The sequence below is a fragment of the Mauremys mutica genome, chromosome 2 (assembly GCF_020497125.1).
Source record: "Mauremys mutica isolate MM-2020 ecotype Southern chromosome 2, ASM2049712v1, whole genome shotgun sequence".
Lineage (NCBI taxonomy): Eukaryota > Metazoa > Chordata > Testudines > Geoemydidae > Mauremys > Mauremys mutica.
The window spans coordinates 253,255,257-253,327,345 of NC_059073.1; the positions used below are offsets into that span (position 1 = coordinate 253,255,257).

At 44.4% G+C, this 72,089-nt stretch overlaps 1 protein-coding gene across 2 annotated transcripts; it reads left to right on the forward strand.

The window, feature by feature from the left end:
• The first annotated feature begins 22,478 nt into the window (after positions 1-22,478).
• STEAP4 (STEAP4 metalloreductase) lies at positions 22,479-60,550 on the forward strand. Of its 2 annotated transcripts, none has more exons than XM_045003919.1 (5): positions 22,479-22,614; positions 52,102-52,559; positions 54,720-55,247; positions 56,220-56,384; positions 59,374-60,550. In XM_045003919.1, the coding sequence occupies exons 2-5, from the start codon at positions 52,104-52,106 to the stop codon at positions 59,641-59,643; spliced, it is 1,419 nt and encodes a 472-aa protein (XP_044859854.1). In that variant the 5' UTR covers positions 22,479-22,614; positions 52,102-52,103; the 3' UTR covers positions 59,644-60,550. The 2 variants fall into 2 exon arrangements, with proteins under 2 accessions (XP_044859854.1, XP_044859855.1); XM_045003920.1 differs by lacking the exon at positions 22,479-22,614 and adding an exon at positions 22,939-22,956.
• Positions 60,551-72,089: the final 11,539 nt, after the last annotated feature.

Consider the following 72,089-nt stretch of genomic DNA (forward strand, 5'->3'; position numbering starts at 1 on the left):
ATCATGAGTAAATATTAACTAGCCATTTGAGGCTAGTATAATGACAAACAGTTCAGCTATACACACATGTGATCACCCAGATCATGCAGTGTTCACACTGGTGAACACTTATGTAAGTAATTCCATTGATTTCAGTGGGACCACTTGCATGAGTAAGTGCTCAAGCATGAGCAGAGGATGTACAATTTGACCTTTCTGAACCTGCACAATTCAACTCAATGGGAGTTTTGCCATTGACTTCCTGGTAACAAAAATGGACCGGTACGGGCCAGTACTGAGTTCCGGAAAGAACCCACACTGGCACATACTCAGTAAGTCCCTCAGCCCGGGCCACTTCCAGCAGCTCCTATTGGCCCAGAGCAGCAATCCGCGGCCAGTGGGAGCCGCAATCGGCCAGACCTGCAGCTGGGGCAGGTAAACACACCGGCCTGGCCACCAGGGGCTTTCCCTACACAAGCGGCGACCCCTGTTTGAGAAACCCTGCTTTAAATCAACACAGGAGCCCCAGGCAATGTGGGCCAGGTGGCCTGAAAGGGCTGGCTGGGGGATGCTAACCCCCAGCTGCACCCCTTCCACCAGGGCCCTGCCCCTTCTGGGGGCAGAGTTACACCCCACACCGTACCGGTATGTGTCTTCAGTTACTATATATAGTATATAAAAGTTATATTTCCAGAACTCTGGGCCCCATTCACATTGATCAAACAACTATTTTGTTACTTATTTATGGTTTAAAGTTACATATATTAATGTGTATGTCACACACACCAGATATCATCTAAACATACAATAGACTACCATTACAACTGTGACACTGCACTCACCTTTTGTGACTAAGTGCCTCCTCTTGGCTGGTGTGGTACTATCATTTTCTTTTTCTCCTAGAATCCTCTGTAGGTTGTTGACTTCATCAGGTGGGTCTTCTTTGACTCAGCCCTCCAGCTAAGTCATGCAGTCAGCAATGGCTGAATGAACCCTTCCAGGGTAATAAAGATCCAACATGGCCTATCACTGTGCCCTGTTAGCGTCTTTAGCCCATCTCTGGGCTCAGGTCTCAGACCCTTCTGGGCTAGCTTTAAGTCCATCCCTGCTCTGTTATAGAGCTCTGCCCCCAGGGCTTTCTCACAAAAGACAAAGAGTCCTGACCTGTTGGTGCCCCAGCTCTCCAGCCCAGTTCCCTCTTAAATTCAGTCCCCTTTCAGGGTAACAAAATTCAACAAATGGTTGGCCTCCTCGGGGTCTTCAGCCCCATCTCTGGGCCTGTTTAAACTCCAGGCATTTTCTTGGGCTTTCAGTAAAGAGTCTTATCCCCTTCTCAGGGCTTAGGCCACTTCCCCTGTGGCCAGTTAGGGGACCCAGGCCCACCCACTACTCCAAGTAACAACCCAGGAACCCTACAAATAGCAACCATGTGCTGCTTCCTTTAACTCCTTCAATTAGCTGTTACTGTTTTCCCTGGGCTTCTTCCCTTTCACCCAGTCCCTGAGGGTTACAATGTCCAGGTCTGCTCTCTCCTTGCAGAAAGCAAAATGCAGCCAGAACTCAACTTCTAGTTATCTCTTAGGGCCAAGAGCAAAGCACCCTTCCTTGTCACTCAAATTCCACTCAGGAACTGCCCTGTTAAGCCCCTACAGCTCCTTTTAACTGAGTCTGCAGGACTCTGATTGGCTGTTTCTTATGAGGTCTCTCTAGGAAGGCCTGGCGGACCCACCTTTGTTGCTGTTCTCCTGGGGTGGGGTGTAGTAGGGCCACAGGGCCTCCAGCAGGGGGCCTCAAAGGGACAGATACACCCCGTTACAACAACAAACAAAATTCTAACAGAATCTACTGTTTTTCCTCCCTTCACTCAAGAATTTAAAATTGTCACATGCTTTTTGGAGTTTGTTCTATGTGGTCATTGCTACATCAGCGACTCAATAGTATACAATAAAATCATACTTATTTATATCCAACTATTAGGTAACTTTTCATTACTTTTAAGAAAGTGATGCTAAGGGGATGGGTATCTTATCAGTGTCCCATTTCTGAGTACAATCTGAGAATGGGCTCTAGATACTGTAATATTTTTAGTGAAGACTTCTATAGGATTAACAATTAGCTCCATGCTGATGGAACTTTTACAATCATATTTGAATAACTCCCACTTCAGTTACTTAAAATTTCACCTTTACTTTTTTTATCAATTACTTCTAATGTATGCAGAAAAAATCCTTTAGGGAAATGATCAATTGCTAATGGATCTTTTGATAAGACTCTCCAGTGTCACTTGTGAGCTAGGTCTGCTTAATACAATTCTACATCAATAAGATATAAATGGACATTAATTAAATTCATTCCTGATACCTGAGCTGAGCATATCACTAAATTGAAGTAATTAATCAGATCCTCCAAACATTTACAATTAAGGTCTAATTTTCAGCGATCACAGATTGGACTAAAACCATTAAACTCTGCACATATGACAAAACAGCTGTGAAATCATATATGACTTCCCACAGTTTTTCTGACTGGAAGCACAGAGAAAGATAACACTGCACTGCATTCAGATTTACCAGTTATAGTTTAATTTCAAAATCAGTTACACCAGGCTGTATTCACCTGCAAGTTGGAGCTCCTTATAACACATTTTGACCTGATTGACTATTGCCCTGCACCTTATGCAGTCAATTACAACAATGCCAAGTAGGTATAAAATGCTATCAGAGCAGAAAGGTAGCATTTTATATACACTTTGTATTGGTGTACGTGAAATGGACAATCAAGCCCCCTGTCTCTAATAAAGAAGCATGCATGGTGTCTTAATCATATCATTCCATTTTCCCTGATAACTTTAGAGCCTGGAATTTTATAATCTAAGCTTAGTTTTAACTATGTTTCTTGAACACTAATTACTTTAGGGTTTCATATTCTCATATACAGTGTATGAATATGTGTGTGGGTGTGTGTATTTAACATTTGAGATTAAATTAAGAGCACTGATTAAATACAACCATTCTAAAGTGTACTTGATGTAAGAAGCTTGTGTTAATTGTCACTAGAGAAGCAATTTAACACTAAATGCATAGACGGCAAGTTATATGGGCCTGTGGTGCTCATGCTCCACCAATATTCAGGAACATGGGCCCGGCTCCACCAATGTTTGGGCTTATATTTTCAGAGCTGTTCTGTCCATAGGACAAACCGGAGCAACTGCCCTGGGACCCATGCTTTGGGAGGCCCTGTGCTTCAGGGGAATGCGGGGTCCAGGGAGGCCTGGGGAATTAGCGGGGGCCCTGTCACCACCAGCAGCAAGCGACCTGGCCCCAGCCTGCCCGCCCCACTCTGTTCCCCCCCTTTCCACCCATTCACCTCACCTCTTCCTGCCCCTGCTCCGTCCCCACCCTGATTCTTCTCACCCCTGCTCTGCCCCCACCTTGCCCCCATTCCACCCCTTCCCGCAAGCCTCCGCTCCCACCCCGCCTCTTTCAGGCTTCTGCCACCTCCCCCGAGCGACGCCGGGAGCTGATGGGGTGAAGCAGAGAGGGGCGGGCTGGGGCCACGTCGCTCGCTGCTGCTGGCACCAAGCCCCCCACTAGCCTCCCAGGCCACCCTGGACCTCGCGTCCCCCTGAAGCACGGGGCCCCCCAAAGCATGAGGCCCGGGGTGGTTGCCCTAGTCTGTCCTATGGACGGGACAGCTCTGCTTGGACCCGTTCTGGGCATCACCAAAAATTATACAAACCTCGCACCCATAACTAAATGGTTTTCTGCAGCTTTAGAGAGAATTTTTAAGACTTTCATTTTTTCAAGTGTCAGAGAGCACAGCAATAAACTGGCTATTAGAAACCAGCATGAGTTTCCACTATGTTTGCAATATTTATCAGGATACTTCTCCATGACTGCTGCTTCCCTTATGGGCCCATGTTTTATGGTTCATGTCACTTACTGTGCCAGAATTTTATTGCACCATCCTACTGTTACTGGTCCAGACCATCCTTTCCTGCAGCAAATCCTATGGGATGAATCTGAGAGGGAGGCAATCTGCATGAGGATACCCACTACATGATCACAACAGGGAGCAGAGTTTTCTCTAGCATGAAGTCAAGCTTTCCCCACAAACCTGGCTGATGCCCAGATAATCGCAGGAGGCCAGGAGACAGTACACACAAGCACAGTGCCTCTGAAATACCTCTGGCCCCTTGCCATCCTTTCCCACACACACCCATCCTTATTGCAGTGCATCTGCATTTAAGCCACACTATCCAGGGCTACCTCCCAGAAGTCCTGGGAGGAGAGAGGGGCAGCTACTGGAAAAATGATACAAACCCAGGCTATATTTATCCTTTTGTTGTTGTTGTTGTTGGTTTAAATAACAGTCCCAGAAAATACTCAGATAAAATCTTGATGGTGCCAAAAGGGGAGATGTTTTGCATCCCACCCATCCAGTGGCTACTGACACCTCCCTGTGGCCAACCCTTCTCCCCTCGACCCAGTGCAGACCCCAGCCCACACAGAGGCCAAATTCGCATTCAAATATCAGAGGTGCATGCTCATGCAAAATAAATGGCTGAAAAATATTCATTCATTTTAATGAAAATGTTTCGCTACTTTTGCACATCTACACTTTAAAATCACACTACACGGTGAAGTGGCTTATAGGGAATGGGGTATAACAGGCCAAAAGCAGGAATTAGAGCAAAAAATAAGCTGCATTTTGATTCCTAGTTGATGACTGCTAGGAAATTCAAACATACACTTATTCTGAATGATACACATGAACCAACGGGGAGAGACATTTAGAAGTTCAAACCCACAATAACTAATAAAAAAAGATATTCAGTTTTATCAGTCTTGCATAAGTTACGTGTACTCTGGGAGCTGGGGTGGGGGGATGGATTCCCAGCTTGCGTAGATGTACCCATGCTCTCTCTGCTCAAATCTGCATGCTAAAAATAGCAGTGTGCCCAGGGTAGTACGGGCAGCATCTCGGGCTAGCTTTCCAAGTACATTGCCAAGATGCCATTGCCAAGGTGCCAACCTGTATTGATAAAGGGCTAATGCAATTTAACTCAATTGCTAAATATGTTCCTGGGGAAAAAACTGGTAGTAACAGACACTCTGTCATGGAGCCCAGTATCGCACTCAACTACCCATGAACTCAAAGGTGACGTAAAGGCAGATGTGGATGCATGCAGACCACCTTCAGAAAAGAGATTACACCAGCTACAAAAAGCAACTTTCAGCAGATACAACATTTCAAGAAGTTCTAAGTAACATTAGGGCCATAGTTATCTAAAGGACACTAAGAAAGTGACAAGAGACTACTTTGTGGTACATGGACAATTAAGCAAGTCAAATGGACTCATGATTAAAGATGATTGCATTGTAATTCCTAATGAAATAAGAAGAGAAATACTAAATCTCATCCATGAAGGATATCAAGGATTAACTAAATGCCATAACCAGGCCAGACGCAAAGCCAGCCTCTTCCCAGTGTGTGTGTTTTTGGAGGCTGAGGTGGGCCAGACAGAAAATTGAGGTGGATGCCCCCTCCCCCACTTACCATGACACTGCACCCCATGGCCAGGTTGGAAGCTGGAGCCAGGCAGTGGGGGGTGCTGCCTGCTCACAGACCATAAGACCTGCCCTGGCAATAGGGTGACCAGACAGCAAATGTGAAAAATCAAGACAGGGGATGGGGGGTAATAGGAGTCTATATAAGAAAAAGACTCAAAAATCAGGACTGTCCCTATAAAATCGGGACATCTGGTCACCCTACCTGATAAGGGGACCTGGCTCCAGGGCCGGCAGAGCCTTTGGGAGCAGTGACTGTAGGGAGCAGGGCCCAGGAGCCAGAGCTGGAGTGGGTCAGTCAGAGCCACTGTGTGGAGCCACAGACTCTCCACCTGCCCTGAGTGGTGCACCCCGGTGGCCGGGGACATGGGCCACAGGCTGCTCTTAGGCCCCCGGCCTCCTGCTCAGGCTTAATTCTCTACTGCTGCCAGCAGCCAGCCAGCCAGCAACTGCCACTCTCTCTACTCTGCCTTCGGAGCTGGATGGCTAGAGTGTGGCAGCTGCTATGGCGGGGCTAAGGCAAATTTTGGGATGGCTACAGCCCCTGCAAGTCCTCTTCCCCTCCCCCGACCCAGGCCACTTCTGGTGGGGGTTGAGCATCAGCGAGGACATAAAGAATAAAGTATGTGCATCTGAACATTGCAGAACTAACAGACCAACACAACACAAAGAACTTTTAACAACAGCACCTCTACCACACAGAACTTGGACAAGACTAGCTTTATCTGAATTCAGAGGACATCATTGCCTGGCTGTAATGGACTATTTTTCCAAGTATATAGAAATAATATATTTAAAAGACATATTATGTTGCAGTCTTATCGAGGAACAGAAGTGCGTTTTTGTTCACTTTGGTATTCCAGAACAACTAGTGATGGACAAGAGACCACGAGTCACTGTAGCAGAATTCAAGTCATTCCAATGAAATATGGTTTTGATCATATTGCTGGCAGCCCACAATACCCACAAATGAATAGAGAGGCTGAAAGAGCTGCACAGAGGGTCAAGAAAATCCTACAGCAAGCGGATCCATTCCTTGCTCTTCTGAGCTACAGCTCAACACCACCGTCAGCTACTGGATATAGTCTAGCACCAACTCCTGATGGGACGACAACTCAGGTTCTTTTCCAAAGTTGCACTGTAGTTCTGTCTCCAAAGTCGTCAGACATGAAGAGAATGGCCAAATTGGATAAAAATGGAAAAAGAGCTTACAAACACTTTTACCACAGATGTCACTCAGTTAGAGAATTGCCAGTCTAGAACCTGGTGACTGTGTTCACGTCACACTGGATAGAGAAAAAGGAGAACTCCAGCTGTCATAAAGAAAAAGAATTAATTGCCCAGATCATGTGTGACCGAGACTGACAGTGGAGTGTTCAACGTCTACCGTTTGTTCCGCAGAAAGAACAGCCGACAAAGAAAATCCCACAGGAGGCAAATACGGAACAAGAAGAAGATTCAAGGGACTACAAACCGACCACAGCCAGTCATAGCCACTAATGGATAGCCAGATCACCAAGTTGGTAAACATTCAAGATGTGTAATTAGAAAACCAGTGCAATTCAGAGAAGTTTAACAGACTGATACGTTCCGAATTTCAAAGATATGTACAAAATTTACACTATTAGGAATATAGAATTTAAAGGAGGAGATGTAATGGAAAGTGAAACTATATTATGTAGTTCAGCCAATAGATGGTGCTGTGTGGAACATACATTATTTAAGCTAATCTCAGTCATACCATTAAACATTAAAGGTCTTTAGTGAACACATCTGGTGTGGATCACTCTAAGAAGGCAGCTCTGTGTCCAGTCCATATCCAGTACAGAAGCCTGACTTGCTAGTAGCAGCCTTGCAACCCACCACGTACAAGCAATGAATCACACCCACCATCCTGGTAAATTATGGCTGGACAACTACAATGCAGTATGAAGGCATCTGCCCTTAAGATACTCCAGCTAACTCAGAACAATAATGGATCTCCTCAGCAACATGGGCTACCACAAGCACATCAAACCTGTCCTCCATTTTCTGCACTGATTTCCCATAGAATAGTCAAGTTCAGTCTCAGGCCTTAATTTGAAAGTTCTCAATGACCTCGGCCCAGCATATCTAACAGCTGCAAGATGAAGTCTCTGGTCAGCAATTCTGCTTCTCTGGCACAATGGAACTTTTCGCCACAAGAATAAAGCTTGTCTGTCCAGGAGACAGCTTTCTCGGGGGCTGCTTCTAAACTGTGGAACTAACTCCCATAGAAACTAAAATTACCATGAAACTCACCATCTTCAGCTCTAAGCACAAGGCACACTTCTTTGACCCTGCCTTCTACAGTATAGACACATAGTAGTGTGTAAATTTTTTTTTAATCCTACCAAAACATTACACTGTACACAGTGCTGTTCTGAATTTGTTTTTCTTTTTGTGGTTTTGAACTCGATCTTTATGATAACTGATGGGAGTATAGTTGGTTTCAATACTCTCCATCACTCAGCTGTAGAATTGCTGGAAGAAGATAATTGATGGATTATTAGACAGTGTTACCAGAAGGTTTGCAATGCTCCTTGTCACAGAGAACTGAATTATTTGCTTGCCCTTTCCCTTATTGTATTGTCTATGGTTTTCTTTGGAAGGTGAGCAGGCTGGAAAGAGGGTACTCACTCTAACCTGGCTTTTGTTTTCTGCATTCCCCTGTTCTCTTACAATTTGCCTGCTCTGAGTTGCTCTTGGTGGCCTTGATCATCCTCTTCCACCACTTCCTGAGTCTGGGTTAACACTGGAGGAGGAAATGAAGTTGAGGCAGGCTAGGAGGAGGCACGGGCGGGAGGAGGCATAGAGGTATGCACATGGTATCCCCTCCTGTGGCTTTAATCAGAAAAGCTAAACCAATCTATGGCTGTATTTTTTCCCCACAGAACTCCCTTTGGTTCCACAGGGGCAGCCACAGGCAGGGAAAGTCCCTGGTTGAACAGCTTCAATTGAATCACATTGCCCAAGAGCTAGCGGGGACATAGAAGGCTACTGCTGGTGCAGAGGTCCAGGACTAGTGTGTGGATAGCCCTGTTCTCATGCAGGTAACACAGACTCTGTGGGAGTCCTAGGGTTCCCCATGGGGAAGGGGATGGCCCTGGAGCTTTTTCTGCAAGGTAGGGAAGCAGGATGATGGGTGGGCAGTCTCAGTGAGAGTATTATTGTAGAAATGTTCTCTGAAGAAGCCTCCCCTTTGGGTTTCACAATGAGCACGGATGATCTGGACCTCTCCGAAGACTGTTTGGGTCTGCCTGTATTCATGCTATTTAACATTATGTATTTGTATTGCAGTTGCACCTAAAAGAGCCAGTCAAGGATCATTATTTCAGACAGATCTGTTTTTCCCCAAGTAACTTCCTATGATGTTAGCAGCAGATTGTTGACATAAGTGTGGCTTTGCTGGAATTCATTTCCACATGGGATGGTTCTGTTCCCTAGTCCATAATTTTGGTAACCACAAAAAAAAAAAGTTCTCACATTACTAAAATTAGTCCAGTGGGTAACTGCTCTTTCCTGGATCTAGTCATTCTGGTGCAGATGCCTCACAAATCCTTATGAGGCCAATTTCATTTAGAACCTTGTGACTTACTACCATGCTAAAAAAGAAAAGGATGGGGGGAGGGGTCAAATTGATGTAATAAAGGAGACTATATTAGAGGGATGCACATGCTGAAGAATATGTAACCACTCAGGGTTTAACCTTAAGCATTAACAGGAAGTGTTCTGGGACATGATTATGAAATTAAATGCCTGGCTGTAACAGAGACACCAGTCAGTAAACAGGACTGCTGAGACTTTACTGTAATGTGGCTCAATGTTTGTTCTTCTGATACCGTCATCTCCACCCATCCACCCCTAGGATCCACTGTTTGAATTTTCTGGGTTGTTTACCTTTTAACAAGTCCAAACACCATAGGCATTGATTCCATTAGGTAGGGGATAGAGAGTTCAAGAATCTCCTAACAGAACTGGGTACAAGCTACCCTCTTCTCATCATAAGAATAAGGATATATCTAGACTGCTTTCAGCACATTCCCAGGATATGGTGACCAGTCAAATATTGATTTTGCTATCTTAAATTTTACATTCTTGGCTATTCTTCAAGGACCTCTAATTCCTGTCACATTGCAGTAGCTGTAAATCCTGCCTCCAGAAAAATGAATTTAATGTGAGTGGAATGTCATCTCAGAGCAAGAAGCAGGAAAGGCTGCACCTAAGATAATGGGGCCAAACAGAGAACTTGGAAAGAATGAAATAAATCAAATAAAACAACGGTGAAGAGAAAGAGGGAAGAGAAAGGAAGAGCAGAGCAGAAGGTGGGGGATACTGTGAGGACAGGAAGATGGAGGGAAGAGGAAAAGGTGGAGAGAAGAGTTGTCAAGGAGAGAATGTGCATTACAATGTTAAAGTCAGACACAGGAGCTTCTGGGGAAAGTATGGAGGGCACAACCCATCTCCTAGGAGCATACAGCAGAACGTTTGTACAAATGTACAACACTTCAATCCACATTGAATGTGTGTCTGTCCACTGATGAACTTGGAAAACTCAGCAAGTAACTTAGCAAGTATGGGTTTTGGGAACTACTGCAGAGCAACAGTTGCAAGAAAATTTATTTCAAAATACTAGCTTCAGGAAGACAAGCCTTGCAACACTCAGACTATTTATTCTCTGTAGAGTTAACACAGGCAATAGGCACCTGGATCTAAGTACCTGAATTAGCTTAGTTCAGGTGTGAGCAGCCACAGTGAAGAGCCAGATTCAAGTTACTGCATCCTCACTGGTTCTGCACTCCCCGTATGTATTGCTAGGATCTGGGGACAAATGCCATGATTCTTTCCCAGTGAATTGTGGGTGAACATGTTTGTCCTTATGGACACGTGAGGGAAATCCCGGGAAGACACTGGAGGACAATCTGCATTTGAGTGATTTAGCCTGGGTCCTTACTGCAAAACGGGTGGGTCACCAGCCTAAGATGAAAACAGAACCCAGGCTGTAGCCTGTACCCTAGCGATGCCTGCTGATCTGAGTTGAACAATGTCTACCTGTCGAATAAAAATGAAGGTTCCCCTGCCAGTTCAAGGTGGTTCTTTATACCCCCAGCTCTTGTCCCAGCCTCATGAAAACAGGTGAAGCTAGTTGCTGCCTCTTTTCCCAGGAGTTCAAGCCTCAAAGGCTGGGAATCTGCATCAGCTTTGGGATTTTGCTTCAATCACTCCCTTGTGATTCTAGATTCTACATGGAAATCCCTTAGCAAAGAAGGATCACACAAATACATATAATGCTTATTACAGGTCTCTGAATATTCTATGGTCCCATATTATCTGGTCCATCTCGATATAACAGTCTTTGAAATTGTTATGCTTTCAAGGGCTGGCTCATGCATACAGATACCATTCATAACATCAAATACAGTAGACTCAAGACAGGCCTGTGATAACTGTCACAAGAGGATTTCGTGTGTGCATTGTGGGGAGGGGAGTTAGGGGCAACACTTGAGTAAGAGCCCTAGCTAGTTTTGCAGTGAAGACATACCCTCAGAGTGGTGTGAAGTTTCACTATCATCAGTTTGAAGTTTTTCTTTGAGGGAGTAAGGATCCATTGACAATTCAGGACATCAGTGCTACCGTGGTAAAAAAAGGAGTTTCATTATAACTGTTCTACAGTGTGCATGAGGATGTGGCTGAACACATGCATGTGTGTGAATAATACAAATACTGACTGGTTAGAAGGGCAAGAACAAGAATATATTGCTTCAATGGGAAACAAAATGTTTATAGGCACATTTAACTAAATTTTGCTGTCAGTTTCATGTAGAAATCTTCAGTGCTTTTCAGAAAAGGATACAGGTCATGGCAGGAGCAATGTTGTGGGAAAGCAGCAAAGAGTCTTGTGGCACCTTATAGACTAACAGATGTTTTGGAGCATGAGCTTTCGTGGGTGAATACCCATTTCGTCGGATGCATGTGGGAAAGATATTCTAATGATGGCCCTGGGTGGTACTATAGAATCATAGAAATGTAGGGCTGGAAGGGGATCTTGAGAGTTCATCTAGTCTAGCCCCCTGCACATAGGCAGGACCAAGTATACCTAGACCATCCCTGGCAGTTGTTTGTCTATCCTGTCCTTAAAATACTCTAATAATGGGGATTTCTTAGGAGAAAGCCTATTCCAGTGCTTACCTATCCTTACAGTTCGAAAGTTCTTTTCCTAATATCTAACCTAAATCTCCATTGCTGTAGATTAAGCCAATTACTTCTTGTCCTACCTTCAAATGCATATGGAGAACAATTGATCACCGTCATCTTTATAACAGCCCTTAATATAGTTGAAAATTGTTACCAGGTCCCCCCCCTTAGTCTTTTCTCAAAATTAAACATGGCCAATTATTTTAACCTTTGCTTATACACCAAGTTTTCTAAACTTTGTATCATTCTTGTTGCTCGCCTCTGGATTCTTTCCAATTTGTCCACATCTTGTTTAAAGTGTGGCACCCAAACTGAACACAGTACTACCTCTGAGGCCTCACCAGTGCCAAATACAGTGAGACAAATGCAGCGGCGGCTCCAGGCACCAGCACTCCAAGTACGTGCCTGGGCGGCAAGCCACAGGGGTGCCCAGCCTGGCCCTGTGAGGGCAGCAGTCAGGCTGCCTTCAGCGGCTTGCCTGCGGGAGGTCCGCCAGTCCCGCAGATTCGGCGGCAATTCTGCAGGTACACCGAATCCACAGGATCAGGGACCTTCCGCAGGCAAGCTGCCGAAGGCAGCCTGCCTGCCGTGCTTGGGGCGGCAAAAAAGCTAGATCCGCCCCTGCACCCATGTCTTATATACAACACATCCCAGAATATTAGCCTTTTTTGCAATTGTATCACATTGTTGTCTCATATTCAATTTGAGATCTGCTATAACCCCCATATCCTTTTCAGCAGTACCACGACCTAGCCAGTTATTCCCCATTTTGTAGTTGTGCATTTGATTTTTCATTACTAAATGTAGTACTTTGCACTTATCTTAATTGAATGTAAGCTTATTGATTTCAGACCAGTTCTAAAATTTCGCAGGGTCATTTTGAATTCTAATCTTGTCTCCCCCTACTCCCAGTTTGGTGTCATCTGCAAATTTTATGAGCATACTCTACACTCCATTTTTCAAGTCATTAAGGAAAATATTGAATACCATCAGACCAAGGATTGACTTCTGTGGGACCCCTCCAGATATGTTCTCCCAGTTTGACAGCAAACCATTGATAATTACATTCTGAGTACAGTCTTTTAACCAGTTGTGCAACTACCTTATAATAGTTTTGTGTAGACAACATTTCCCTCTTTTGCTGATGGGATTGTCATGTGGGACTGTGTCAAAAACCTTTCTAAAATCAAGATATATCACATCTACTGCTTCCCCTCATCCACTAAGCTAGTAACCCCATCAAAGAAGGAAATTAAGTTTGTCTGGCATAATTTGTTCTCGACAAGTCCATGTTAGTTATTCCGTAAAACCCCATTATCCTGTAGGTGCTTACAAATTGATTTTTTACTAATTTATTCATCTCTTTCAAATAGCAAAGTTGGGCTGACTGGTCTACAATTTCCCCAGTCCTCTTTGTTTCCCTTTTTAAAGATAGGTACTGTGTTTGCCCTTCTCCAGCCTTCTGGGACCTCACCTGATTCCTTGAGCTCCCAAAGATCATCACCAATGGTTCCAAGGTTGCTTCAGCTAGTTCCTTAAGTATTCTAGGAGGAATTTCATCGGGTCCTGCCATCTTAAATACAGCTAATGTAATTAAATATTCTTTAAATTGTTCTTTCCCTATTCTGGGTTGTGTTCCTTCCCCCTTGATGGTAATATTAATTGTGTTAAGTACCTGTGCACAATTAACTTTTTAGTGAAGACTGTAGCAAATAGGCATTAAACACCCCAGTCCTCAGTCATCCATTACTAGCTCTCCTTCCTCACTAGTTATTTCTCCCATTGTCTTTGTCTTTCTCTTGCCCTTATGCATTTAAAGAACCTATTCTTATTGCCTTCTATGTTCCTTGCTCGGTGTAACTCATGTTGTGCCTTAGTCTTCCCGGTTTTGCCCCTACATGATTGTGCTATTCTTTTGTACTCACCTTTAGCAATTTGTCCATGTTTCCTCTTTTTGAAGGATTCCTTTTTGATTTTGAGTCATGAAAGAGCTCGTGATGCAGCCATATTGGCCTTTTACCGTTCTTCCCATCTTCCCTTTGCATTGGGATAGTTCGCTGTTGTGTTTTTAACATTGTCTCTCTGAGAAACTGCCAGCTCTCCTGAACTCTGTTTTCCCTCAGATATTCTTCCCATGGGACCTTGCCTATGAGTTCTGGGTTTGTTAAAGTCTGCTTTTTTCACATCTATTGTCCTTATTTTGCTGCTGTCTCTCATCTCTTTCTTTAGAATCATGAAGTCTATCAGTTCATGATCACTTTCACCCAAGTTGCCTTCCACCTGCAGATTCGCAACCAATTCATCCCTGTCAGGCAGAATCAAGTCTAAAATGGCTTCCCCGCCTCTTCCTGGTTACTTACTACACATTTTACACCAAAAAATTGTCCCCAGTACATGCCAAGAACTTACTGGACATTTAGTGTTTCAACAGATGTCTGGGTAGTTAAAATCCCTCATTACTACCATGACTTGTGTTATTGATATTTCTGTCATTTGTTCTAGAAATGCCTCACTGGCCTCCTCTCCCTGATTTGGTAGTGTGTAATAGACCTCTACCATGATGTCACCCCTGGTTTTTTATTCTCCTTTTATCTTTACACAGAGACTTTCAGCTGGTCTGCCACTCACTTCCTTCTGGACCTCAGAACAGGTTAATATATTCTTGATGGATAACACAATACCTCTTCTCTTTTTTACCTGCCTGTCTTTCCTGAGCAAGCTATCCCCCTCTTTACCAATATTCCAGTTATGAGATTATCCCACCAAGGCTCCGTGATGCCAGGGTTAAGTAATACTTTATCTTATGTACTAGCATTTCCATTTCTTCTTGTTTATTCTCCATACTCCTTTTATTTGTGTATATACATATAAGATGCTGAGCAGATTCCCCCAACATCTAGCTCTCTGTTATGATCACCATCACCCCCAATGCCTTCTTTCTCCCCCTCCCCCCCAAGGTACAATGATGCCAGTTCTGTCTGCTTTCAGGTGCCAGCTCTCTCCTTCCTCTGTTGATGACAATGATTTTGCTTAAGTGAACAGATTTTCATTAACCGGCCTCAAGCTAACACACTAAAAATAGCAGTGTGGATGTTGCAGCTGTGGCAGAGACACTGGCTAGCCACCTGAGCTCAAACCCAGGATATCGGGTGCTGTTGAGAGCCCAAGTTGCTGCTACTACAGCCACAACATCTACACTATTATTCTGAGCATACTAGCTTGAGCCCTCTGCCCCCACCCAGGGCAAGTCTGTCTACCCAGGCAGGGAAGCTCACTCCCAGATGCAGTGTAGACACACCCTATGTTGGTGGGTTTGTAGGGAGTTGTGTACTTTGGATGTCCGTGATGATGCCATCAAATATGCCCTATTTCTTACTGTGTGGTGTCCTTCCTTATGTTTAAGGGACCTAACAGGTGAGATGAGATTTCTAATTTCCTCATGGATAAGATCACTCAGATCCAGACTAGCCTGAATGTATTTGTGATATCAGGTCCGTGTCTACAGGTGACTGTAAGCTGATGAGCTATTGCATTAGCTGGGGAAGGTGAAATCATGTTCCAAATGACTGTTTCATTCCAGTTCCTTTCTTTATTAATGTAGAAACAGAGATTCAAAGCAACTCAAAGCTGGCTTACTGCCCTTAATGACTTGTCTTAGCCCTTATCTCCAGGGTTCCACAGCCCTCCTGAGTTAAGGCTTCTCCACAACTCGCTCCTGCTCCATGCAGGTGTCCCTTTCTCAAGACTTATGCTGACAGGTGCAGAGTGTCCCTCCCGAGTCCTTCCTTCACCCTGGGCCTCTCCTGTCTGCTCCTCTTCTTAACAGAAGGAACCCCTGTACAGGAACTCCTCACTTAACATTGTAGTTATGTTCCTGAAAAATGTGACTTTAAGCGAAACGATGTTAAGCGAATCCAATTTCCCCATAAGAATTAATGTAAATGAGGAGGTTAGGTTCCAGGGAAATTTTTTTCACCAGACAAAAGACTCTCTCTCTCTCTCTCTCTCTCTCTCTCTCTCTCTCTCTCTATATATATATATATATATATATATATATATACAGACACACACACACACACACACGCAGTATAAATTTTAAACAAACAATTTAATACTGGTTCACAGTGATGATGATTGTGAAGCTTGGTTGAGGTGGAGGAGTCAGAGGGTGGGATATTTCCCAGGGAATGCCTTACTGCTAAATGAACTATCAATTGACTGAGCCCTGAAGGATTAACTCTCACAACACTCTACAAGGCAGCAGGAAAGGAGGGAGGGCAGACAGAGACACATACCCTGTGTGTGAGAGAAAAAATGTGCATTTCCCCTTTAAGTAGCTGACCCCAGGCATAAGTATACTGCCTTGTTAATTAAATCAGCTTGCTGAGATCTGAGACGACAGCTACTGCCTAGAAGCTCCCTCCCTACCATCGTGTGTCCCCTCTGCTCTATGGATATTTAGGCATCTGTCCCGCATCCCGACCGATCTTTTTTGTGCTGCACTCACCCAGGTGTGTTGCTGTGATGTCTGGGAACACGTTCTATGGTTCTTTGTGCTGCTCTGTTCAGAGAAGAACCACAAGAATAATGAAAGGATTAGAAATTATTGTACTAATCCCTTTGGAATGCAGCAGCTGTGGTCTACTAGACAGGGGATAATTGATGCATTTCACTGGAATTATCACCTTCATCTTCTTCCTTTCAGCCACAGCAGAGAAGTTGTCACTTCCCCCATTGGAGGAGTGGGCATGGAGGGATCCCTAGTTCTTGCCTTGCTAAAGCTACTCCCCTGCTGTGAGAAAAGATGTGCCCTTCCAAAGACTGTGTTTATAACCCTGCTTGCCAATGTCCTGAAACTGCAGGTCCTGGAGAGAGGCCTTGACACCACACTTGGGGTGTAGTAGAGAAGGGGATCTTTTGTCAGACAGGTCCTTTCCTATCAGAGAGAAACTCAGCTTATAGCAAGTCATTTTGTGACAAAAACCATATCACTAAAGGAGGGTTCCACTGTATATATTTTGAGAGAGAAATTTGTAATCCCTAAATCAACTAGCAGATAAAAATTTTGAGGTTTACTAATGAAAAGCACTGAATACAAGTTAGATATTATTTATTTCACTGCTCTGGTAACTTGATCATTATATTTCATGTCTGAAAGGTCAAACATTATTTTTAAGAAAAAAACCAGAACAACTTTTACAGTATTTAACAATAGGGTTGCAGTATTCAAATGAACTTGCCATTTGTATGATAATTAGCTGAATCACTTCCAATGGCACAAGCATAACAGTGAGTAGTGGTCTTGAAATTGAACTGTATAAAAGAGAATAGGTAATATTCCTCTAACATCCTGAATGTAATTTAAAAAAGCAAGTCAAATGACAGTTTTGCATAACTATTTTAATAAACATGTATCTGTGACATAATTCAATTACACTGCACACTAAACACATAAAGACCCTGAAAAAGGCTTGACACATCTCAATGGTCTGATGACATTAGAAACCACTCAACCACTCTATCCTGGAGCTTATCATGCTGTCATCAGAAGTTATTTACCCATCTAAGTATAGTTCATTATGGCATGGTCTTAATATGCATAGTTACCTATGCATTACAATCTGTCTCTGCAATTAATTGTACTATCACAAACATAACATCATATACCAGTCCTACTGAAATTGGCACAACTCTAATTACATCAAAGGAATTATACTAGCATTGAATGACCTTATATCTTCATCTGTTCCTACTGCTTGTTCCTCAGTTGAAAATAATGATCGTGTTTAGAACAGTAAACAAAAGAAAGGGAAATGTAAAACATATGTTGTCCTGAAGAACTGGCCTCTGAATAGGATGTTTTTCCGTGTACTTCATGAAACTTCAGCCTTTAACTCCTTAGTTTCAGAAGTTCCCAGCAAGAAGGCTAGTACTGAAAATGAATTTTCCAGGAGTTGATAGCAGTATGGATTACAAACAGTGAGTTAAATACTGAACTGTACATAATCAGTAGATCTCTAGTTCGATTGCCTGGTCTGGTTTTCATTATATATCTTGTTCAAAGTCATTAATATTTTTTTACTATAGCTTCAGTTCATTCATTACATTTTAGTTTCAAAGCTGCTAAATATACAGCATAAAATACCAACTATGGTTACAGCAGCAGAAATACACATTTGTGGGAACTTATAAAGCACAGATATTGAGGGGGGAGAAAGCTGCCAAGTGGCCTCCTGCTCAAATATAATTAAGTCATAATACATTAAAAAATTCTCTCCAATATCTGAGTCCTACCAAGTGAGCTGGTTTCAGAAAATTATTATGAAGGAAACTACAGGACAGGCATCAAATCCAGGGTGAGAGGTTGGCTTTCCACAAGATGTCCCATGGTAACCCCATCCAAACACAACAGTATTGCCTTGTGGAATTGACATAAATCCAAATAAAGGCATAAAGAGGAGGAGAAAACACCAGCCCAGGCTCATGGACATTGCTGAATAAACTTTAGGAAAAGACCAGACTGACAGATGTGTTAGGATAGTTTATGGCAACAGTTCACAACAGACAGTCCACAGCCCCCTGGGCATCCACGAACCCTTTCAGCTGGGCCACGAGATTTCGCGGCTAAAACTCAGAGGCTGAGCCCCAGAACCTCCCATGAGGCTGAAGCCAGGAGCTGTGGGACTAAAGCCCTGGTCCCTGGTGCCCCCCGTAGGGCAGAAGCCCTGAGCCCATGGGCAGAGTTGGGGGGACATAGGGGTGTTGCCCCTCCCTGAAACTACAGTGCAAGAGCTGAGGTGAGTCGGGGGTAGAGGTGATGCTTCCTTCCTGGACCCCACCGTGCAGAGCTGACTCGACCCACACAGACTCCTGCCCACCCAGAACAGAAGTCAAACTACACCTATGCCTGAGTGCCACCCCTTCCCACCCCCCCAGCCCCCGGCCCAGAGCCTCAAGTTCCCCGCCCTTCGCTGCTGGGCCGTGGCATTTTTATAGCATGTTGTGGGGGCCTCAGAAAGAAAAAGGTTGAGAACCCCTGGTTTTGGGGACACCTCTAAGCAACTATTCAAGTCTGGCCTAGGCTGACAGGAGCTGACAGACTTTACTATCTGTTCAGAGGTCTTTATGAAATAAGTCAGCCAAACAGCCATTCTCATTTCAGTCTCTCTATTCTGTCGGACATGCAGTCACAGAACAAAAATAATTTGTCCAGTCCTGTGAGATGCTCTGCACCCATTGGTTGATGATGATGTTCAGCAACTTCCGGAACAAAGCACTTGCAGTATCAGACACCATCACAACTACACAATAGCTCACCTCCCATTGCACAAATGTACCTTTCTGCACCAACCAGGGTAGGGCAAACCTTCACAGCCTAACTCTGCCCTGCCAATCATTTAAAGAATTTTTATCAATATTTTATGCCAATTATTTTCTTTCATTTGACCTGTTGGTGATGATTGTATTCTAGTGAAACTTCAGTTACAGGTATTTTGGTTTCCACCTGAGATTAAAAAACACTAAACTTTAAAACTACCCATCAGACAAGATACAGAACTACCATGAAATATAATTTCAGGAGGTTGTGTAAAACCTAGAGATCACTTTGTCTAGGGTGTCAGTTATTTTGATGAGGATGCTTTAGCATATTGACAACCAAAGTAGTCTGCAGAGGGCATATTCCAAGAAGCAAATGAACACCTGTGTTCTCCAGAATTGTAGCCTTGGAATACATTTCAAGGCAAGACTAATCAGGTGCACAGCAGTCTAGGCTGGATGTGACAAAGGTATGTATGATTATGGCAAGCTCTACATCCCAAGAAAAACCATTGGATTTTCCAGGTAAGACAGACTTATCAAGGATGACTATTGCCTATAGTCACAACATAGTCATATATGCTGAAAGAGCAATCAAGGATGATGGCAAATTCCACAGCCGTTTCACCACTGAGAGCCTGACTTATGACACCAATCACCACCTCACAATGCAGCATCTCACAATACTGCAAAGACTATATAATGCCCCAATGGGCATTATTTAGTCTTTGCTGCATTGAGTTTTAACCAATTGTCTTTAATCCCAATGAAAAAAAGTTGGCTGGCAAAGAAACAGTCTAATAGCCAAGAAACAGGCAATAATGAAAGAATTGAAAGTGCTGCATATAGTGGTGCATTTTGACATCCACATACTGATGTTATCTCAGACCATAGTTTCATATGATCTCCCCCACTAGCCTTTATGTATATTTAAGAGTAGGAGGATACTATGGCACCCTATAGGTACCGATGAACAAGTGCCTATGAACTCTCCTCCTTTCCAGGAATTATCAAAGCCATTCAAGAACAACCCTACCCATTCCCACCAAGAACCACAGCCTCAGACAGATAGCGTCAATGGTTATTGAAAGATCTAACCATAGAGGCCGACGTCTAATGACACCGGTGAGTGCTCAACCCCCCTCTGCCTCCGGCCCCGCCCCACCCCCATTCCAACCCCTTCCCCAAATCCCCACCAGCCCCACCTCTTTCCCGCCTCCTCCCCTGAGTGCACCATGTTCCCGCTCCTCCCCCTCCCTCCATGAGCTTGCTACTGCTACAGCTGTTTGGCAGTGGCAAGCGCTGGGAGGAGCAGGGAGGAGGTGCGCTCAGGGGTGGAGGCGAAGGAGGAGAGAAAGTGGGGCGGGGAGCTTGGCTGCTTGGCTGCCAGTGGGTGCAGAGCACCCACTAATTTTTCCCCGTAAGTGCTCCAGCCCTGAAGCACCCACATAGTTGGTGCCTATGGGCAGCTTATCAGTGTTGTTGTAGTCCTGTTGGTCCCAGGATATTAGCTAGACAAGGTGGATGAGGTAATATATTTTACTGGAACAACTTCTGTTATTAAAGTTGGTCCAGTAAAAGGTATTACCTCACCCACCTTGTCTCGCTAGTTCCTTTGCCCACAGTATGCACTGTTTAGACTGTGCCTTGTTACCCTTCCCAGCTCTCTAATTCATTGTCTTGTGATTGGCACGAAGGGAGCTAGTTTGGCATAGCATGCGGCTTTAAAGTATTATAGCAAACAGGAAAGTACTCAAGCATCATTGGTGTCCATTCCCTTACTGTGTCAGTGTGATTCTGACCAAAAAAAAAAAAAAAAAGATTGTGTCCCTCTCCTTTCCCCCTTACCTCTTAAATGCTGTACTTTCTCCAAAGAGGACAGTGACACCCTTTATATTCTGGCTTAGCGATCAGGTTGGGCAAAACCAGTGATTTATTTAGATGAAGGGAGCTAGAAAAGTCACCCCCTCTCTCCAAAAGAATGAGCTGTTCCCTGGCTTTTAACATTTGATAGCTCCCCACTCTCTGTATATTTGTCTTTGGCCTGCGTTATCATTTGTTACATTACAAAATGTTGTTTCCCTGGATCTGCAGCTTCAGGACATTTGCGTAACACAGCCACTCCGAACAGTTCCCATCTAGGACTTTTACAAATAAATCACTGGGCAGGAAACAGACCAAAGCCAGCCAACTTTCTGGTGTTTGCATCTAGTAATAATTGGGAAATTCCAACAATATCAAAATCACTGGCATGTGTTCCCAGCCCAAAGCCTCTATTCTGATATAATGCCTTGCCAGAAAGCACAGAGGCAGCTACAGAGAAGATTTGGAAGGCTTGTCCCCTACATGGGGGAATTATGAGCTAACATCCCCCAGAAAACAACCTGTTGCTCAAATCCAGCCGACTAGCTGTTATCTTCCTGCACCCTTCTGGCTCCATGGTGAGGCTTCCGAGCAAGGGGCGTGACAGGTGACTGTTGCTTCCTTCCAGCGAGGGTGGGCCATAGACACCTGCAGATCCTGCCACTGAAGGGCTTAAACAAGAGTAGCTCCGCTGAGTTTGGGGAGGGTGCAAGGCCCCATCTCAAGCAGGGGAAGCTCTGTGTTTTTTGCCGCCCCAAGCACGGCAGTCACGCAGATTCGGTGGCATTTCTGCGGGTGATCTGCCAGTCCCGCACCTTTGGCGTACCCGCTGCCGAATTACCGCGAAAGCTGCGGGACCGGCGGACCTCCCGCAGGCAAGCCGCCGAAGGCTGCCTGACTGCCACCCTCACAACAACCGGCAGGCCGCCCTCCACGGCTTGCCGCCCCAGGCACGTGCTTGCTGCGCTGGTGCCTGGAGCCGCCCTGATCTCAGGGGACCCACCTTAGGCCCACCCCTACTTTGAAGGGCTCAGGTTCCCACCAGGGCTGTGCCTGGCGCTGGGTGGTGGTAGGGGCAGGGCACAGGCCGTTCTCAAGCTGCCCCGTCACTTGCCCTGGCAGAGCCCAGCCCCGCCCTGCCTTGGCATCAGTTAGGCCAGTTTCAGGGCCCCTCTCCTGCCCCAGCGCTGCCGGGCGGCCGCGATCAGCCAGAGCAACACGCTGCCCCTCCCGGCCTGGGCAGTGGGCACAGAGCCAGCCCCGTGCCTAGGGCCCCCGTGTCCCACCCGCTCCCGCAGTGCTGTGTCCCCAGCCACGCCCGGCTCCTGCAGCTGCTGCGCCCCGCAGCGGGTCAGCCAGAGCCGGCCGGGCGCCAGGCGCGTGGCGGTGCCAGCCTGACCCCTCTCGCCCCGCACAGCTGCCGGGTTTTCCCGGGGACGCTGCCGGGAAATTCTCACTCTGCACAGTGGGCAGCCTTGCAAAACCTCTCTCTCTCCCCGCTCCTCCCCGCCCCGCTGGCGGATAAATGCCTGGCAGGCTCGCGCGTCCCACAGCTCTTCCACTCCGCTCCGAGCTGTGAGACGCGGCTCTGCAGCGACCCGAGCCCGGCTGGGGAGGCGCTGGTTTGCTCACTACAGGCATCATCCCTCACCGAGAGTCGCGGGAGGGGGAGGTAAGTTAAGTTTCTCAGGTGTCCCTCGCCTCCCGCAGCTCCAGCGGAGCGGGACTGCTCGCCAAATTGCTCCCTGCCGTTTCTAACCCGAGGCAGGTTATATTTTTGCCAAGTCTGCACTACTCAGATGGCCATGAACTCAAACTGCTAAAGTGTCCCGTAGGAGTTTGCCCTGACTTTCCCCCGTGACATACCTAGGGATGTCTCGCTTCCTGTCTCTTTCTTCTCTGTTAATCACCTTTCACAACATGTTCCTCGCGAAGAGGTGATGGAAAGGGGCACCACCCGAGATTTGTTGGGACTTTTTTGTAAGATAAAAATTAACTGTGGACTGGAAATCAAGTCAGTCTGTTACAGAGTTCATAGTTTTTAAAAACACAAAATCCGATCCCAGGTTTATTCAGTCTTTTAAAGGTATTTGTCATATTTAAAGGAAGTAAGCAAAGCACCCAGAAATACTGCTTTTGTTTTAAAAAAAAAATACATAAAAATACTAACTAGACTGAAAAGCAGAGTTTCTTGGTAACTACAATACCAGAAATTTTGCTTTGGATTTTAGCAATCAAAGCAAAAACATTCCCATGGTATTTGATTTTCCTGATCCTGTAGTTATAACTCATCAGTTGTTGAAAGGATAGCTAGATACTGCAAATTTCTTTTTCCTTTTGCAGATTCTGATATGGACTTCATTGTTGCTATGGTCAGAAATCAGTGTTTCAGTAATAATGTATTATTGTTTAAAATGTATATTTTATAGGTTGATAAGCAAATGTCTCCTTTGTTGCAGAAGGGGAAAGATTTTTCCCTAACAATAACTTGTACCAGACTATTAATTCAGAGGCCACTTGAGGCTGTCAGAACTATTCCTATCTTTGATATATGAAAATTTCATATTCCCTGTAAACTTGCAATCATATAAAACGTCACTCAAAGGACAGCACATTTTTTTCAGATTCTTGTTCTTTTATAAAACGATGCATTCAGTTGAGGCTGTAATTTATTCATTTATTTTTCTTTTTTTGAGATACGGCCTTTCCAAAGTTCCCAGATTTGTTGATAGTAATGATTCAGAATAGCATGAAATTGTAATAACTAAGAAAGTACTCTTACTGCACCAAAATATTTCAGTAGTCTATGCGAAATCAAGTTTACTAGTACTTTCTTCTTCCAGAGTGAAAAGTACTTAACATGTTTGTATAGCAGTGGGCCGGACAACATGTTCCAATTACTTCCCTTCTTAGAACACAGAAGACACGTAGCTGGCTAAAATAGCACACTTAGTGATACACAGGAGTATTACAAACACTTTAAAGCATGATATTGAGTACATTCTAAGTCTACTCTTGTGTATCCAAATCCCTTTTCTTAGTTCATTTTGAGATTGTCTTAGGACAAAATGGAAGGAGAAAGCAGCTCCAAAACATACTCACTAATAGAAATGGTAGGAAAAAAACATCATTTCATGTGATTTTTTTTCATTTGATTTTCAAGAAATTTTCTGGATGATATGATTTTTATTTCAATTTGGAATCAAATTTTAATTTCATTTTTATTTTTGAAGACTAGTTTTTTTCCAGTTTTACGGTATCCCTCCTCACACTCACTTTGTCTTCCTTTATTCTGGTTTGTCACTGAGTGCAATAAAACAAATAAATGTCCAGGAACCATCCTACCCAACTCCCACCCACACTCCTTTTTACACTCTAACTTTTCAAAACTTCTCCAACTTTGGAAGGGTTACCAAGTGTCAAGCAGAAAAGTGAAATTCAAACTTTACAAAAGTTACCAAGTTGGAGAAGCTCTGAAAAGTCTTTTTTTGGTGGGGGAAGAGAGGAGAGAAGGAAAAGGGGGGAAATGACAAAGTATGGGAGGGCAGCCTTGGACATTATTCGTGTTATTGTATTCAGTCACTAAAAAGAAGGGGCAAGGGAGATGGGGGGGCAAAACTTTCAGATTCTTTTCATCTTTCAAAACTAAAAGAAAATTTCAATTTGAAATGTCATTTCAAAATTTCCCCATCAAAAATAGAAAGAAAAAAATCACCAAAAGTGATATTTTCCTACAGAAACACATTGTTTTCAGTGAAACCTCATTTTTCAACCAGAAAGGTTTAAGCCAAAAAATGTCAAGCTGCATTCATTAAACACCCAGGAAAATCCTGTTCTCAAGTGAGGCCAGGGGTCTTTATACAACAAAATCCATCTCAAAATTAACTATAAGACTGGATTTAAAATGTGTGTGTGCGCACGCACCCATACACATGGGGCTAGTTGTAGCTAGGCTTGAAAATCTGTTTTGTGATAGAGGGCATGTAAGGAACAGCCCAAGATCAATTCCAACATGGGAGACTAACTGTCCGTTTATCCACACCTGCCATAATAAAGTGTCTGAACAGTCAGTCGTTTTACACACAAAACTCCCATTGACTTCAACACAAGTTTCACACATGTACTGACTACAGGCCTGGGACATTACTGTTTTTTACTTCGCATTGCAAATAAGGGCGAATTGGAATAATAAGGGCATTGCACCTGATACCAGTCCATGAGGTTGGCTAGTCATTCATCATGTTACTATGGAGACCTAACTTTCAGAGTACTGTACCTCCAGAACTCCTGCAGGGCTTAGAGCTGCCACCAAATTGCTAAGAGCGGAACAAGCCCAAATCAGCATTATGTCTTATGTATCATGTTCTAAAGTACACGGATATAGGAAATATCATGTGGTGTTTCTGTACATCTCTATTGCTTTAGCACCATTATTGGGTGGCAGCAGTCTTCAGAGAGAAGCCACCATAGTTTCTATTATATAATTTAAGTAACCCGTGGTCTCTGAGTCAGGCTCATCCCTGGTTTAATTCCATTTATTTATTTCCCCCTGAAATGTGAGAGATCATGGCAGAGGAGATGTTTTTGGTCTTAGAAGGCTGAAGTTAGTTTAAACCGCACTAATGGGGCTTTAGGAGCTATGAGTACAGTTGTAACGAAGAAACAATGAATGATATTAGAGAATGACAGGGTGGCTGAAAAGCCTTGGTTTATGTGCACAGACACCTTTGTGACTGACCTTATTTGGTCAGGAAAGGGGTAAGAACAAAAAGATTTCTTTCTGATCCCTCTAGTCCTTCTGTTTCACAACAGATTAAGAAGAAAAAAGCCCACAAGCCGTGCTGCAGGAACTAATTGGTTGTTATTTTGATAGGCAATTTAGATCAGAATAATTTTGTTTTAAATTAAACAATGGCATATTTTAAGAGTTTATTCTTTTTCTAAAATCAGCAGAGAGTCCTGTGGCACCTTATAGACTAACAGACTTATTGGAGCATGAGCTTTTGTGGGTGAATACCCACTTTGTTGGATGCATGTTATGCATGTCATGCTCCAATACGTCTGCCACAGGACTCTTTGCTGCTTTTACAGATCCAGACTAACACGGCTACCCCTCTGATACTATTCTTTTTCTAAACACTCTCCTCAATCTGCATTTTATCAATCAAAATGACTGTTGTTTGGGGCATTTCTCTTAATAAAACAGCTCGAGTGGTAGTGCTTTACACTGTTGTGTCAGAGACCTGACTTCAGTATCTAACAAGGGTATTTAAGAGCAAAATTCCCTGTTCAGATTTAAGTGATGGAAGTACTGACTGATATTCTGTTGTCCCTGCTGGTACAGACCTTCCATTAATGTTAACGGGAAAGGAGAATATCAGAATTTAGATTTGCTGTGTGTATTTTAGGAGAATTGTCCCCTAAATATCTGAGCAGTCAGGGTCTGAGAGCAATTCCAAGGCATTGACCCAAATTCTGCCCAAACTGTTTAGCCTTCCTGAAGTCAATTGAGATCCATTGGGTGTAAATCAGAGCAGAACTGAGTTTAGGCCAGCTGCCAGGAGGTGGAAAACAGTGTGCCACATTGCTTTGGGAATGTCCACCTGGACACAGAATTGGGTCATGCTCTGCTGTTGTTTTAACAAGGAGACGCAGAGGGAAGTAAAGAACTGAGTTGTTGTCATAAACATGTTGTTAACATTACGTTACTGCTTAATTACCAACTAGGTCTGAATAGCCCTGTCTTCAGCTCTTCTTGTTCCTACATTGTGGGGACAACACTCCTAGTTCCAGTGATGCCAGCAACTATTTTGCTGTCCAGATGTCCAGCAGACAACCTCTCCAAAATGTAGTGTCATATCACCAGACCTCTAAGAAACTTGTTCATAGTGTTGACATCACTAATGGACAGAATAAGATAGATTCTAATAAAATACTTAGGGAACTGTTTACACCATTTATCAATCAGTTTTTAGCAGGTGATCTCATTGGATCCAGTGTATTATAAATGCTGCCATATTTATATGAAACTCTGGCATGGTTTGGGCTGTGAGGGGTCCAAAAGTATTTAGTATTATTCATTTCTCTTCTTGAGGATATTACACTATTTTTGGAAATTGCACACTTTAAACAGCTTTTCTATACATGCAAAATATTTGCGGGCACTGCTGTTCTGTTTTAGAAAATATATTTGGGAAAATGTCAAGAATTTCAAATAAGAATTGATTTAACTGCCACTTCCTCAATTCCAAAGTAATTCTGGAGTTCTGCAATTCCAAACATACAGATTAAGAGGCCCAGATTATCCACTCCACTGTGTATTGTGCCTCCAGTTCAAAGTAATCTGAATACCAGCACGGTCAGTAACTGAAGGAGCAGCCAAATGGCAGAGAGCCTGCATAGAAATATAAAGGGTTGGGAAATGGGTGTGACCAAGATTTCCCTGCAGCAATGACCCCTCAGAGCCATTGGCAACTGCCATAATTTAGAGCAGCCTTCAGCTGACCAGACCAGTACACAGTGTTAGAAACCTGGACATGGGCAGTCCTGCCTAGTTGTCAGAGCCAGACTCAAGCTTAATGATAGGAGCAGACATCCAGAGCAGGGAAACAGAAGCAAGGGTCAGCATCAGAGTCAGAAACCAGATGCCAAAGCCAAGGGTCAAGGTAGAGTCAGATCCAGAAATCCAAGGCAATGGTCAGAACGGGGTTACCTGGAATCAGGGAAGATAGGAGCAGGGCTGGGTCTGAGGCAGGAGCAGGGCTGGGAAAAGGGAGGAGCAGAGACTACTGCATCCATAGGGAAATGCTTTGAGCAACCAGTGCCCTGCTGCTGGTTTTAAGCACATATCTGCTGATCCCCTCCGCCAGTTGTGCTGTTTAACCAGTCAGGTGACTGGGCTCTTAAACTGCCTGGGGGTTAAGCTAGCAGGTAAACAGACTAGCTGCGGTCTGACACCCAGGAACTCAGGAAAGGTAAAAATAGCTTACACTAGCCACCTTTGCACTGACACTATGCACTCTTTCAGACATACTGAAGAGTACAGTCATACTATCACACTGGTAGCAGAAATCTTTACAGGTTAGTTTGTTAAACATTTCATTTCTGTAACAAAATATTGAGTAGTTACACAAGGGAATAGCTTCCCTCTTCCACAGTCTTTAAAATTTGCATAAAATTTATGTCCATATTACACAATCAAGAGTTTCCTTTATGGGCACTGCCTACATTAGGTTAAAAGGTGTTGTAAATATACAATACATTAAGCAATACCAAAAAGTTACAGTCTACGCTGTCTGGGGAACTTTACAAGAAATGACTCTTATAGTGTGATCTGATTGCAACATCTGTTGACAGATCTTTAGTCAGGTCTGTTGACCCAGTCAGTGCATTCTCTAATGATTCTCCCCAGTGGGGATAGTAAGCCAGAAGTATTGCAGCTGGTTCAAACAGTCTCCCTCACTTCGTCCCTTTGTGAGGTACCTCACATTTGCAAATGATTCCAAAATCCCTGCTTTCAGCAATAGTACCTGGAAAACATAGTTTACAAATGCACTGATATAATCACAGTTGTCAGGTAAGCCGTGTGTGTACATACCAAAATGGATTGTCAAGAATGGTGTTGCCATGTGGACACATCAAATTGCTACAAGGCCAGGGGATATATAAAACATCTCATCACGCTTTGATTCCATAGGTATAGCAGCATTTGTTCACGCAAGCTTTTCAGAAACTACTGCAAGGCTGACTGCTAGCCATTGCTTGGGGATTTTCTTCATCGGCAGTTATTTCCCCAACTCTTCTGTTTGCAAGTAGCACAAGTATAACTGGTACATTACAAGGCATCTGGGACACTACAAGTTGCAACAATAAGTTAGAAAGAATGGAAGTCAGCAGCTCGGGTTGGGGGAAGAAAAAGAGAAAACCGAACCAATCTGACAAACAGGAGAAAAGGAAATCCAGAAAGGAAAAGGTGATAAAGGAAGGCCAAAATGGGCAACACTGAACAGAGCTGCATAGGGAGGCTTCATATCAAGCTTTGAAAACTATAGAAGGACTCTGGTGGACATAAACAGGGAAGGGGGATCATAGGAGGGAATGCTGAATTGAGAAGGTGCTGCTCTTAGTCCATTCAAGACAGAACCTTAAAATGGATGGAAAACAAAGGACGGCCCAGAGGATCTCAGTTGTCTTGGATAGGAGGAGATGGCTAGATGGTGCCTCAGGCCTCAGTTCAAATATTTATATTGGGTGACCAGTTTCAAGTTTACTTTGTTATTAATCTGGCAAGGTTTACATGTAAGTGCTGGTACCAGTCCTTCCTTAAGACTCTGGAAAGGGGAATGATCAGTTTCAGAACAGTCTTGGTAATATTTTTAATGTAGTGATCACTTCTTACAGAAATTACAGCAGAACTGGGTCTTTGCCCCTCATTTTACCTTGACTCCAAAGTACCCTGAATCTAAGCACATGTTTTGTGGGTGCAACATGACTGTGATGCAGGCTCTAATGAGAGAGAAAGTGGATGAATTCCTCAAGATTCTGTCAAGGACATAGAAAATAAGCAAGAGGGAAAGAAAGGATTCTTTCTTTCTTGAAAATAGTATTTTATCAAAATATGGCAGTCCACAGCATTGTGCAAGCAAGAATGCAGATAAAATGAATGTACTGTAAAATCAGTTCTGGACCATATCCAATGTGTCTTTGATCCTGATCATGTGTTCTGTTTGTTTTGGCAGGCAAAACTCTTGCTTGAGCTATTTCTCTTTTAATAATTCCAACTTGTTCTCGCTCTTTATCCCACCCTGCAACTTTATATTTTGTGATGGAGAGCCAAGAAACCTCACTGAAACCTTTCCACAACAGTAGGTAGCCTGCAGTTTAATTTAGTCTATTCATCTGCATTCCAGAAGCAGTAGGTAACAAAGCGGAATGGGCCTGATTTTCCTCTCAATTGCACCAACACAGAAGCAAGAGTAACTCCACTGAAGTCAACAGTTACCCTTGTGTAGGTGCGAAGAGAATCAAGCTGATAGTATGTTTCTATAGCTGAACAGATTGTTTTCTGTGTATTGTTTAAAGTGACTGGTTTTGAACCAGCTGTGTGAGTAGTTGTTATCTGGATGCAAGAGCACAGCCAGCTAGTTAGTTCATGGATGTGTCTAGCAGTGTCCTACTGATGGACATTCCAAATATTCTACCACCTCATAGTTCTAAGTCTCTGTAGAGACCAAAATAATATAAGAGGATCATAATTCAAACATATTTGCTCGCTTGCTCTCACTAACCTCCTGGTCTTTTGACAAGTAGAGAATATTATATACATATATAGAGCTATATGTACACCTTAGGCACTTTTAGGATACCCCTCATTATAATATTACTGAATATTAAGCACAGGTTGCCTTATTGGTATAGCCCCACATTGAGGGAGCCTGCTCACAGTCCAAGCAGGAGCTCCCAGAGGAATTGTTATCTGGTGCACACGGGATTTGAAAATGTGGGTTTAGGTGACTTAGCCAAGGTCCCAGAGCAAGTCATTGGTCGAGTTGTAATAGATCTCCCACCTCTCAGTCCTGTGCTTTAACTAGGCCTCAGACTTCTGGTGGAATCTTTTTCTATTCAGTGCACAGTTCACTGGATTAAATTAGTGCTTGATACTTTTAAAACTCTGAACAGTTTGACAACTCTGAAAGTGCAGAGAAAATAACTTGACTTTTACCTGGGTCTTGTGTATTTATGGGAACAGTCTGAGGAAGTGAGATTTTCAGCTTTTTCAGTAGGGTGTTATGATTTAGACAACATTAAGCACACCTATTAAGACCTATACTTCATATATTTGAAGAACCTCCAGACAGCTTTAGCGTTCTCCTAATAAAAAGCAGATGTGGGAAACAGAATACCTGTGTGTTGTCTGTAGTAGGATTGATCATCTCTAACAATTCGTTTTATCAGCTTTGTCAACCTCAGGGCTCTGGACCTTTTGCTGAGAGTAACTGCCCAAGAAAGAACCTCATTTACTTAAAAACATATCACAACCAATTATTGGCCAATTTACTTTTAAGCCTTTGATTCCCTCACATTGTTTGTTCTCTTCTGTGTGGGTTTTATTTGAGAAAAAGTGTAATTAATAGCATAATAATCCAGTTTAGTCACATATAAATCTCCCAGTTGTACATAAATTAGAAGACAGATTATATAATGTATAAATGAGGAGGGAAGGAACTGTTTTTACAATTGTGCACCAATAAAAAACTGAGCATATTGTATTTTTTATTTGTGACAAAGCCATATATATTTCAAAATAGTAAAATGTTTTTTTTTACATAAATTAAACTAACTGTGGGTATCGCATATATATTTTAGGTTGCTTTTTAAACTGCATTATTCCGTTGTTCTCCAAAATGCATGAAGGTAGTTGATTAAAACACACGGCAAAATACTTAAAGAAAAATGCATTCAATATGACAGTACCATTCAATATACATGTCATATAAAATTACTCAATCTCTTTATCAAGTTGCTGGTAGAGAATTTAGTTTAAGTGAATTTAGTCAGACAGTTTGTCTAACTTGTATATCCATGGACATCTTTTTCCCTTTGATAAAATTATTCTGGCCTCAGACATTCCATCACAAACCAAGCATCTCATTACAAGGAGCAGTCAGGGATTACTTCTGCTTGTGAGCATATGCAGGAATCTGTCCAGGAACTGATGAGGCAGGATTTACTTCTAGGGAAACGGCATTTTTCTGACTCTGTAGGGCAGGGATCGGCCACCTTTGGCATGCGGGGGCTGGGCTGGTCTGTTTACCTGCTGTGTCCGCAGGTTCAGCTGATCGTGGCTCCCACTGGCCGTGGTTCGCTGCTCCAGGCCAGTGGGGGCTATGAGAAGCAGCAGCCAGCACATCCCTCAGCCCGCACCGTTTCCCTAGACGGCCACATGCCAAAGGTTGCCGATCCCTGCCGTGGGGCATGGAGAGAGGAAAGACTGCCAACCAAGACAGGTGAATTCCTCAACAAAAATGTGTACTTGTTTACTCAGAAAATACTGAGCCCAATTGTGCCCAGTCACTACACAGATGTGCAAGGAAGTATCCTCCACACAGAGGCCAGGCATAATCAAAGCCTCTGCTCTCCCTGGACCTGCAGACTGTTCTCTTCCAGAGCTACGCTGGATGAAATAACAGCTATAACCATTCAGGAGATGCAGGCAGAGTGAAGGTGTTGATTTGCAAGGAAGGGCACAGTCCTCAAGTATGGGGTGTGTGTGAAATTTATGTAGGTCGATGTGAATGAGAGGACAATGGATGTAATGGTAACAGCTGAACCAATCTGACTGAGAGCACAAGTTAAACACTGGACTCCTTGTGAAGCTAATAGAAATCAGCAGCTGAAGGTCAACACAGGAACAACACAATGGACTAAATTACTGGCCGGTCAGTGAGAGTGCTTAGTTCCAAGGTGTCATGAGTTTCTCCCCATGCTGTTAGGTAACTATAAACAACCCTTTTTAAATTTGAAGGGGTAGATTTGGTTCACAAAGGTGAATCTAGAAAGCAGGTTTGATATGACATTTTTATCATGTCTCTTCTATGACTTTCTGTAAATTTACCCTGACAAACCTCAGGCCATGTCTACACTACAAAATTATGTCTACCTAAGTTATATCGGCATACAGCCACCACTGTTTTTACATCACTTGTGCGGTGTGCATGCTACACTCCTTGTGTCAGCAATGTGTGTCCTCACCAGGACTGCTTGTATTCATGAAGAGTGCAGTATACCGTGGTTAGGTATCCCACTGTGCAACTTACCACTGTCCTGCACAGGGTGTTTTGGGAAGTTTTTGCAATGCCTCATGGGGCTGAAATGAGTCACATGGGAGTGACTAGGGCCATGGGGTCAACTTCCCATAATGAAATGTTCCCCATCCCATAATTTCCTCTGCAGCCCATAATATTTCACACCTCTTTTCAAAATTCCCACAAATCTGCATGTCCCTTCTAACCATCTGACATCTCTGACAGAGCATGAAGCCTGCCCAGCTCTGCACTATTGTCATGAGCATTGCAAGCATAGGGCGCCTGATCCAGCAGTATTTGCAGAGAACTGGACAATATGACGATTCCTTGGAGGCTAGATTGCTGTGGGACAGACAGAAAGAATTCAAGGTTGTTGTTGGCATTTGTGGAGCAGGTGGAGATGGTGCAGCACCGCTTCTGGGCCCAAGAAACCAGCACTGACTGGTGGGATTGCATTGTCATGTAGGTTTGAGATGACGAGCAGTTGCTGCAGAAATTTCAGATGTGCAAGGCTACATTCCTGGATCTGTGTGCCGAATTTGCCCCAGCCCTCCAGCGCAGGGACATCAGAATTAAAGCCACACTGACAGTTGAGAAGTGAGTGGTGATTGCACTGTGGAAACTGCCAATGCCAGATTGCTATCAGTCAGTCAGGAATCAATTTGGAGTTGGGAAATCCACCGCAGGGGCCATTGTCATGCAAGTGTGTAGGGCTATTAATTGCCTTCTGCTATGCAGGGCTGTGACTCTGGGCAATGTGCAAGACACAGTGAATGGCTTTGCAACAATGAGCTTCTCGAACTGTAGTGAGGCAAAAGATGGCACGCATATCCTTATTTTAGCACCAGACCACCTTGCCACAGAGTACATCAACAGAAAGGTCTACTTTTCTGTAGTAATGCAAGTGCTGGTGGATCACTGGGGTCACTTTACCAACATCAGTGTGGGCTGGTCAGGGAAGATACATGATGCTCCCATCTTTAAGAACAACACGACTGTTCAGAAAGCTGCAAGCAGGGACTTTCTTTCCTGATGGCTGATTACCACTGGCAATGTTGAAATGCCAATGTGATCCTGGGAGCGAACCCCTTGCTCCCATGGCTCATGATGCCATACACCGGCCACTTCAACAGCACCAAAGAGTGCTTCAACTACAGCTCAGCAGGTGCAGAATGACAGTTGAATGTGCCTTTGGTTGTAGGAAGGGTTGCTGGCATTGTTTACATATGAGATTGGACCTCAGTGAGAAAAGCATCCCAATGGTAATAGCGCCTGCTGGGTTCTGCAAAACATCTGTGAAGCAAAGGAGGAAAGTTTCCGCCAGGATGGACAAAGGAGGTGGAGCTCAATTAGAAGCTATTAGAAGAGCTCAATGCAGAGCTATACAGCTCAGGGAGGCTTTGAAAGAACATTTTAATAGTGAGCCAGAGTAAGGTGTGATGCTGTAGTGTGCTCTATCCTAGCCTTGCTCTCTTGCAGCCTAGTATATTTCTTGTAGTGATTGCTGTGCATGTAGGAATAGAACAGTGTTTGTGAATGATGTTATGGGTTCATGACAAAATGAAGTACCAGGAAATTGGTGTGTGTCAGACTTGCTCAGCGTCAGACAGTGTGTGTTGTGAACTAATGATTAAAAAATAGAATTTTATTTGGTAACATGAACCAGGCAATTTAAAAATGCCATTTTAAACTTTGATCCCCCAAAAGGGTAAGCATTACATTCTCACTTCTCCACGGGACTGATACAGCAGGGTGCCAGTCACAGCACCAGCCATGTTGAGTATGGGTCTTTGAGGGCGGGGGCAGAGTTTAGCTCACAGGCATGAGTATATTGGTATAGGACAATGGAACTGAATACTGGCACTGTTTTCCACAGGCAGTGGTGATTTTAGCTGCTATCTCACTCCTGATGGTAACAAAGGTAGAGAGAGTGTAGCTGCTGCTGGTGTCATGATGCCATCTGGACCCATATGCTGCTAGCCTGTGTACTGCAATGGTGCTTGCTGAAGTACTTCCTGAATGGCATGGTAAAGTGTCCTATCACAGTGGAAGAAATACGGCAGCCTTCCCCAGAAATTTTCGGCAGAGGATTGCAGAGTACCTCCATGAAAGTTTCATTGAGAACTCTACGGAGGATTCACAAGACATCCTGGTGCACATAAATTGCTCCGCATGACCCTTTTTGCTGCACTCCAGAGAGGAATTAAAAGCAGGTAGCAACTCTACGTCTCTTGGTTGTTTCACTACCTCTTCTAGCACAATAAACAAGTGTAAATCAACAGATATGTCCTGCTACTTTGGAGGTTTCATACCCTGTAATTTCAAAGCAAACTATCTACTCACCAGAGGTTCCTTCCCCAACATCAGGCTCAGCTGTGGTCAACAATCGGGATTGGCTGGACTGCAGTGGAGTAAAAAACATAGAATCACAAGGTTAGACAGACTGCAAAGGTCACCTAGAGTAACCCGCTACCAAGATTTAGGATTTGTTGTGTCTAAACCATCCAGGACAGATGGCTATCCAGCCTCCTGTTGAAAACCTCCAGTAAAGAAGCTTCCACAACCTCCCAAGGCATCTGTTCCATCGTCCTACTGTTCTTACGCATCCTGGCTCACACACTCCTCCTTCCTTGTCCTCCTCCCCTTCCCTGTTCACAGTGGGGGTCTGTGACTTGGGCTCCTCCGAAGTATCCATGGTGCTCTGGGGGAGGGAGTCTCCACCAAGGATGGCTGGCATGTAGCTTTTTGTAAAAGCAGCAGATCTCCAACTCCACACCAGATTGATTGTTGACCTCCCTTCCCTTCTGGTAGGCCTGTCACAGCTCCTTGGCTTTCATGAAGCACTGTTGCGTGTTCCTGTTGTGGCCCTTCTCCTGCATCCCCCAAGAAATCTGCTCGTAGATGTCCCTGTTTCTACGGCTGGATCGGAGCTGTTCCTGCACAGCCTCTTCTCCCCACAGGCCCAGGAGATCCATATACCTCTTGTGTACTTTAGGCAGAAGTGTATCTGCAGCGTGTCGCCGGCATGGTCAGCTAGGCAGTTACACTCAACAATGGAGAGCTGCTAGGTGTGCTCACCTCGCCAGGCAACCAGGAAAAGGAATTTCAAAAATTCATGTGGCTTTAAAGGGGAAGGGCAGCTGACCCCTGGGCAGAGGAGTTCATAATGGTGACCAGAGCAATCAGTATGGGGCATTGTGGGACAGCTACTGGAGACCAGTAATAGTCAACATAAGTAATGCAGCACTCACAGTGACACTGTGTTGACCTAACTACATCAACCCTGAGTCTACGCCGCCCACAGAGGTGGTGTTAAGTCAGCGTAGCGGGGCAGTTACATCAGCAGGAGCGTCTGTCCTCTGGTGTTCGTGCCTTGTCGTGACAGGACATGCTCTAACGATCCCCAGAGTCTGTATCGGTGGGGGCTTTTTGCTTCTGGTAGGTTCAACCATGCTGGATTGGTCTGTGGGGGAGAGGCCAGGCAAAACAGACACCCTGGTCCTCCAGGTTGGGGGTTAGGCACAGGGCTAACAACTCTGTCCCGTAAAAAACAAAATATGTTATAGAAACAGTGACGGAGAAATTAACCATTACTGTGTGTGATGGCCTTCAGGAGTCAATGACCCATATGACTGCCAGTAGTGGAAGCCACTGGCATGAAGACTGAAGTGCTCAACACCAAGTCAAAAATCAAACTTGTTTTTTGGAACATACAATGTACGAAGCAGGGAACTAGCTCAGGTCACAGCAGAGATGAGACGCCACAGCTTATACATCCTGGTTGTCAGAGAGAGCAGATGGGTGGGATCAGGAAGATTAACAACAGCGTTGGGAGAAACTTTACTGTTTTCTAGATGGGATAATGGACAACACCATGAGGGTGTTGCCATACTTTTGAAGAAGGGAGTGGAGCATTACCTGCTTGAATGGAAATCCATCAGCAGCAAACTTATGAGAGCCAGACTGAAAGGGAAACATAATAATATCCCCCTGATTCAGTGTTATGCTCTGACAAGTTACAGTGATGAAGAAGTAAAGGACAAATTCGACCTTACACTACAGGCGGAGTTAGAGAAAGTACCATGCTGCAACCTAACTATCGTCATGGGAAACCTGAATGCCAAGGTTGGTAAGGACAACACAAACAATGACAGAGCAATGGGAAGACATGAGTGTGGCACCATGAATGAAAACAGAGAGAGGCTTGTTGATTTCTGTAATATGAATGACCTAGTTATCAGCCTAACCCTATTTGAACATTGTGAAATTCACAAACTGACATGGTGTTCTCCAAATGGCAGAGATAAGAACCAGATTGACCATATCATGATTAATGGCAAATGGCGACGCTCACTGACAGATGTGAACGTGACAAGGGGTGCAGATGTGGGTAGCGACCACCACCTTGTGACAGCCTCCATCACGCTAAAACTGAGAAATGTGGGTTCACCAAACAAGGGACATAGATATTATGATATTGACAAGCTAAAGTCCCTTGAAATACTGAAAGCCTTCGTTCTGCAGTTAAAGAACAGGTTTCAAGCACTTGCAGACCTTGATGAAGGGGAGGGGACTGCAGATGAGGAGATCAACAAGAAGTGAGACAAAGTAACAGCAATTTATAAACAGAGCAGTGAAGCCTGTCTAGGCTACAGGCAGAAGAGAAGGAAGGAGTGGATTACACCCAGCACTTGGAACACCATAGAAACCAGACAAGCTCTGAAGAAAAAAGTTTTAGACACCAAATCTCAGAAGCTAAAGGACAAATACCACGAGCAGTATAGCAAGGCACAACGGGAGGTCAAACGCCTTGTGAGAGTGGACAAACAGCATTATATTGATAATCTGGCAACACAAGCAGAGGATGCAGCTGCTCGTGGTGAACAAGGAACCGTATAAAATGACACGGCTTATCAGTGGAAAACGGCAGACACCAACAAACACTCTCATCAGGAACAAACAAGGACACCTACTAACAACCAAAAAAGACCAAGAAATGCACTGGACAGAGCATTTCAAAGAATTGCTGAATCGGGAGCCACATAACCCTGAGATTCTATGATTCTATAAAGAGGAAGCAAACATCCAGGAGGCAGAAGATCTTGATATCAGCACAGACACCCCAACTAAGGAAGAGATCATTCAAGCCATCAAATCCTTAAACAATGGGAAAGCTCCTGGCAAGGATAACTTGAATGCAGAACTGTTCAAGGTAAATCTTAAATTAGCAGCATCTATCCTGGCCCCTCTATTTACATCAGTCTGTGAAAGGGAAAAAGTGCCAAATGAGTGGACCAATGGGGTTACAGTGAAGATACCAAAGAAAGGAACTCCGTGATTGTAATAACTGGCATGGTATCACACTTTTATCTGTGCTAAGCAAAGTATTGTGTAGTCCAGCGTATATCAGAGGCAGTTGATAGCGTTCTCAGAAAAGAGCAAGCTGGTTTTCAGAAAGGGCGTGGATGCACAGACCAGATCTTCAGTTGCCTAGGACTCTCTATTAGGAAGCAACCAACAACAACACTGCAGAGCAAAAAGCAGATAAGCAAATTGTTATAGAACTCATATAAGGATTCTTTTCCAAAGAAGTCAATCTTTACCAAAAAAAAAAAAAAAAAAGCAGGAAAATATTATGGTAGACAAGCCAGATGCCGTGTATTGATAAGCATTTCTTTGGCATTCTTCCCTATAGTCTCTGAACATCTAAATAAAAGAACTAAAAATAATTATGATATGTTTTCTCCCAAGCATTATGTACGTACAAAGCTAGGTTGTGTTGCCATCTACTGGCTGAACAGAAATATAGTGACTCTCTAAGGGCTTGTCTACACTACAGGACTATTTCGAATCTACTTAAGTCGAATTTGTGGATTCGACCTTAATAAGTTGAATTTGTATATCCATACTAAATACACAAATTCGAACTTCTGAGTCCACATTCACGGGGCCAGCTTCGACTTTGGAAGCGGTGCACTGTGGGAAGCTATCCCACAGTTCCCGCACTCCCCGCTGCCCATTGGAATTGTGGGATTTCCCCCCAATGCATGCTGGGGGGAAAAATGTGTCGTCATTGAACCGTCAATCCCGCCCTCCCTCTCTTCCTTGAAAGCGCCGGCGGGAAATCTGTTCGCGCCCTTCTCTGGTCGGTTACAGCGCGGACGCCACAGCACTGCGAGCATGGAGCCCGCTGCGATCATCGCTGCACTTATGGCCGTTGTCAACTCCTCGCACGTTATCGTCCACCTCTTCCACAGTCAGATGCTGAGAAACCGGGCGAGGAGGCTCCGGCAGCACGGTGAGGAGAGTGGCGCAGACCTCTCACAAAGCAGGGTACGCCGGGCAGTGGAGATCATGGTGGCAATGGGTCAAGTTCATGGTGTGGAACGGCGATTCTGGGCCCGGGAAACAAGCACAGACTGGTGGGACCGCATAGTGCTGCAGGTCTGGGATGACACAGAGTGGCTGCGAAACTTCAGGATGCGTAAGGGCACTTTCCTTGAACTGTGTGACTTGCTGTCCCCTGCCCTGAAGCGCCAGGACACAAGGATGCGAGCAGCCCTGACTGTGCAGAAGCGAGTGGCCATAGCCCTCTGGAAACTTGCCACGCCAGACAGCTACCGGTCAGTAGCGAACCACTTTGGCGTGGGCAAATCTACCGTGGGGATTGCTGTCATTCAAGTAGCCCACGCAATCGTTGAGCAACTGCTCTCAAAGGTAGTGACTGTCGGAAATGTCCAGGTCATCATAGATGGCTTCGCCGCGATGGGATTCCCAAACTGCGGTGGGGCTATAGATGGGACTCACATCCCTATCCTGGCACCAGCCCACCAGGCCAGCGAGTACATTAACCGAAAGGGCTACTTTTCAATGGTGCTGCAAGCTGTGGTGGACCATAGGGGACGTTTTACCAACATCAACGTCGGGTGGGCGGGCAAGGTTCATGACGCGCGTGTGTTCAGGAACTCTGGTCTGTTTAGACGCCTCCAGGCAGGCACTTTCTTCCCGGACCACAAAATAACGGTTGGGGATGTGCAGATGCCTACAGTGATCCTCGGGGACCCGGCCTACCCGCTAATGCCCTGGCTCATGAAGCCCTATACAGGCGCCTTGGACACTGAAAAGGAACTCTTCAACTACCGGCTGAGCAAGTGCAGAATGGTGGTGGAGTGTGCTTTCGGACGTCTCAAGGGGAGATGGCGGAGCTTACTGACTCGCTCTGACATCAGCGAAAAGAATATCCCCGTAGTTATTGCTGCTTGCTGTGTGCTCCACAATCTCTGTGAGAGCAAGGGCGAGACCTTTTTGGCCGCTTGGGAGGTTGAGGCAAATCGCCTGGCTGCTGTTTACGATCAGCCAGACACCCGTGCTGAGAGAATATCCCAGCGGGAAGCGATATGCATCAGGGAGGCTTTGAAAGCGAGTTTCCTCGCAGAGCAGGGTAACCTGTGACTGTCCACTTGATTTTAAGAGAGCCTGATCATAAACCAAGTTTTCCCCACTTCCCAAGGACGTTTTAAAACTAAGGACATGTTTTAGTAATTAATAATAAATCTTTCGTTGACTTTGCATTTCTGTTTCTTCGTTGAAACATGGAAGCATTCTGTGCTGGTTAAGGTGTGCACTGATGGGTGGGTTTGCAGGAAGGGGCGAGGGGTGCCGTCCTTGGATAGGGGTTACCATGACGGCTGTGGGTTTGGGCGTTGGAAGGGGTGAGGGGTGTGGGGGAAGGGTGAGTATCTGCCCCTGGATGAGGTCTCTTTTTGGGGCTCGGGGCACCGGGGAGGATCGTGACTACGGTCCAAATGCATGTGAAGGGAAGCCTGCCTTTACATTCGGGGATGTCAGGCACCAGGACCCTACACATCAAGGAAAGACCCGGGGCAGCATACACCACACAGACTGTCCCTGGTGCCTAGTGACTGCAGTCTGTGTGTGCCCTGCAGTTGACCCTGCCCCCAAGTCTGTACCCTGGTAATGTGGGCTATGCACTGCAATTAAAAATCCCCCCCACACACACACAAAGTCTTCTGACACGAGAAACGTGACGGAAACAGAGAGTAACAGCAAACCGCTTTTAATAATGTTATACACAGTGGGGGATTGAAACTTGGATTTGGGACTGGGTGATCCTGTAAGGGAAGAACTTCTACAGATTTACAGCGCGAGAGGTGTCTTGTACATTAGCGCTCTGCTGCGGTGCAGTGACAGTTCTCACGGCCCCTACCGCCCCTCCTTCTTGTCACTTTGGGTGAGGGGGGGACAGGACTTCTTGGCGTTGGAGGGCGGTTGCAGATGCACTGCAGGGGGGCTCTCTCCTCCTGCCTGCGGTCTTGCAGAACATCTACAAGGCGCCGGAGCGTGTCCGTTTGCTCCCTCATTAGACCAAGCAGCGTTTGAGTCGCCTGCTGGTCTTCCTGCCGCCACCTATCCTCCCGTTCCAGGTGTGTGCGATGCTGCTGACACAGGCTCTCCCTCGACTGTCTCTGCTCTGCCGCCTCCGCTCTGGAGCTGGCCATCAGTTCCTGGAACATGTCGTCCCTTGTCTTTTTCTTTCGGCGTCTAATCTGAGCCAGCCTCTGCGAGGGGGATGGCGGGGCAGTCCGTGAAGGAGCCGAAGCTGTGTGATGCGAAAAAGTAGGTGATTTCCTTGAACAAATACATGTTTGCCAACAGTAAACACAGTCTAGTCATTTTCAGTTAAGAAGACCAAACAGGGAACCAAGTCTCAGGAGATCTCGGAACTAGTCCGAGATTTCGGACTACGCTCTCATTGGCGGCGCGATTGCACTGGATAGCGCACAAGCGAGGAGAGACAGCTGCATCCCTCTTGCACAAAGTCCTGGTAAGCCTTACAGTACAGACTGCTTATCAGATAGTGCTTAGCTGTGCTCTCCTGCTGGAGGCAATGTGCAAAGCAGAAAAGATGAGCGTTATGCGGCATCTCCCGCCAGTGACCGCGAAAGACCCCTGTATGCTTTTCCTCTGAGTCCTGGAACACGTGGCTGTTAAGCGAGGGTCATTCTTATGCAAAGTAAAACTCTGTTAAGCGAGGGTCATTCTTATGCAAAGTAAAACTCTGTTAAGCGAGGGTCATTCTTATGCAAAGTAAAAGTCTACCATGCACAATAGTAACAGTACACTAATTCCACTAATTAGATGCAGCACTTCCACAACGACATCACCCTGAGGCGTGTCAGGCGCACACAGAGAGAGCGGATGTTAATAGAAGCCCTGCACAGACCAGGACCATACGCTGCCATGCTCGTAGAGGCGATGGTCCCCCTCTACCTGAGGATGGCATGGCGCGGAAGAGTGTGCTTCAACGGAGCACCCAATAAAGCACCTCTCCCAAGAAACCTCTTGCTGAGGCTTTTCCAGCTGCTCTCTGAGAGCTTTTTTGAAATATCCCCAGAGGACTATTGCTCCATTGCTGTTTGTGTAGACCTGCTGTTTGTTTAGTTTCATATTTAAAAATGTTTATATAGTATTTCTATTTTTTATATAAATCCCTGTTTCTTAAAAAAATAAATGTTTCCCTGTTTGTAGCACTTACCGCCTGATCCTTCCCCTGATTCCGAGTCCTGGTTAACGGGCGGGGACGGTTGGTAGGGGATCTCTGTGAGGGTGATGAAGAGATCCTGGCTGTCAGGGAAAGCGGGAGTGGGTTCGATGTCGCCTGCGCCGTCCTCTAAAGACCCTTCCTCATCTTCCCCATCGGCGAACAGGGAGGGGGAACTGTCCCGGTACACTATTCCGTCCTCGGAGTCCACCGTCACTGGTGGGGCACTGGTGGCAGACCCACCTAGAATGGCATGCAGTGCCTCGTAGAAGCGGCATGTCTGGGGCTGGGCTCCGGAGCGTCCGTTTGCCGCTCTGACTTTTTGATACCCTTGTCTTAGGTCCTTCACTTTCACGCGGCACTGCATCGCATCCCGGCTGTATCCTTTGTCTTTCATGGCTTTAGAGACCTTCTCGAAGGTCTTCGCGTTCCGCTTGTTGGAGCGCAGCTCCGAGAGCACAGACTCCTCGCCCCACACAGCGATCAGATCCTGGACTTCCCGGTCAGTCCATGCTGGGGACCTCTTTCTATTCTGGGATTGCCCGGACTCCTCTGCTGGAGAGCTCTGCATCGTTGCAGGTGCTGCGGAGCTCGCCCCGATGTGCAACCAGAACGTCAGATTCAAACCGCCCAGACAGGAAAATGAATTCAAATTTTCGCGGGTCATTTCCTGTGTGGCTGGCCAGAGAATCCAAGCTCGGACTGCTGTCCAGAGCGTCAACAGAGTGGTGCACTGTGGGATAGCTCCCGGAGCTGCTAAGTTCGATTAGCATCCACACCAAGCCTAATTCGAGCTAGCAAGTGCGAATTTAGCGTTACTCCACCTGCCGGGGTGGAGTACCAAATTCGAACTAAAGAGCCCTCTAGTTCGAATTAAATGGCTTCCTGGTGTGGACGGTTGAGCGGTTAGTTCGAATTAACGCTGATAAATTCGAATTAAAGTCCTAGTGTAGACCAGGCCTAAGTAAAATTTACTAATCCAAATCCAAAAATCACGCAAAATGACCATGGTTTGGAGTTTCATTACAAAAGGGAAATTGTCCAAGAAAGGCTCACAAACAAAGGCTACAGATCCATCAGAACCTGAAGAGGAATCAACTGTATTTTTCCCCCTCCCTCTCCTATAGCAGGGCTCGGGTCCACTTGCTTTTAGCTATCGCTGTGTGAGGGAGAGTCAGTGGCTTACAATCACTTCCTCTCACATCAATTCTTGGTCTCCCAAAGAAAGTGATGGAAGCCTTTGCCTTTGGAACACTGAGCATTAGACGTGCATAAAGATTCCATTTGCTGCTGCGGATGTCAGGGAACTGGGTGTGGCTCCCTGATGCTCTGCACTAGGGACTTGAAGGTTTCCACTCCCTTTGCACCAGAAGCAGACTGGGGTAGAAAATCTGTCTCAAATGCTGGAAACAATTCTATATTGGTAGAGAATTGGACTGTATAACATCATAGGTTTTGTTCACTGTCTTATGAGACTCTGATTAATATTGTTTAAGTCAAACTGATTCCATTTTAGAGCAGGTTGAAAATGGAAAACCGTTTTTAGTGGGGAAAAAAATTAAAAATTGAAGTCACTTGCATTCTGCAGGTTTAGAAAGAATTGTTTAAAATTTCTAAAAGATTTTGTTCGGAAAAATTCTGTTTTCAATTTTTGGGGGGGTTCTTCACACTTTTCTTTTGCCCCTCTCTCCCTTCATTCCCTTTGGCCACTGAAAAAGGGATGTGTACGAGACAAAGGGTGGAAAGGAAAAAACAAACTGAACACCTTCCCACCCTCCCCGCCCCCCCCCCCCCCCCCCCCCCACACACACACACTTACTTTTCATTTTCTAGTGTGTTTGGTTTGGGGGAGGGATCGAGAGACTGAAATTTTCTGAACAATTATTTTGAAACTTTAAACTACGTTCTCTTTTTTTCCCTTTCCCAATCATTTTAAGGAAAGACACCAAGGGATATTTCACATTAAACTACTTTCCCTGGTGTTCTACACATGATTTTCCTCTGAAGTTTCTTAGAGGAGGGGCAAGCAGACAAGTTATTGAATGACTGAATTGGAATAGGGGGATATATATATGTGTCTAGATTCCAGGAAACAAAAGATTAGATTCCTCAAACACCTGTAAAAGCACCAGCCCATATAAACATAAAAGGAGTGTTTTTAGAACAACCAAATTACATTTTCACATTCATTGGACAAATAGTTATAAGAGAGTGTGAAGCAGCCCAACATAGGGCACAATCCTGCAAAGTACTGAACATCCTCAACTCCCAGAACACTGATTGGGAGACAAGTTCATTATATTCATGTTCTTCTTGCTAAATGAATATTAACAGACCTGAAATGCTGACTATTTTAAAATAGTAGGTAGTACACAGGCTTCCACCTTTCAGAAGATACTGAGCATCTCAGAGGATCAGGTCCTGGCTAACGGCATGAGAATCACTTTAAAATCTCTTCAGTGATTTTGCATCAAACGCAGACTGTAAAACACTGATACTCCGACTGAGACTCGTGAGCCGCAAGTGGCGCTTTAATGTGTCTCCTGCGGCTCTTGGCAGCATGTGATATTAAAATATTGTGTGATTTTATTATTAACCAGTCTCAGTTATTAACCAATCAGGATGCTTTTACTATGTTGTTAACCACTGTAGTTGATGAAATAATAATACTTGGTCAGTTATTTTGCTGTGAGAATAAATGAAACAATGACTTCGAACTCCTGTGGCTCTTTTGGGTAATGTTGATTGCTAATTTGGCTCCTGAACCACTGAGGTCTGAGTATCACTGCTGTAGAACCAGAACAGCATGATAACCCTTTTGTAGCATGAGCTATTTAGCATTAGGTCACAGTGTAACAGAAATCTCTGATAAAATATCTGTAATTTAGTGCTCATTTTTATTTATTTATTTGTATTTTTATATATTTGTAATATATCTTAATGAATAACATTTAGAGGGAAGTAACTAAATCTGTTTCCATGTGATTTTTTTTATAGCTTCCCACTTTGCTGGAGCTATTTCATAAGGCTGCAACTCATTTTAATTGAAAGAGTAATTAAATATGCATATATCCAAACCACACAACTCCAGAATTGTTCAAAAGAGGCTAAATTTAAAGTGTGTATTAATTTTTTCTATCCATTTTTGGAATAAGTAGTAGGATGAAACCTGTGTCATTTAACTGGATATTAATTATGGATATTTTGAAAGATTAAATAATGTGCTATTTCAGAACACTCAGCATTAATATTCCCTTAAACCAGGTGTCGGAAACCTCTGGCACGTGGCTCACCAGGGTAAGCACCCTGGCGGGCTGGGCCGGGCCAGTTTGTTTACCTGCTGCGTTGGCAGGTTCGGCTGATTGCAGCTCCCACTGTCCGTGGTTCACCATCCCAGGCCAATGGGGGCTGCGGGAAGCAGCACAGGGCAAAGGATGTGCTGGTCACGGCTTCCCACCTCCCACATTGGCCTGGAATGGCGAACCGCGGCCAGTGGGAGCCATGATCGGCCGAACCTGCGGACACGGCAGGTAAACAAAATGGCCCGGCCCGCCAGGGTGCTTACCCTGGTGAGCTGCGTGCCAGAGGTTGATGACCCTGCCTTAAACACTAGTGTAAGACTTTATGTTCATCAGCACTTAGGTTTTTTTGTTTCATTTTTTTAGCTAATTACAACTGCATCTACAAGCTCCGACAAAGATCAGAATCACATTGTGCCAGGTGCTGTGCACACATGCAGCATGAGACAGACTCTGCCTTTAAAAACTTAGTCTAATAGACAAGACAGACAAAGGAAGTATTATTCCCATATGATAGCCTGGGAATTGAGGCACAGAGAGTTTACGTGACTTGGCCATGGTCACATAGGAAGTCTGTGACAGAGGTGAGAATTGAACCAAGTCCGAAGTCCTGGGGCTTGGTCCTGGAAGGTACTGAGCATTCCGGCCCTCATCCAGCAAGGCACTTAAGCGAGGAACAATCAGTTACACACATACAAAATGGGAAATGACTGCCTAGGAAGGAGCACTGCAGAAAGGGATCTGGGGGGGTCATACTGGACCACAAGCTAAATATGAGTCAACAGTGTAACACGAGAAGTAATTCCTCCACTTTACTCCATGCTGATTAGGCCTTAACTGGAGTATTGTGGCCAGTTCTGGGCACCACATTTCAGGAAAGATGTGGCCAAATTGGAGAAAGTCCAGAGAAGAGCAACAAACACGATTAAAGGTCTAGAAAACATGACCTATGAGGGAAGATTGAAAAGAACTGGGTTTGCTTAGTCTGGAAAAGAGAAGACTGAGAGGGGACATGATAACAGTTTTCAAGGTACATAAAAGGTTGTTACAACGAGGAAGGAGAAGAATTGGTCTTCTTAACTTCTGAGGATAGGACAAGAAGCAATAGGCTTAAATTGCAGCAAGGGAGGTTTAGGTTAGATATTAGGAAAAACTTCCTAACATTCAGGGCCCTTAAGCACTGGATTAAATTGCCTATGGAGGTTGTGGAGATTTTTAAGAGTAGGTTACACAAACACCTGTCAGGAATGGTCTAGATCATTGGTTCCCAAACTGAGGGGTGTGCTCCCCTGGGGGGAGCATGAAGAAATTCCAAGGGAGGTGCGAGGCTGCCTGGTCCTTGAGCTCCCAGCCGGGGAGGCTAGTCCCTGGCCCCTCCCCTCCTGTCCCCCCTCCCCTGCAGGCATGCCGCCGCATGGGCAGCGCGGCTTGCGCCCACCCACCTCCCAGGCTTTCCAATAAGCCAGTCCTGCTGCTCTGAGCGGCCTGGTAAGGGGGGGGGAAGCGGGGGGAGGGGTTGGATAAGGGGCAGGAGGTCCCGGGGGGCAGTCAGGGGAGCGGGAGCAGTTGGATGGGGCAGAGGTTCTGGAGGTGGTGGTCAGGAGACAGGGGCCGGGGGGGTTGGATAGGGAGTGAGGTCCCAGGGGGATGGTTAGGGATGGGGGGGTCCCGGGAGAGGCAGTCAGGGGACAAGGATTGGGGGGGGGTTGGATGATGGTAAAGGAGAGGTGGGGGGGCATGAGGCATTTCTCAAAAATTAAAAAGGGGGCGTGATGCCGAAAAGTTTGGGAACCACTGGTCTAGATAATACTTAGTCCTGCCATGAGTGCAGGGGACTGGACTAGATGACCTCTCCAGTCATGTAATTCTATGATACTATGTGCTCAACTTTAATCATGTGAATTGTCCCATTAAGTCATGCTTAAAGCAAAGCATATGTCTAAAGCTGTGCTTTATCAGACCAGTGTTTTCAAACACCTCACGGGATTGAACCCTGAGCCACAAGATGATATAGATGTTATGCTTCATGTACAGTCCTTGATATTGATGTTGTATTAAAATACATCAGCTGATGTAGTAAAGTATATTAGTAGGGATTACAGCTAGAGCTGTGGGAAACTCACTAGGTCTTTTTGTCATGGATTCTGTCAGACACTTGTTAGTTTTGATTTTCACGCATTCATACCCACTGAGTTGCAGCCTGAGTTTTAATTTTGAACCAAAAATGCACATAGGAAAGCCAAAACTCAGAAGAAAATCATCATTGCCTGTAGGTTTCTGAGGGTTTGAGATACCCAGATGACTTATCACAGAAGATTCATTACAAATCATAAACCCAGAGGTGAAAGTAGGCCGGTATGGGCCTTTCTGACGTACCGGTAAGAAGAGACTGCCGGTACCGGCCTGCGGCAGCGCTTTAACATCACTGCTCCTTCCTCCCCGCCCCCCACCCAGGGCCACCGACAGGTAGGCACCCTACCGGCAGGGCCACCGACAGGGAGTGAGGGGGGGCAAAAGGGGCAGCTTTCCCCAGGGCCTGGTGATTTAAAAGGGCCTGGGGCTCCCAGTTGCCTCTATCATGGCAGCAGCCGGAGCGCCAGGCCATTTAAATCATCACCAGAGCCCTGGGCAGCACGGGCTGGGGGATGCTGACCCTCAGCCCCGCACTTTTCACCCAGACCCCACCCCTTCCAGGGGCCCAGAGCCGGGCCCCTGTACTGGTAAGTAATTTATCTTACTTTCACCCCTGCATAAACCTCAGTCTAGAAAAAAAAAATCAAGCCAATTCAGCAACAGCAGGAAATTTTACTGAATTTTGCCAAAAAGCTTGGGGGAATAATAGGACTGAAAAGGGGTTAGATGGAAGTCAACTCATTTCATTTCCATATTTGTTCTTTTAACTAGGCAAGTTACAGATGGCTTGTAGTTTCAAAGCCAACTTTTTCCATATCACTTAGTACAGTGCTGTGTTCTTGGATTATGTGTTTCAGGAACAAATGTTAAACTACACAAAGTTACCAAACAAGATTTTACAATGTACGATATCTATGAAGACATTAACTACTGATTAATTTATCTCTGGTATTTGTGTGTCATTAAATCACAATGGTGATGGTAATAAGCACCATCATCTTTCATTATGTCTGACACCCAGTACTTCCTAACAAACAATGCTGAATTCTCCTTACTTTATTCATGCAAGTGGCCTCACTGCATGGCATGGGACTAGTTGTGAGAATTTGGCCTATCAGCTCTAAGGGCCCAATCCTACAAGGTACTAACAACCTCAACTTCAGCTTAACTAGGAACTGAAGATGCTCAGAACCCTATAGGAGGCTGTCAACGCCTTGTTGAATAGGGCCCTAAATAGTAGAGCAAAGAAAAAAAATTCTTCTGCAGACTTCTCTCTAGGGAAGAGGAATGGAGAGTTCTAGAAAGGGATGAAAGAGAGAAGAGCCCAGTGTGCTATAGAGGAAAAAGCATACAGCCAGCCCTCCTTAAAGGCATTTTTGAGACCTGAGCCTGCCGCCACTGAAGTGAAAGACAGAATTCCCATTGACTTCATTAGGAGCAGGATGGGCCCTGAAATACAGTCATTTAATCATCATTGCTCTCTGACACAAGCCAGTGCAATGTTTATAAGCCTATAAATACCTCTTATACTTTCAGCTCCTACAAAACAGTTTATTACCATTATACTATACCATAGCCAGCCCGTGTGTGATTACTGTCACCCTGAAGAGTTGTAAAAGACTATGTTATCTGTCCTTTGTTTCAGATGTGGGTGAATTCAGTTATGTAATCTCTCCTTCTCCAGTTCTCAAGAATCATATGGCAAGGCCTATATGAGGAACATTTAGTTTTGTGAGTGCTTGGCCTGTAATTGGAGGCATATAAACAGAAAATATTTAAGGTCTCTAGAGGTCAGAACATTGCTTGCAGGATCATCTGAGCAAGTGCTTACCCCCAAACAATCATCAGCGAATTAAATATTTGGTATTCTATTTTAACGAACACTGGAGACACTTTGTAGATTTGTTTCTTATTGCTGTAGCTTTCATTAAATAAAATGTTTATAATATTAATTAATTCTGCACGTCACATAGAAACAGCCATTTGATTTCTATTCAAATCTCAGTTAGGAGAGGACATGACTGCCACACAGTTCACTCAGTGCCAGCTTTCTGACTTCTTAAGGTTGGAGGCCCTGGAAGATTTGGGTGGGATACTGCCATATTTCAAACAAAGTCAATCCTCCAGTGTATAGTACAGAATATGTTAAAAAAAGGAATGTTACATCTTACTATGTAGTGGCTCAGAGATATTAATCAGTATTACACATGCTGCTATTCTGCTTTGAAATATATGAATATCCACAAGAGGGAATTCTACAGCCTTCCTCCCATTTGCGTCTCTGTAAAGGGGTTCACTCATCACAGTTGCACCTCCTTAGTGGTATCTAGGAATTAGCTTTCACCGTGTCTTGTACCCCCTTCTGTCAGTTGCTCATATTGTGGCTCCTCTTTCTCTCTGTGACCCAGGGTACTCTCCTCTTTGTGACTTGTCCCTCCAGCCAGGTCACTATATAGTCCTCCCCTTCCAAGGTAACAAAGTCCCATCAGACAAGCTGTCCAGATGCCACCTCAGTCTTCCATTTCACATCGCCAGGTCCTGTGCCATGTTCCCAGTGGCTGGTAGGGGAACCCAGGCCCTCCTTCTACACTGGGTTCCAGCTCAGGAACAGTATAACCAGCAGCCATGGTCTGTGCAGTCCCACTCCTTGCTGCTGTTTCCCTGGGCTTCTTCCAACCCAGGCTTTCTTCCTCGTAACTTCTCTGGGTAGACCTTTCTTCCAGGGCTAGGATCAAGGGCCTATTCTCCCCCCTGGGTATCCTCTTCACCACCTCTCTGTACCCAGGGAGTGACTGAAAACTCCCTCCCTTTAGCCCTCTTCTGCTCTCATCTTCCTGGCTTTATGCTAACCAGCCTGCTCCTGCCCAGCTGGGCTTCATGATCCGTTAAGCCTGGCTCTCCTTCCAGGTGCAGCCAGGTACCATAACTGACCTCTCAGGCTCACATTAACCCTTTCAGGGCCTGTGGGGTACACACCTCTTCACAGTCTCCCAGGACATCAGCAAACCCAACAGAGAGTGATTTTTAAACATGTTCAAAGGAAGCACAATGTAGTATCACATGACAGAGCACACAAATAGTAGCTTCTTAGAACTTTCTACTTATGGGTCCCTTTGAATAGGTTTCCTTTGTATAGTATGTATAGATACATAGAGAAAGGATGGTGGTGTGTTAGGACACTACCAGGGACTCAGGAGGCCTGGCGTCAATTCCCTACACTGCCATAGACTTCTTGCATGACCTTGGGCAATTCGCTTCGTCTCTCTGTGCCTCAGTCCACCATCAGTAAAATGAGAATAATAATCCTTTCTTATCTCACAGGTGTGTTGAGAGGATACATGACTGTAGGCTCTTTGGGGCAAGGACTGTCTTTTTGTCCTGTATTTGTACAACATCTAACACAATGGGGTCCTGGTCACCGGGGACCTTAGGTGATACCACAATGCAAATAAAGAATAAAGATAAAAAAAAGATTGTGAGGCACTTAGATATTACAGTGAAGTGGGTCATATAAGTACCTACTTGATCAATATTTATTTATACATTGCTTATAATAGAATAGGATAGCTCAGTGGTTTGAGCATTGGCCTGCTAAACCCAGGGTTTTGAGTTCAATCCTTGAGGGAGCCACTTACAGATCTAAGGCAAAAATTGGTCCTGCTAGTGAAGGCAGAGAGCTGGACTTGATGACCTTTCAAGGTCCGTTCTAGGAGATTGGTATATCTCCAATTATTACCTTTTTTTTACCTTTAATCATTATAAGCAAAGGAAATACACTCTAGTAGCCCAGTACCTGAGTAGTCCCTTCTACTGGGGTTCTTTCCCAATAAAACACATTGGCATTGAAGAGCAATAACAATAAAACCCTGAGTAGGGCAGGTGAGCTCCCAGCTTGCTCCTTTTGAAATGTCTTTTCTTTGAGTTTTCCTGCAAAGAGCCTCCAGGTTCTGATTTCTCTTGGTGAGTTCCCCTTTAACTTATTTCTGTCAACAAAGTAAGCAGAAATGACCCAGAAACATGGGGCAAATACTATTCCTTCTTCTCTCTATATCCTGCCCCTTCTCCCCCTTTTCCCCTCAGAGAAGAGAACTGAAACAGTTCTTCCGCATCTAGAGTCTGCATCTATCAGCTGGGGGAAAGGTAGGGCGCTATGAGCCCATGGAGAGAAATTAACTTTACTTTTCTTTATAAAACGGCACAGTAAGTCCTCTGACAATGTGTGTTAATTATTAGACTTTCCTGATAAATGGTCCAAGAAACAAAGAGAACGTTAATATATATTTTGGTATAATCAAAGCACCATGCTAGTTTGTCCTTTTCAAAGTATTCCTGTTTTGTTTTTCCCTATTACTGTTTTTTAGATATGGAGAAAAATTCTTCCAACATGATCCCTCTTACTGAAAACTCTCCTCATAAAAAAGAGATGGTGTGTATTTTTGGAACAGGAGATTTTGGAAGATCTCTGGGGTATAAAATGCTCCAGTGTGGCTACTCAATAGTGTTCGGAAGCCGAAATGCACAGACTTCCAGTCTGATTCCCAAAGGCACAGAGGTGCTGAGCCACAGAGAAGCTGCACAGAAGGCTGACATTATTATTGTAGCAATTCAGAGACAACATTACAACTTTCTCACAGAGTTAACTGAAGTTCTTCATGGAAAAGTATTGGTGGATGTAAGCAACAACCTCAAAATAAACCAATATCCTGAATCCAATGCTGAATACCTTGCTCAACTGGTGCCAGGCGCTAAGGTAGTGAAAGCATTTAACACCGTGTCAGCATGGGCCTTGCAGTCAGGCACGTTGGATGCAAGCAGACAGGTAAGATGAAAGAACAAGAGTTTCTTGTAAATTATATCAGATGGCAATTTCTGAACAGTACAGCAAAATACATGTAAATAAAGAGAAAAGTATCAGACAAGGTTCAGATGCAACTTTCATTATGATTCCCTGTGTTCAGTCAAATAACTAAGCTAAAAAAATCCTTTCATGCTCAAATATGATTGTTTGATCTTAGCCTAGAAATAAATCTCTATCCCCAACATTTAAAAAACATTGATTTTCCCTGCCTTTTGATCGTTACCCCCCCTCATGTCCCTCACCCCCAAACTGCAGGAAGGTGTTAACAGAGATCAGAGAAGGGAACTGCTGTTATGTATCTACAGTGTTGGGAGGATTTTAAAATCATCTAAAAATGTTTGTAAGTTACAAAAGTAAGCAAGAGGAACTTTAAAAAGAGGTATGAAATGAGGATTGTAGGAAGCTGAAGATGGGAAAGACTAAGGAAAGGAATTGAGAAGAAAGAACCAAAGAATCAAGAGAAGAGGAAAAGAAGAGAGGAAGAAGCATAATGAGGGAACTTGGACAAAGCAGGAGGAGAACTGAGACAGAAAGGAATGTAGGGAGGAGAAGAAATATCAAGTTGTGTAAATCACGCTTCCATTCTGGCTACTTTCAGGTAGTGGATACATGTGGAAGCAGATATGTCCCTTCCCACAGAGTTCAGAAGCAAGGTTGGACTTATCCAGAGTTCAGAAGTGTTGGGGGGATGAGCAGGGGGCAAGAAGGGCATGGAGATTCTGATACTTAGGCAGCTTGGGATGGCTGGAGGAACTATGAAGTTTGTTAGCCATCTTCATGGTTCTCTGACCCTTGGTCCACTGCGTGCAGGGCTAGGCCTGAGAAGCAGCTTATTGCAACTTCAGGGGTTACTTTAAGCTGCTTCAGGTGCAACTGTCCCCAAGGGACTGCTCTCGCAGCCAGGAACCATCAGAGTTCCCTTACGCCGTGTGCTGCCTCAACTGGTCACTTAAGCCATCATTAAACCTGCTTTGTGCTGCCAGGGCAGAGCCAAGGAGCTGGTGACTTGTACGCCTGTCCAGGCTGATCTCTACACAGATGTAGCTCCCTTCAGGCCGCACTATGGTCAGAAGCTCCAAAAATCCCCATTATTGTGGGTCTAAATGAGAGCAAGTTGCCTTTTTTCTCCAGACTCCAAGATGAGTACTGTCTTTCCCAAAACACCCTCCTCCCTCTCCCCTGCTCACTCCCGACATCCTTCTGGCTGCCCTGTGCATATGATAATTGGCTGGTGAGGGTGCGCTTTTCTATTACCCTGCATACCCATATGAGAGAGGCTCCCTCCACATTGTTCTCAGAATCCTTAAAGAGAAATATTTTATTTTAAATGACAGGTGATCTATATTCCTATTACCTGTATCCCGATTGCTCTGGGACCCTTGGGAATCACTGTTTTATATGTGTGGTGCAAAAATGGAAGATTGTGACCATTTATATAAAATCCTCGAGAACTCTTTACCAGTAAGATGCAATTGTGTTTACAAATTGCTTGACAGAGTTGTCTTCCAAAGCATGTGCTAAAATCAAACAGTTCTAGCTGAATATCATTGTTAAGTGTATTATAATTTGCTATTTTCATATATATGATTGTTTTACTTTAAACCTCCCACCTCCCCAGTGAAAAGGTTTTACTTCTGATTCTAATTCTCAGTAGCGGAGCATGTTATTGTTTGACCCCTGCATCAAAGGCTACATCTTCACTACCGGCCGTATCGGCGGGTAGCAATCGATTTCTTGGGGATCGATATATCGTGTCTCATCTAGACACGATATATTGATCCCCGAACTCTCCTGTCGACTCCGGAACTCCACCAACGTGAACAGCGGTAGCGGAGTCAACAGGGGGAGCCGCGGATGTCGATCCCGCGCCGTGAGGACAGTAGGTAACTCGATCTAAGATACTTCGACTTCAGCTACGCTATTCACGTAGCTGAAGTTGCGTATCTTAGATCGATCCCCCCTCCTAGTGTAGACCAGCCCAAACACTGGCAAGAAAGCCAATGATTTCTAGAAAGTTTGGAAATACAATCAACTTTAAGGTCTTATTTTATACCCATACAGGTCAACAGTAAAATCTGTCCCAAAGATTTATCACAATAAAGCCCATTCTTTTTGTTGCAGGTGTTTGTCTGTGGAGATGACAACAAAGCCAAACAAATGGTGATGGATATTGTTCGGACTCTTGGTCTTACACCATTGGATCAAGGCTCTCTCTTGGCAGCCAGAGAGATAGAAAATTACCCACTGCAGCTCTTTCCAATGTGGAAGTTTCCCATCTACTTGGCTATTGGCCTAAGTGCATTTTTTTTCTTCTACAGTTTGATTCGTGATGTAATCTACCCCTACGTCCATGAAAACAAAGACTTATCATTTTTTATTGTAATTTCCATTCCAAATCGGGTTTGCCCCATAGTGGCACTCATCCTTCTTGCTTTGGTTTACCTTCCTGGTATAATTGCTGCAATTCTCCAGTTACACAGAGGAACAAAATACAGTCGTTTCCCAGACTGGCTGGACAAATGGATGCTTTGTAGGAAACAGCTTGGATTAGTAGCCTTGGTTTTTGCTTTTCTGCATGTTTTGTACACGCTTGTTATCCCTATTCGCTACTATGTAAGATGGAGATTAAATGTTTATGTCATATCTCAGGTAAGTTTCCGTTCATTGCTCCCCCCAACCCCAACTTATGTATGCTACTGTTTTGTAGGTTGAGTTTCAGAATTTGATGTCAAAAGTTATATTTGTATTGATTTTATGCCATTGAATTGCTTTGTATGGTTGGTGCTTCCTCTAGGCATCTGTATTTCCAAAGATCACTGGTGCTGTAGTTAAATGGGGGACTTCTGATCTCAATCTTCCTTCTGGCTAGTGTAGTGATTAACAACAGGTGTAGAAAAATATTAATTATAAATAATTTTGATGTACATGTTCCACATTTCTGCATACCCCTTTGAGAGTGGCACATTTACTGACATGCAGAAAGCCAGGCTTTATTTTTTAAAATAACCACATTCCCGCAGTCATCAGAATGTATGTTCACATTACAAAGCTTTATTAATGCTACACTAAGATTGTATGCAACACTGTATCTGCTGCCTCTGAGCAGCAGCGGCTCCAGGCACCAGCGCTCCAAGTGCATGCCTGGGACGGCAAGCCGTGGGGGGCGGCCTGCCAGTCCCTGCGAGGGCGGCAGTCAGGCAGCCTTTGGCGGCTTGCCTGTGGGAGGTCTGCCAGTCCCGCGGATTTGGCGGCGGGTACGCCGAAGCTGTGGGACCAGTGGACCTCCCGCAGGCATGCCACTGAATCCGCAGGACCAGGGACCTCCCCGCAACCACAGCGTGCTGCCGAAGGCAGCCTGCCTGCTATGTTTGGGGTGGCAAAAAAGCTAGAGCCGCCCCTGCCTCTGAGTGGCACATGCCATGGAAGGCCCTGCATACTGGCAGTTCAGAACACCCCACTCTGCTCAGGAGACAAGCTGGTCTTCTGTTTCAGATTGTTTTAATCTATTTACAAAAACCTTTTCAGTCCACCTTAAAGGAAACCTCATGTTAAAGGGCATTTTTCTGTCCATTGGAGCTGCAGCTACTGCACTATTAAAGTATATGTGATATTTTTCTTCAGATAAAGGACAACAGAACAGATCCATTTAACAACACTAACGGCTGGATTAGTGACTCTTACCTGGCTTTAGGAATCCTGGGATTTTTTCTGTTTGTCTTGCTGGGAATAACTTCCTTGCCCTCTGTCAGCAACAGCGTCAACTGGAGAGAATTTCGATTTGTACAGGTGAGAAATATACCTTCTTTCAACTAAAAAACTAAGTTCATGTCCTTTCTCTCTGCTACATTCCCTGCACTCTTCTGTCAACTTTCGTGTTTCCCTGGTAGCTCATGATGGTGGCACTGTGGTCACCACCTACATAAAGTAAAATTAGGAAAACTGAACTTCCAAACAACAAATGAAAAGTTGCAATGATAAATTTGTTGCTTTCAGAAGATGATTGTAGAAAAGAGAGTGATCAGTTACATTGAGTAAACCTCTGAAATATTCAGCCACTGATTAAAAACCCATGTTCTTTCACTAATTATTTTGATTCGAAGTATTTACTCCAGGTTGACATTTCAGTTAACATTAGTCTGGAAATTCACTGTGTTGAATAAATTGACAGTTATCGTCACTGTGACGTGCCAACAATATTCAGACAACATACAAGCAACTATACTGCCACTTTTTAACGTTTCATAAATGAAAAGTCAATATTAACAATCCATTTTCCTCTCTCAGCACTGGAAAAATGTGGTGATTTTCTAAGTGATTGTCATAAAATGATGCACTCTATCTGGCAGAAGGTAGCTTTTCTTTAGACTCTCCATATAAGCAACACAGCCTTCCCCCCATCTTTGTGAGACCATAAGCATCTCTTAAAAGGAATTGTGCAAAACATGCCCCATCCCCCAGAACAAGAGATTGGCTGAAAATCAGAAGTATTAGCCAAAAATATGTTCATATGGGTGAGGGTGAGAGAGTTAGCGCATATTTCATTGTCGCATTTGCCTCATTTTCAAACACAGCAATTGGACATCAAGACTTACATATTAGTAGTGGTGCTATTGTACATCTGTAAAGGAATGCAGTGTATGATTAAAGGGTACTGTTCCTTTAAGGGGACAGGCTGGAGCCCAAAGCGTGGGAATAATGAAAGAGGCCCTGGCAGGAACAGGAAGCATGGGGTGTCAGGCAGAGGTGAAAGTAAGCCGGTGTGGTCTGCTATGGAGTACTGGCAAGAGCCAGTACGCCATGCTGGACTGCATCGACTTCCATGGTGGGGAAATCCCTTTAAATCCCGGCCGCGGCTCTGGCGGCCGGGCTGTGGCCGGGATTTAAAGGGCTCAGAGCTCTGCATGGCTGCGGGCAGCCCAGAGCCCTTTAAATCCCGGCTGCGGCTCCGGCAGCAAGGCTGGGGCCGGGATTTAAAGGGCTCAGAGCTCCCCGCGGCTGCGGGCAGCCCAGAGCTCTTTGAATCCCGGCCACGGCTCTGGTGGCCGAGCAGGGGCCAGGATTTAAAGGGCTCCGGGCTTCCCTCAGCGGCAGGAGCTCTGGGCCCTTTAAATCCCTGCCCCAGCCCTGCAAAGCTCGGGGTTCCCCCTGGCGGCCAGAGCCCTGGGCCCTTTAATTTGCCCCTGAGCCCCAGGGAGCTCCCAGCCACCTTTGCAGCTGGGAGCCCCTGGTTGATTTAAAGGCTCTGGGTCTCCCAGCCACAGCTGGTTCCCCAGGGCCTTTAAATCTTGAGAGGCCACGCCCCTTCCGGATGAGGCCACGCCCCCCTCTGGACTCCGGCAGTACCGGTAAATCCTGTAAGTTACTTTCACCCCTGGTGTCAGGTAGGCTTAAGTGAATGACAGTTGCTCTAATAGGCACTAGGAGAGAGACTTGGAATGGATTCAGAGACTTGGGTGTGGACTTTAAGTTTGGGCAGCTTGAACCAGGGCCTGACGAGCTATTTGTTGTAATGGTTCCTGGGCTGAAGCCTTTTTAAAAGGGGACATGGTATTTTGTTTTAAAAAAAGTTTGCTTCTTCTTGCCTAGGCTGTTAAACTGAAATCTACTGCTGCCCTGCTTGGGGCAATCAAGGTAGGGCACTCCAGCAGAGTTGCGCTGGGCTGCAAGGGGGTGCTCATCGACTGCCTGCACCTTTACAGCATCCTAGTCAGATGAGACGTTTATGTTCAAATTATGGAAGATAATTTAAGGCTACAAAATGGTTATAACTATAAACTGTCAAATGGTTAGTTCACTGAGGTGGTCAGCGATGGGAAACTTTTTTGAGCACAAAGTATCAACGTTTAGTTTTGTATAATGCCATCAAGTGCCAACCTTAGCCAGGCTGAAACTGCCCCTGCTCATGTGCACTTGTTCTTTCTGCCTCCTCTTCAGCCCCTTTATGCTTCTGCTCCATCTTTGACCCTTTCCCTCTCCCTGTGTTTGAATTCTCTTTGAATTCAGTCTGTCAATGGCACTCATCTGGCACTTGACCGCATTATCTGCCCCTACTGCTTGTCCCACCTACAAAGGTGTGGGCCATCCACACTGCTAGTTCTACCTCACCAGATATCAGGGAGCCAGCGGGGCATGTCACAGCTTGTTTGGCTGCATTAGCAGCCATCCCTGCTGCTACAAATCCTGCCTCCCCACTCCGTGTTGGACACCTATAGGGAGCCTGCCTTTCCTCTAGTGAGTCACCTGTTCTAAGGTCCAGCTCATGTGCAAGCACAACTGGTAAACCCATGGCACATGATATCATGTGGGTATAAATAGTACAACCCTGGTGAGAATGCAACACTGATAACTGTTAGCACTTGATTCATAGGAAGCATTGCAGCCACTGGTTGGCTTCAATGCACCCATTCTGGGCTATGGGGGAGGGAAGTCTACTGTCGAGAAAGCTTTGGTGTATTGAAGAAACTCAGATGATATGAAAACTCTTGTTGGACTATCATTATGGCCTCTAAAGAGCTAGGGGCTCTGAATTAATTTTCACCAATTTTCATGAAAATTACAACCAGATGGACGTAGATGTGACCTGGCAAAAATTATCAGAATTGCCAAGCAAACACTTTGAGAAGTAAAAAGCTTTGGTTAAGAATATAAAGCAATTTCACCTAGACAGTCTCAGTTCATTTCCAATTTTGGTTATATCCCAATAGTTTATAAATAGCATTTACTGTTAAGTTTATTTTACAATCTTAACTGATGCTCTTTTTTTCCCTCCCAATAGTCCAAACTGGGATACCTGACACTGATTTTGTGCACTGCACATACACTGGTCTATGGTGGGAAGAGATTCTTGAACCCTTCAATGTACAGATGGTATCTTCCTGCAGCATATATGCTTTCTCTCATTGTTCCTTGCATTGTCCTGGCCATTAAATTTGTTCTGATATTCCCGTGTATAGACCGACCACTCACACAAATTCGACAGGGCTGGGAGAGGAACTCCAAAGGTTCAAAACAATCATACTACAATGATAGCAAATCAGCAGTATAATCACTTAGTAAACACCCAATCTGTATATCATTGCAATGTCTCAAAAACTTCAACTTTTATATTAATGTCCTTTCCCAGTTTTATCTGCAGGAAAAGGCAAAAAGGAGGAAACTTTGCCAGGCCCAAGCAATTTATCAATATAAAAAATGACCCAGGGCCAATCTTAAACACAAATAAAGCCAGAAGCCACTGGGAATGCTCTGTGACCCAAGAGCTGGCTTCATCTCCCTCTCATTCATACTATAAACTCACCGCTAGTCTGCCCTTCCCACTCTCTTGGCATCAAGACAGGAGGAAGAAACTCTGTCTGATTTCCCTCCTTTTTTTAGTATGGAATCCCACTCTGGATAGGGCACCACCAATTGTTAGGCTGGCCCTGCCTGGACCATAGGCAAAGAGGAGCTCAGCTCTTTGATGGCTTTGCTTGCTCTCCATTAACCTCTGTTTCAGTAGAGGTCTATAGCTACACCCTATGTATACCTTAGATAACTGGCCATGGTTTGGTTTGTATACAGAAATTTTATTGTCGGAAGTGGTTGGGCCAGTGGTCCTTGCCACACTGGACTACCGCAAACTCAGGCATCAGGCTGCTGGGAAGTGGGGAGGAAAGAGACTTTCCAAAATCATTTGGTAAGGAAAGTGGTGCAAGGAAAAGAAAGACCTTGGTTATGGTGGTTACAAATGTGTGCTTCTCCATCTAGTGCAAATGAAGAGTGACCAGTGATTGAGATTGTGATTATGCTGCATTCTCAAGTTAAATCAATTAGTCATTTTGCTTAATATGAATTTGTGGCCAAATTTGTTTAGTCTATGCTTGTAATGAGTTATAATCACTGATGTAATATGCTGTTTTATTGGAATTTTGTGTTATAAGTTCAATAAAGATGAGCTCTTTTGCTTTCCAGAATCTTGGGGTTCTATATGACCAAGTGTTGCTCAGCAGCAGTTATACTGTGCATATTTCAGCGGCAATGAAGCAAATCCTTAAAATAATTGATGTCTGAGAGTCATGTTGGGGATCCTGTAATGCAGAAGGACTGTAAGTCCTCTATAGATTTATGCTTAGCCACCAAGTCACCTGTGAGTACCCATGCTGCTGATAAACAGGGAGCAGATGGTGAATGATGACTTTGTGCTAGAATTGGGGTGACTAGAGAAACCACCAGATCTCTTTGCAGTGGGAGGGGAAAGAAAAGAATGAATAATGGGTTTTAACAGGAACAGACTTGCTCACCAACTCTTCTGTCTTCTCCCCACTGTTTCAGTGACAAGATAAACACATAAAAATGGGTAATTGTAATCATGAAATCACTAATTGAAATTTCAAATGGGTACTATCAACTAGGCCAGAATAAACAAACAATCATTATCTGACACTTTCCAAAACCTTCACAATATGGGAGTAATTTTACTCCACTACATCCACCATAAAGAAAAAAGTACTTATGTACTTGACTCCTAAAAAAGTGTAGGACTGATGGTGGAATGATAAACGAGACAAATGTATTAGTGACTGGCCCAGCCAGATTCCTTATGTCTAGTTTAACACCAGTGTTAGCCACCTGCTAACTTCAGCCACTACAGCTAACCACAGCTACTGGTGCAAACCTCAAGGTGTATTACGCTATATGTTCCATTGGTGCAATTAAGAAGTTTTCTTTCCCTTTTAACTGATAGGTGAGGGTCCATAGAGGATCCATTTAAAGTTGTTTCAAATTAATGTTATGAAAATATTGACTGTAAAAAGTGCGAAGGTCACAGTTCTACCTCAATGTCCTTTTGGCTAAGTAAAAACACAGACAAGATTATCCTTAAAATTCAACCCTCTCACACTCCAAGAGTAAAGTGGCTGGCTGTGGGGAGAAGAAAAGCTGAAAATAAACAAGTAATGGATACGTAGAAATCTTACAAACTTACAGTCTAGGGGCAAATTCTGCCTTCAGTAACACCTGTGTCAACAGAGTTATTTCAGACTAACAAAGGACAGAAATATTTCCATATAGACCAATTGGTTGTGTTGCTTGTAACTTCAGGAAATTACTGTTAAGAGCTCTGCAAATATAGGTGCAGTTTCAGGAATTCCCCTTTCTACCTGTCACTGCAAAACTCCCAGGAAATTATCTCTGGGCTAGAGTATAAACTTCATCAATGAGAGCCAAGTAACAAAACTCCAGTAGCTCTGATTTATCAAATACAAATATAGTGTGTACTTCATTGCCCCTTGTTTTAGGGAACAGGGTTTCACAGGTGCCAACTTTTCATTGTGCCAGAGGGTGCTCAACACCCGGCTTTGCCCCAGACCCAGCCCCCACTCCACCCTTTCCCTGAAGACCCCATCCCACCTCTTTCCAACCCCGCTCCACCCCTGCCCCGCCTCTTCCCACCCCGTTCCGCCCCCTTCCTCCAAGTGCGCCACATCCTCACTCCTCCCCCTTTCCTCCCAGCCTCCTGCATGCCGCAAAACAGCCGATTGTGGTGGGTGGGAAGTGCAGGGAGGGAGGGAGAAGCACTGATTGGCGGGGCCACCAGCGGACAGGAGGCGCTGGGGGGAGGGAGAGGCCTTGATAGGGGGACTGCCAGTAGGTGCTCAGCACCCACCATTTTCCCCCTTGGGTGCTCCAGCCCCAAAGCACCCATGTAGTCAGCCCCTATGCAGGGTTCTATGTACAGGGATCTTTGTGTCAGGGTACTGAATACAAGGCCAAATCCTGTAGTCTTTACTCAGGCAAAATTCCCACTGCAAAGCAGTCCCTCTTAGTACAAAACTACAGCTGCAGGATTTCATACAATCTTTATACTCAGTAAGGGCTGTCACAGATCCACAGGATCAGTGCTATAGCCCAAGCTTTGGAACAGTCTCTGGGATGACCTCACTCTTTCTTCAAGGTAAGCTGTGCAGCTTCATTGCCTCCTTAGACTCGATTTCTGAGCCTTCAGCACTCCTGTTTCACATCATAAGCGCCGGTCAGCAAGTCCCACTGAGGCAGGCCCCAAGGGAGACTTGTACAATCTTAAGGAACAATGCACCTCCGCAAGCACCTGCAGTCACACTCCACCAGCCTTGTGAAACAGTAGGGTTTATTAGCTGACTGGAACACTGCATAGGAAGACATTGGTTAGCATAGAGAAATGAAGGTTATAGAATAGTCCATTCTGGGTAGCCAGAGCCCAGTGAAGCTGCAGCGAGCCCCCATTATTCAAGCTCTGTCTGTCCCTCTGTCTGATTTCCTATGTCAGACTCCTAGATGTGCCCCTGACTGCTTCCCAAAGCTGATAAGAACAGATATAATTTAGATAATATTTTTACCTCAAGGTTCCAAAGACATAGACAAGGCTTTCATCTCGAGGCCAAAAGACCAAAAACATCAAGACACTTGATCACGGCCTTGGATAGGCCAAGAGACTACTCACACTACACTTGATCTTAGCCAAAAGGCCGTACTTAAATTCCACCTCACCCCAGTTTATTGTCCATATCAAGAGATGCAGCTTGAAGACCATATCTCTCTGGATCGTTAGTTCCTAGGTGTCCAGGTTCAGGCAACTGGATTTGACATTGTCTTCTCAAGAGCTCCATTGATATGGGGTCTAAGACTCCAGAAAGTGAGTCACCCTTTGCACCTGTGTCTTAGCTTTCCCCAGGAACAAACAGTCCCTTTTCACCCACTGGATCACAACGCAGCATATAGGGGACACTGAGGCACATATAGGCTTCATTAAAATATTACAAAAAATTCCCACTTCATCACATGGGCTAAATAGTACCACCAAATGAAGTAAGACCATGGAATATACACTTTGCCTCATGGGGAGACTGAGGGTAGGGGGCCCTTTCTGTAAAGATTGATATCAAATTTGTTTCGTGACTAGTATATGAACTAAAATCATTCCATTTATTTAAAGTGAGACATATTTTTACTAAGGGTTTGTCTATTTGAGGAAGTTAGTCCAGAGTTGCTAGTATGCTTTAATTTCACACGCTAACTTACTGCCCCTGTGACTGTTCTTACGGCACATTACAAGTGCGCTTGAGTAGTTTAACTTAATGTGCTTCCAAAGTGCACTAAACCCCTGCACACAAAGGCACTCTCAGTGGTCAGTAAATGTGTCCACATGGGGAGTTAGTGCAGAGTACCTCCCTTACATTACCTACTGTCTACTGCATGTAGACAAGTCCTGTGATGTTTCGTAGCTGTAGTCTGCAATTTTCTCTTTAGTCTGAGTTCTTTTGCATTACTCCAGCTGGAATCAGACTTAAGGAGTAAAGCCCCAGAATCTGATGTGGTCAACCCAATAAAGAATGGCATCTTGTTTAGTGTTGGGGATGGTGAAAAGTAATGTGGGTGCAGGCAGCACTAAGGGATTGATCCAAAGCCCTTTGACTGATAGGGAATGGTCCAGGGATGTTTCCTGCAAAAGTTTTTTCAAGTCTTTGCAATGGACCGGGTGGTGGAACTGCCCTCCAACAGGACATATTTTTCCTGTCTGAGCTGGAATGATTTCATATCCTGTTGTCCTTGGGCAGAATTTATTACCAGAATATTTTAACAGAAATCTTAATGTGTAAATATATATTTTTCTATAGTAATCTTTACATATTTGAACTATTTCATAACAACTTTAAAACAATAATGGTCAGCTGTATAAAACAGCACCTGTACATTGTACATATAGTTACTGGCTGAGTTTTAAATATGTCAAGTATGTTAGAAGTGTTATTAAATTAAGAGCATATAGATTTTGGATTGGATGTGTGTTGTTCATCTCTCAGAAGCCTAGAAAAGCCCTTGTGCACGTAAGTGTCTCATGCCATCTTACGACTCCATACTGTAACAGCACATTAGCTTTCTGACTACACTGTTAAATCCAAATCAACGAATGGGTGCTTTAGAAAATGTGAAATACAGCCCTTTAAGCAAACATTAAAATATAAGAATAGGATACTGGTGAAATTTACAGACTACATGGAGATCAGCACCACAAGCCAGGTTTGGGTTTCACAGCATGGGAATGCTTTACTCTGATGAACAGGGATCAGCATAAGATCTTTAAAAAAAATCTACATACAGAACAGTAGGTGTGACTTAGGTTTGCTTTTGCCTTTTTACCAGTAAATGTTAGGAATATGATTAGGGAATATCTGTTGGAACCAATAAAATAATACTTTCCTATTAGTAACAAGACCTGAAAACATTTTAATTGCATCAACTGTATGTGGGGCTTGAGACATTTCGCGGTGTCATGTATGCACCAGAGCCCAGTACTGCAGCTGGCACATGGATAATAGTTCTGTTGGGACTACTGATAATTTGGCTGGGTCAATCACTAGTTATATTTGGTTTCACTACGATTACACCACCAGTCCCACAGTTTTCACCCTATTTTATCCTCAAGCAAGATCTTATGCAGGCTACAAATTTACATATCTGAAATTCTTCCTAGCATCTGAATTTCTTGACCATAGCTTTCTAACCCTTGTTTCTAGGCTCAATCTCTCATCCCAAATCCAAATTGTAACTTCTCTGGAGTCTTTCTGTAATGAACCCCCTTCTCCTGCTTGTCATGGTTTTTCAGGGCCTCATTATTGTCACCATCTATTAGACAAGGTGAATTAGAAAAGTGTACCTTGTCCCAAATACAGTGACCTCTTCAGACTCACCAACCCAGATACTGGAGTGATGAATGGTATAAATAGGTAGATGGAACAATTTTTCTTAATATGCTGCCCCTGATCAGAAACATCTTATTTTTTACCCCTCTCTGCTGCTATTTGCTAAAATTAGCATGTTATTAAGTCTTTAACACACAAGATATAGCCTCTGTTCATTTCCTTTTTCACACACTCCTAAAGCTTTTCTTTAGTTCAACTTTTTTTTTCCATTGTATTTGCTTTTGCCCTGATCCACCACTTGTTTCTAATCCTGTCTGATAAACTGAACAGTTCTTTCATTAAAAGGAAATCTACAACTCCCAAGAGGCACTTGGGTATGACATCAGTTAGACAAATAGCACATATCTCACAGTAATGGCTTATCTAACAATGTTCTCGATTTTGGGGGCCCAGAATTGCCCGGACAAGACTAGGGCCATTGAACTATTGATTTCTGAGAAGGAATATTACTGCTATAAAACACAGCACTACAGAGCCCAGAAAAAATACAATTAATCACTTGTGCTGACCACAGGGTTGTGTGAACCTAGTAACTTATCAGAAGCATGCAAACCCAAACTGGCATTTTTAGTTCATGTGTGTTCACAGTCCGACAAGTTCGCTTAGCTTGGGGCTCATTCAGACACAATCCCTCTAAGCACACCTTGTTGAAACTTAATATCTGAGTCTCCTCTCACCTACATGGATTTAAATCAGGAATAATTCTACTGAAATCAATAGAGTCACATTTATGTAAAACTGGTGAAGACAAACTATTGCCCTTTAGCATTTTAGAGTGCCCTTACTTTCCTACAGTTTTCATGAGTGACCAACTGCCCCTCTATATCCAGCTCGTCAGAGAGTTCACCAAGTAGTTCCTCTGCCATCCTGCCTTTTCCCAAAGAAAAATCCGTGGATTTAGTAAATAGAGCTTCTGCCTTCCCTAAATCCCCAAAGAACCAAATGGGAAAATGACCAGATGACTACTCCCAAAGACATCAAGAAGGGATAGCCAGCACCTTCATAAAATACAGAAAAAGTTAGGGTAATTTTTAGGAGAAAGGGAGAATGACTGGAAGAGAAGAGGTCCATGATAACGGGGGATGGACCAACCCTGAAATAAAAAATACCCCAAAGTAGATCCAGATTTGAGAACCTGTGATGATATTAGAGTCTCTAATAAAATATGAAACAAAGCAGATGTCTCCCATTTTCATGTTTTATTATCAGAGAATCACAGAAAAGTAGGTTGGGAAGGGACCTTGAGAGATCACCTAATCCTTCCCATTGCACTGAGATACGCCCAAGTATACTTAGACCATCCCTGACAGGTTTTTGTCTAACCTGTTTTTAAAATTCTTCAAGACTGGGTTTTCACAAGCTCCCTGAGTAACCTATTCCAGTACTGAAATATTCTTACAGTTAGAAAGTTTTTCCTAATATCTAACCTAACTCTCCCTTGTTGCAGATTAAGCCCATTACTTCTTGTCCTACCTTCAGTGGACATGGAGAACAACTGATCACAGCCTGCTTTATAACACCCCTTCCCAGATCTGATATCAGGTCCTCCTTCCCACCAGTCTTCTTTTCTCAAGACTAAACATGACTAGATGTTTTAACCTTTCCTCATACATCATTTTCTACATTTTTTTCCTTTTTTTTTGTTTCTCTCCTCTGGACTCTCTCCAATTTGTCTACATCTTTCTAAAAAGTGTGGTGCCCAAAACTGGACACAATATTTCAACTGAGGCCTCACTACTGCTGAGAAGAGCAGAACAGTTACCTCCTGGCTTACATATAACTTTTCAGTTAATACACCACATAATGATATTAACCTTTTTCACAACTGCACCACATTGTTGCCTCATATTCAATTTGTAATCCAGTATAATTCCCAGATACTTTTCTGCAGTATTGCTGCCTAGCCAGTGATTATTTGTATTTGTGCATTTGATTTTTCCTTCCTAAGTATAGTCCTTTGCACTTGTCTTTATTGAAATTCATCTTGTTGATTTCAGACCACTTTTCCAATTTATCAAACGCCTTTTAAATTATAATCTTGCTCTCCAGAGTGCATGGGACTCCTTTCACTTTGGTGTCAGCCACAAATTTTATAAGTGTACTCTCTACTCCATTATCCAAGTCATTAAGGAAAATATTGATTATCATCAAACCAAAGATAGACCTCTGCAGGACCCCAACAGATATACTTTACCAGTTTGACAATGAACCATTGATACTACTCTGAATATTGTCTTTCAATAGTTATGCACCCACCTACTCGTAATTTAATCTAGATCACATTTCCCTAGTTTGTTTATGAGAATGTCCTGATGGACTGTCAAAAGCCTTACTAAAATTAAGATACAACATGTCTACTGCTTCTCCCCATCTGTTAGGACAACAACCCTGTCAAAGAAGAAAATTAGTTTGATTTGGCATGATTAGTTCTTGGTATAGCCATGCTGCCTTTTATTTATCACCCAATTATCCATAGGCGTTTACAAATGGATTGTTTAATCATTTGTTTCAGTAGCTTTCCAGTATCAAAGTTGGATGACTGAACTATAATTCCCTGGATCTCCATTTTCCCTTTTTAAAGACAGATGCTAGGTTTGCTTTTCTGCAGTCCTCCAGCACCTCACCTGTCCAATATGAGTTCTTGAAGATAATCACTAGTGGTTCCAACATTGCTTTAGCTAGTTCCTTAAGTAACCCAGGGGGAATTTCATCAGGCCTTGTCAACTTGAATACATCTAACTTATCTAAATATTCTTTAATCTGGTCTTTCCCTATTCAGGCTTATGTTTCTTTCCTGTTAATTATGTTAAGCATCTGGTCACAATTAATCTTTTTAGAAAAGGCCAAAATAAAATAAGCATTAAACTCCTCAGACTTTTTGGTGTTGTTTATTATTAGGTGTCTTTTCCCACTAAGTCGTGGACCCTCACTTTCCTTCATCTGTCTCTTGATCCTAATGTATATATGGAACCTCTTCTTATTGCCTTTTATGTCTCTTGCTAAGTGTAACTCATTTTGTGCCTTAGTCTTTTTTATTTTGTTCCTACATGTTTGCACTATTCTTTTGCACTATTCTCATCCTTAGCAATTTGTCCATGTTTCTATTTTTTGTAGAATTCCTTTTTGATTTTCAGGCATTAAAGAGATCTTTATGCAGCCATAAGAGCCTCTTACTATTCTTCCGATTTTTCCTTTGAATCAGGATAGTTTGCTGTTGTGCCTTTAATATTGTCTCTTTGAGAAACTGCCAGTTGTCCTGAAATCCTTTTTCCCTTAGATATTTTTCCCAAAGGACCATGCCTACCAGTTCTCTGAGTTTGTTAAAGTCTGTTTTTTTGAAGTCCATTGCCCTTATTCTGCTGCTCTCATTCCTTCCTTTCCTTAGAATAATGAAGTCTACCATTTCAAATCACAAAGTTGCCTTCTCCCTTCAGAACTGGCAACCAATTCCTCCCTGTTAGTCAGAATCAGATCTAAAACGACTGTCCCCTGGTTATTTACACCACCTTTCCAAAAAAGAAGTTGTCCCCAACATATTCCAAGAACTTTTTTGGACATTTTGTGTTCTGTATTATGATATTTAGTACAGGTCTAGCTGACAATATTAACATTGTAAAATCTTTCACCCAGTTCTTAGAGCACATGGCATACCATAACTACAGGCCAGACTATCTCTGTTTGTTATGGATACAAACTTGACGAAAAACAGATCTGTGTGATGCTCTAAGCTGTGTTTCCGGCCCTGAAGAACATTCATGCCATCTGTCTTGAGAAGGACAAGTAGAAATGGAAAAAACATTGAGGAACTCTGCCAAACATCTAAGGAGAATCTGTCTGACATATAAGAAGGCAAAGCTCTTACATATACACAGGAGTCTCTCTCATGTACTTAAATGACCCTAGTATCTGAATACCTCACTGTAGGAGGCTAGGGAACCACGGAAGATTCTGTTACGGCTTAGCTTAGGCAGTTCCGCTTTCTCAGCCTCCGGTTATTGTAGGACACAGCATGCTAGTTTTAACCTGTTGCAACCGGCTGGGACTCCTGCTTGGCAAGCCCCTGGCTGTTGGCCAGGGGGGCAGCCCCGGAGGGTGGAGAGTTTCTATTGCATTATGTATGAGCTGATATGCTGCTGTTTGTATAAAATGAGCATGCTTTGTGTTTGTTTTCGGACTTCACCCCAGGCCGAGCTACAGGGCGCTGGGTCCCCGTCTCAGTGACAGCAACGCTTGGGGTCCCCGTTGCAGATGTGTCACGTTACCTTCATTAAAACCAATTACTCTCAGTGTGGAGTCGGTCTCGTTCTTGCAGAGTACCTCGGGCCTTTTGGGGCCATAACAAGTGGCGCAGCGAGCAGGGTACTCTGCGAGACGATGCCGTTTTGGCCGAAGGTAGGGGAGGTAGGGGAGCCGATGCTGTCCCTACAGCGCATACCCGGGTGGCCCCAGTCGGATCGCTGGGGGCCGGTAGCGCGGATTTTGGCAGGCTGGGCAGCTCCAGCCTATTGGCTGGAATTCCAGAAGTCGGCTGGGATTACCCCCAAGCGGATTCTTGAGGGGTTGCAGCGGCTGCGGGCGAACCGGCAGTCTGGGACAGAGCGGCGGGCGATGGGAGAGCTGGGATGGCTCCTCCTCACCGTGCTCCGGGCCCAGGACGAAGAGGTGCTCCGCTGGCAGCGGGCCCTGGACGGGAAGGCGTTGGAGTGCACGGCGCAGGCAGAGGCCCGTGCCGGTGCCCCGGGGGTCGTTCGGACCTACAAGCGAGTGAGTTGTTTCGGCAGGGGCCTGGAGAAGGCATCCTACGCTGACTGGTCCGAGTCTGGGACAGTGCCGGGAACACTGTTATGCTTCTCCGGTATGAGCTGCATCAGCTGGGTGTCCTGACACAGGATGCGCAGGTTAAAGCAGCCAAGGGGAGGAAAAAGAACAGAATGAGTTAACTGAAGAAAGCTAAACATAAGAGACTAGCCCCAGTCAAGGACATCGCTTGCAGCTGAGACTTGGCGGACAACCAAAAAAAAGCGGGGGGGGGCTTGACTGTGCCCAAGCCGCTGGGATAGCTGTAAAACTCGGCCAGGCACTACCGGAATGTGTTAGATTTCTTTTCTCACGGGTAAAGAAACGCTACAAAAAAGACCCTAGCAGCCCAGCCGCTCCGTGGAACCAGGAGACTGGATCAATGTATAAGTCCACCAACGTAAGACTGCTTTGGCTTCATGCTAGAACGGCCCTTATCAAGTCCTGCTGATCACCAACAGCGCTGTGAAATGCCAAAGACTGACTGCCTGGACCCATGATTCTCACTGCAAAAAGACCCCTCCACATCAGGAGAATTCCCCTACTGATGATTGGCCTATTTCTCCTTCTAGCTCCATTGTGCGTTCTGGACAAAAGAAAAAAAAGGGGGGGGCAAGGTGGAGGGCTGGTTAACCTCTCCCTTGTCCACTGGCAGCCCCCATTGTGTCATTGGATTCTTTTGAAAGAAGCAAAACCATTACAGGGTGATGTGCTGGTGACCTTACCCCCGTAGGAGCTGAACCACGACTGTGTTGGGAAAGAAGAAGAAACACCCACACCACTGACATTGCCAAAGTCCAGGACTTCCTGGCCAGGAAGGACATTAAGAACTAACCCTGGTGAAGAACCAAAGAATTGTCCCCTGACAGGATGAAATTTGTGGGACTCCTGCTGGGGAATGTGGTATTGAGTTATGGGCAAGTGCCCCTAGAATAGCACCTGACATTTTGGATAGAAATAGGGAGTCAATGAACATTTTGGCTATCAGGATCCCTACAGCCTCAGTGTATGTACGCACTGAGCCCGGGGGAAGTTGTCACTGTTCATGATAATGTTTGCTGGAGGGAACAGCAGTTGAACTTTGTGAAAATGCTAAGGAGAAAAGTTCTAAATAAATTCAGGCACGGAAATTATTAGATTGTAATCGTTTGGCTATAAACAATTTCGTTGAATTAGCTGAAGAATGTATATAGTGCTATGTAATTGAGATGGTACTAGGTCCTAAGGGCACTATACGTGGTGATGTTTTCTTTCAGTGTTTAAAAGCAGAAATTAAAAGTAAGAAACTTTAAGCTGTGAATAGCTTTGAATCCAGAAGCAAGCCAGGAAGCAACTGTATTAATGCAAATGATTGAACTGATAACGTAATTCCACTGTTTTGCCTGAAATCAATAAGGGTGTTTGTATATTTTAAGTACTGATTGACTGCCCAGAAGGGGCAGACCTCCGTTTTTGTCTTTCAGATAATTAGAGAAGACTGATGCCAGCTGAACAGCATTCAACTTACCATGATTTATTGGCACAGTACAATTTATGTTTTGTGTTCTATGTTCTGTCTTGTGGTGTTTGTCTTGTGGCCAGAATTGTTGTTATATTATTTTTAATGAAGATTTAAAATGTGGTTACATGGTGTGTTTTCTCTATTTCCCCCCCCCCCGTCAGTTTGATCACCTGACACGAGGGAAAAATTGGTAACAGAAAATTGTCACAGTTTGGTGAGCAATTATGAATGGGGGAGCCCTGCAGAATTTACACCATCTATCTGTTTTACCCTTGTTATTTCATATTTGCTTTGTTTGGTACTGTTGGTGTTATATGTTAAGAATTGCATGATTAAAGGTGAGCCCTAATAGAATAAGGAAATACCATTTGGTTTTGCTGCACTATCTAGTTTTGGTTTTGTTCTGTTTAACCGGTTACTGTTGTTTTTCTGCTCTGTTCATTTGGGCGTTAGGTGTGTGGGCGGAACTGAACTTCT

Bases quoted from the DNA above. Each gene is read 5' to 3' on its own strand.
- STEAP4 (XM_045003919.1), top strand. From the start codon at position 52,104: ATGGAGAAAAATTCTTCCAACATGATCCCTCTTACTGAAAACTCTCCT. The intron at 52,560-54,719 runs GTAAGATGAAAG...TTTTTGTTGCAG, and splicing joins CGTTGGATGCAAGCAGACAG to GTGTTTGTCTGTGGAGATGA. The intron at 55,248-56,219 runs GTAAGTTTCCGT...ATTTTTCTTCAG, and splicing joins ATGTTTATGTCATATCTCAG to ATAAAGGACAACAGAACAGA.